We start from the raw sequence: 72,089 nt of genomic DNA on the forward strand, positions 1-72,089 counted from the left end.
AGCAAGATGCAATGGAAGAAATGATCTGATGCACGAAATGCAAAATGTGGATTCATTCAAACGGTACACTGCTGGGGAAATGAGTGAAACAGTGCTATTATAATTGGTAATTTCTACCACTTGCAGAGATTTTGTATATTAATGTAGCGTATTTATTTTTCTCCGAATTTTCATTCTAATCAGATACCACGAACAAGGTCGCTGCAGTTGAGGATGCGATTGTTTAAATAATGTTGTAACCTACTGTTTGGGATATATTAAATAAAATCTTAAAAGTGATACAATTTAGGTCACGCTCTTCTAATTGCACACAAACACTGTGTCACTTCACTTGGTGGAGTTCGGGACGACGCCGAACAGATGGAAATTCGTGTATAGAGGTCCAGTATTGTCAAATTTACGGCCCTCTTCAATATTTGATGAAGTAAACCGTATCTCGCTTGATGTCACAGATACAGACTGCTGTAAAGGAACAGAGCTCAGTGGTACTGTGAACCCGCGACTATTTGATACCATCCGGGAAATACCAACTAAGTCCTACTGTTGGGAGATTTATAACGGGGCGCGGTCGGCGTTCTGCTAATTAAGGATGTATCAGCGAGCTGCATCAGTTTCCGCACACCACACCACGCACGGCGCGCATGTCTGCCGAAATGAGGACGTTGCTCAGATGTCACGGCAAATAGCAGCAGGTTGACACTGCAGGCCACTCGTAGCAAGGGCTATTCCGGCGTTCACCTGGTGAATTCTCCGAGGTGTAGCTACGGAGAAGGAAAAAGCCTTAGCAAGAGGTTGGTGCTGCCTCGTTCGTTTTATCTAACACGAGATGCACGTTTCCGGTACCTTATCAGATGTTACCACATTCAGTAACAGGTTTGTTACTAAACACAACAGCTGCACTCTGGCTCCATTTATCATCCGCTACTCCGGAATAACAGAAAGTGTCTCTCGTATCTTGCATGCATCGTATTTAGTTGACTAGCAATTTACCGAACAGCTTTTCTTGTTTTCCAGTCAACAATGCGTCTCACAGCTGCACATACCAATGGCGATTACGCTTCTGAGCGTCAGCTTGGGACCTACCTGTGCCTACACTCTGACATATAATCGCATCCCCTTTAGCACACACTGAAATCCACAATGCCAGCGGATATAGCTGGTTGTTATTATTTTGTCCGGGGTTGCATATCCATGGCTCCGTGTGATGCCAGACGTGATACTAAGGCCAGGTTCTCATTCAAACGAGCAAAAACTAGAAAAAATCTGGAAACATTTTTTGAGACAGCGAAAAGACATACAAAGGATGTGTTTGGGGATTATGATTGATCAACTTTTAACTTTATTTTAGATTTTCACAACAAGAGGAAATAAAATGGCCCCCGTAATTGTTGTTTGATCAAAGCACTGCGAGTTTGAAGTACGCAGACTGCGTGCAGTGTAGCCACTCAGGAGTTACCTTAAATCAAAAATGTAAAGCATCAGTCCATACTACATTAAACTTGCGAGAGCATTATACCCAACCACTATGGAATAATCTTTAACGTAACGATAGGGTGCTAACTCGAACTTTGAGTTCGATTTTTGTGGGTTTGTTTCACTCTTTATGGCGTTACAAAAAATAGTTAACATCAACAAATTTCATATATTATCAGTATAAATTTCCAAGCTTTTCGGGGGTCAAATATATAAGTTAATAGGTTGAATCGTTTTTATTGTACGCTGCGCGCAATGTGAAACATCGTTTTTCGAGAAAAAAGTCTGTTTAAAGTTCAGAGAAAACTTTTATAAGTATTATCAATTACGTTGGCATAAAAAATATATGTTATTATATATTTTTGATGTCGCTGAACACAAATGTCAAGTTCGATTTTCAAAATTCAAAATGGCTAACCAATACGGCGGACTAAAAATTTTGTTTTGATCAATTTTGGCCATAACTTGACCAAAAAAGATGTTTTCGTAACTTGCATTTAGTCTGAAATTCCACAATGCTATGTCAACCCTTTGCGTTTAGTCTTCAACTCCAGGACAGTATGTCAACCCTTCCTCTAACTCTAATTGTTCCTGGAGAGCAATTCCCTCGGCCTTCTTGGCGAGAAAAGCCGATTAGGCTGAGTTGGATATGCTGCGTTCGGCAGTCTGCACAAGTTGTTCGTCAGCTTTTTTGGCAAATATGTTTCCATGCGTACTGTAATACAAAGTATTTTCTGAAAATGCGTCTTGACTCGACAAGTTTTCTTGTGGGGCCGCGCCTCTCTAGCTGAGAGCGTCCCAAGGCGGCAGTGACACTGCTCCGAACAATGGACTGTAGAAACTTTTGATACGCACGGATTAAAAAAACTGTTCCGTCCAAACATTCAAGGCATATATACCTTTCAAAAAATTCAGTAAAAATCAAGTTCTCGCCCATTTTGAATCAGAAGCTGGCCTTAATGTTTGGATAACAAATAAACACATTACGTAATGCTTGTTTATTAACAGACTCCACCAAAAATAATATTTACCACACGCACTTCAATACTGCCCCCATTGATGTGGAGTCATTCTATTACTCAAAAACGAAAATACATTGCTATCTGAAGTTATGTACAGCTGCAACTGTCAAAACAGCCACCAACGGTCATTTCCGTCTTCCTGTTTCTAACTGGTAAGTAATTGTCCAACTCATCTGACGCTTCTCCTTTCATAATGGTGGCTTGAGACGGTCAATGTTATGGCGTCAACCAAGCCAACCATCAGAGCTAAAAAATCTCTTTTGAGTCAAGCTGTTTTTTATACAATTTGGAATTGAGCTAAAGGTGAATGTTCTGAAAGATTCAGTGCATCGAAATAGAACCGAAGACCCTCACAGACTACCAGCTCTGTTCGCAGGCAAATTATGTTTACAATATGTTGATTGACTCGCATTATCATAGGAATGGAAGGGCTAGGGCACTACAAAAACAAAAATTATTCTAAAAATAAGTGAACGGAAACTGGCTGATACGTACATCTGTTTTTTTATTTATTTTATTTATTTATTTACTGTTCCATGGGACCACATTAAGGAGAAGTCTCCATGGTCATGTAACGAGTCATTACATGAAATTATAACACGATAGTGGAAGCAGATAAAATAAAATATAAGAAATATATTCAGGCGACAATTCGTAAGTTTAAATAAAGAAAATCAACAATGTAACACTGGAATTTGCTTAATTTTTCAGCTCTTCCAGGAGCTCCTCGACAGAATAGAAGGAGTGAGCCATGAGGAAACTCTTCAGTTTGAACTTAAAAGTGTTTGGGCTATTGAAAATGGATGCAGCAGAATACTGCACTCCTTTCTGCACAAGAGTCAAGGAAGTGCAGTCCACATGCACATCTAATTTCTGCCTAGTACTAACTGAGCGAAAGCTGCTAACTCTTGGCAATAAGCTAATATTGCTAACAACAAACGGCATTAAAGAAAATACAGTATATACTGTGAGGGCAATGTCAGAATTCCCAGACTATTGAAGAGGGGTCGACAAGAGGTTCTCTAACTTACACCACACATAGCTCGAACAGCCCGTTTTTGAGCCAAAATTACCCTTTTTGAATCACAAGAATTACCCCAAAAAATAATACCATATGACATAAGCGTAGGAAAATATGCCAAGTAGACTACATTTCGTGTTGAACTGTCACTTATTTCCGATACTGTTCTAATGGTAAATAAAGCAGCATTTAGTTTCTGAACAAGATCCTGAACATGGGCTTTCCACAACACCTTACCATCTATCCGAACGCCTAGGAACTTGAACTGATCCGTCTCGCTTATAATATGCCCATTCTGTCTGATCAAAATATCGGTTCTTGTTGAATTCTGAGTTAGAAACTGTAAAAACTGAGTCTTACTGTGATTTAGCATCAAATTATTTTCCACAAGCCACAAACTTATTTCATGAACTACATTATTTGATACTGTTTCAATATTACACACAAGATCCTTCACTACCAAGCTGGTGTCATCAGCAAACAGAAATATTTTTGAATCACCTGTAATACTAGAAGGCATATCATTTACATAAATAAGAAACAGCAGTGGCCCCAACACCGACTCTTGGGGAATGCCCCACTTAACAGTGCCCCATTGGGACTGTACATCACTACTACCCTCAATATTGCTGAGAATTATCTTCTGCTTTCTGTTCTTAAAGTAAGAGGCGAACCAGTTGTAAGCTACTCCCCTTACTCCATAATGGTCCAACTTCTGCAGAAATATTTTGTGATCAACACAGTCAAAAAACTTCGTTAAATCAAAGAAAACACCTAGCGTTCGCAACCTTTTATTTAATCCGTCCCAAACCTCACAGAGAAAAGAGAATATAGCATTTTCAGTTGTTAAGCCATTTCTAAAACAAACTGTACATTTGACAGCAAAATATGTGAATATAAATGCTCCAGTAACCTTGTATATACAACCCACTCGATAACTTTAGCAAACACCGATGGCATAGAAATAGGTCTATAATTGTCAACATTATCCCTGTCTCCCTTTTTATAAAGTGGCTTCACTACCGTGCATTTTAATCCGTCAGGAAACCGACCACTCCTAAAGGAAAAGTTACAGATATGGCTAAGTACTGGGCTAACATACATAGAACAATACTTCAGTATTCTGCTAGATACCCCGTCACATCCATGAGAGTTCTTGGTCTTTAGTGATTTAATTATTAACTCAATCTCCCTCTTGTCAGTATCATGGAGGAGCATTTCAGGTAGCAGTCTCGGAACACTTTTTTCTACGAGCGCTATATGATTCCCTGTTGGGACCAGGTTTCTATTTAGTTCACCTGCTATATTCAGATAGTGATTATTAAATACTGTACATATATGCGACTTATCAGTAACACGGACATTCCCACTACCCACTGATGCTATATCCTCGACCTGTCTCTGCAGACCAGCCACTTCCTTTACGACTGACCATATGGTTTTAATTTTATCCTGAGACTTAGCTATTCTATCTGCATACCACATACTTTTTGACTTCCTAATAACTTTTTTAAGCGCCTTACAATACTGTTTGTAATGGGCTGCTGCATTTAGATTGTGGCTGTTTCTAACGTTTTGATATAATTGCCACTTTGTTCTACAAGATATTCTTATCCCTTTAGTCAGCCACCCAGGCTGCCTGTTTGTGCTAGTACCCTGTTTTGAACGTTCTAACGAAAAGCAACTTTCAAAGAGCACGAGAAAAGTCTTGAGGAAAGCATTATATTTTCGTCTACTGTATCAGCACTATAAACATCTTGGCACTCTTGTTCCTTGATAAGGTTTACAAAGGTCTCTACAGCAACTGGATCAGCTTTCCTAAACAGTTGATAACTATATTTAACATGTTTCAGTTGCTATATAAATACATATAATTTTTGATCTTCCTAGGCACTTAGCACCTCAACGAAAAAACAGGAAATCACCAACTCGGAGAAATGTACAAGAAGCGTCGTCTAATTCGGAAAATGTTATATAAGTTGCATTTTGTTTGTACTTCCATCGAAACGATTGCAACGAAAGTTGTTGTACGCAAGTCTGACTGACTTACACGTATAATTTGATTCCATCTGAAACTGCATTTAGCACAAGATTGGTTTAGTTTGTATGAAAAGCTGAATAGTATCGTTGAGGAAAATTTGTTGTTAACAGACAATTGGAAGGTTACTCAGATAAAATGTTTCATTTATTTATTTATCTTTGTTTCCATATCATTACATTATCTACAGTGTGTGTACTTGTAATATAGGACAAATCAGTTTAATCTAATACTTAAAATGCATAGTCTACATATTATAATATAGATCATAAAATTGGTGATAATGATAGTAGGCTGCATAGATGTTTCTCTCGATTAATATTTAGGTCTTAAAGCTATTCGTATATTCCTTAACGACAGATCATACATCCTAGACTATGTGATGCATAAAATTTGTTTCCATTAAATAATCCTTTAGCTCTTTCCGGAATACCTTTTTAACCATACTGCCCTGTATACTCTTAGGAAGTTAAGGTTTACAACCGAGTACCAAGGAGCTTTCTCAGTAGTTCACAGTTTGTGTGGCATGCTTCTAAGTTGGCCTTTATTTGTTGTCCTGTGAATGAACACATGGTTTTTTTCCTGGTAATACACTGGCAACGATTTACGAAATTGTTCTGTACATGTAAATGGATGGTTACGTTAAAATTTTTAGATTATGGTAGACAGTTCTGCATGACTCAGTTTTTTTATTGAAGATGGTCTTAGTTTCCTTTTCCTGCAATGAATAAATTCTTTTAGTATTATTGCAGCTGGAGTTTTCCCACGCAGAAATTCTCTACTGTAAGTGTGGTTCAAAAGGAGCAAAATATACTGTACACAGAAATAGTCGGTTAGCATAATGTACAAACTGTTTCATGGTAACATAATTAGCTGATTGTGTAATACGTTGTATAGCTGTAGTTGCTAGCAGTAAAATGTTAAATTTGTGTTCAAAATCATTGCAGGAAATTTTGTCATCATATTGCTTCTTTTTGGTCCTGTCACAGATCTACATCAACTAAAATGGCTAACAACTTTCATAAAATCGTATATAGGGGATTACACAAAGGAACCAGTAACTTTATCTCCAAATAAACCGACTAATTTTGTGGAATTTGCGACATGTAGACTTTAAGTGACGAAGAAAAAATTACGTTTAGAGAGACAGAAACGCCGTCATTTAACAAACAATATCGATACTGCTCCAATCACTACTGTCACAATTAAAACAGCTGACATGGCGGAGGTAAACTAATACTTGTAAATGCTTTGTCTTATTACCTGTATAACGCTACAAAGATATGTTTACTGTTTTGTATGTTGTACATTTAATCTTTCAAACACAAGTGTTGGAGCTTAAGGGCAGTAGTATACACCTGCCATACTCTTACTAAAATTACTCTAAATGCACATTTTACTACTAATAAGTTGTCCACTTGTCTAATTTTAGGCAAATTTGTTATTCAGTTGTTATCACAAGTTGTTCCTTTTTTTTAGAATATTTTCCCACCAGTTGTTGTCCATCTATTGAGTAGCTTTAAAGGAGAACATGGAAAGGACTACGCCTAAGAGCTATGTAAACTTGCACTCACTTTCAACTTTTCTCAAGCCTAGCCTATGACAACGTTAGAGAAATTTTTGAAAATACGTTACTATATCCTAACGAAAATGGCGCCATGGAGTAAATGGTAAATTATAGTTCAGTGCAGAAGAAAAAACTGCACTTATCTTGAAATCACGCCATATTAAAACTAAGGTTCAAATGGCTCTGAGCACTATGGGACTCAACTGCAACATAGAACTAGTTAAACCTAACTAACCTAAGGACATCACAAACATCCATGCCCAAGGCAGGATTCGAATCTGCGACCTTAGCGGTCTTGCGGTTCCAGACTGCAGCGTCTTTACCCGCACGGCCACTTCGGCCGGCTTAAAACTAAGGACAAATAAAGTTGTGGTGTCTCTCATGATGGACTAAATGCCCATCAGGAAGCACACAGAATTTGATGGTCAGTGGTTTGTTGGAAATGCAGATTGTGATGCTGAAGTTAGGTGTGATGACTTATCCGAGGTAAAAGATGGCTTGCTCTTCGTGGTTGTTGCACTGAAAGACTACTGCAAAATTCCAGTGGGGTATTTTCTTTCATGTGGTTTGAGTGGTAGTGAAAGTAACAATTTAGTTCTGGCTTGTCTTGATTTCCTGAAACACATAGATATTAACGTGCTCTTCCTAAGATTTGATGTACCGCTGTTAACTTGGCGATGGCTCATTATTTGGGGGATGAACTTAGTGCGGACGATGTGAAACCAAGGTTCATAAATCTATCAACAGATCTCAAAGAACATATTCCGTTGGATGCTTGCAACATCACACAACTGGCGAGAGACTGTCTTGCCACAAAGGGGATAATTTTCATAAAATTGACTGAATATAATGCAGTTATTTTGTGGAAGTATGGAACTTATAGAGGCAAGAGGGATTGCATTTGGGAACAGAACTAAAAAGAAGCCGTATTAATTGGCACAAAGAACCCATGAAGGTTAAACTTGCTGAAAAGACATTTAGTGGAAGTGTAGCCAATGCTAATGATTACTGTGACAAAAATTTGGGAATGTCCCAGTTTCAGGGCTGTGAGGCAACAGCACGCAATTTATTCCACATATTAAGCAGTAGGAACCTATATTGCAGGGGATACAAAAGACCTCTAGCCCCAACTACGTACAGTGATGTACGCACATAAGTAAAGGATGCGAAATATTGGCTGTTTACATTAAAAGAATTGGTTGGGGAACATTACTGGTGCATCATCTTGTGGGGCAGTTCTTCTTGTTGTCTCCGTGCTTCCTAAGAAAATGTAATGAGAAGTTCCGCCTTATGCAAGACACCTTTTTTCTTTTGTTTCACCCATACATGTTTCAGCACTTTTGTGTTATCGTCAGTGGGTTCTATTTTCATTTTTAACTGTAAATTTGTTGTTAACATATTAGCATTTGCGTCGTTTACAACATTATGTAAAAGTTGCATTTATAACTTAATTGGCGAAAAGTAACATACCTTACATTATGTTATGGTCCTCTTGTTTTGGTAGCTGTTATGCTACACAATACACAACTTGTCATTTGCAAACAGCAAAACAATTTATTTTCTCTTTGTTATGCATTTACGAACGGAAATAAGACTGTATCACGTTTTCTTTCTGTAACTTACAGTTTTGAAGTTGTGGTACGTATTCCCCATACCCATGAATAAGCATGACTACACACAAGAACTGAACACAATAAAACAAATTGCACAGGAGAATGGATATGACACAATGAGAGTAGACAAAATAAACCACAAAACACAAAAACAAATAGCACATAACCATGAAACACACACACATACAAACACAACTCATCACACAACAAATCAGCAGACAGTAAGCAACAAATGGCACATAATGACTTACAACAACAAAATCACACACAGAGTGGGTAATATACTAAAGAAACAAGGACTCAACATAGCATACAGAACCAACAACACAATACAGAGCAGACTCGGAAGAAATACCACCAACACTGACAAATACAGCCAGTCTGGCATCTACCAACTTACTTGCAACTGCTGTCAATCTGTATATGTGGGCCAAACATGCAGGACCTTCAGAACCAGATATAATGAACACCTCAGCAATGTTGAAAAGCAATAGCACACACTCAACATTTGCACAACACCTGGTAGCACACAACCACCACCCAACAAACATTGAAACTGACCTTCACATCCTAAAAACTATCGGCAGCCTATACCAAAAATTAACTATAGAAGAAAACTACCACATCCAAAAATCAATAGCCCAAGGAAAGAAAGTACTCAATGAATACACATCACTGTGCAACAAAACTCTGTTCGCCACAATAGAAGAACTATACAAGTAACACACACACACAAACAAATCCTCTCTCTCTCTCTCTCTTGTCTTTCTTTCTTTCTTTCTTTCTTTCTTTCAGTCTCTCTCTCTCTCTCTCTCTCTCTCTCTCTCTCTCTCTCTCTCACTCTCTCTCTCTGCCCCAGTACTCATCAGTACTCATCACACACACGCAAACCCACATAAACCACACACCACTAACACCAAATACAATTCAAACTCGCGTGCCTCACCCAGCAGAACACGCTACGAAACAAATGAACGCCACACAGCCACAACAACACATAATGGCAGCGAAAACTCCGCCTATGTTTTGAGTAATCGAAAAACTGTATTGCCACGCGAACATAGGCAAAGAAGTAAGCCTATTTACTTCGCCAACAACACAGGAATACGTACCACAACTTCAAAACTGTAAGTTACAGAAAGAAAACGCGATACAGTCTTATTTCCGTTCGTAAATACATAACAAACAGAAAATAAATTACGTTTTGTTGTTTGCAGATGACAAGTTGTGTATTGTGTAGCATAACAGCTGCCAAAACAAGAGGACAACAACATAATGTAAGGTATGTTACTTTTCGCCAATTAAGTTATAAATGTAACTTTTACATAATGTTGTAAACGACGTAAATGTTAATATGTTAACAACAAATTTACAGTTAAAAATGAAAATAGAACCCACTGACGATAGCACAAAAGTGCTGAAATATGTATGGGTGAAACAAAAGAAAAAAGGTGTCTTGCATAAGGCGGAACTTCTCATCCCATTACTGGTGCATTCCACAAGATGAGTTGGGTTTATATGCATGATCATTTGTGTTCATCGCTAGTTGTGTATGACAATGTTACAAGTAGATTTGCAGAAGGAATTACATTTTTATTGGCACAGAAACTTAGTCAAGACCACTTGGAAGTACCGGGTGATCAAAAAGGCAGTATAAATTTGAAAACTGAATAAATCACGGAATAATGTAGATAGAGAGGTACAAATTGACACACATTCTTGGAATGACATGGGGTTTTATTAGAACCGGAAAATACAAAAGTTCAAAAAATGTCCGACAGATGGCGCTTCATCTGATCACAATAGCAATAATTAGCATAACAAAGTAAGACAAAGCAAAGATGATGTTCTGTACAGGAAATGCTCAAAATGTCCACCATCCTTCCTCAAAAACAGCTGTAGTCAAGGAATAATGCTGTGAACAGCACTGTAAAGCATGTCCGGAGTTATGGTGAGGAACTGGCGTCGGATGTTGTCTTTCAGCAACCCTAGAGACGACGGTCGATCACGATACACTTGCGACTTCAGGTAACACCAAAGCCAATAATCGCACGGACTGAGGTCTGGGGACCTGGCAGGCCAAGCATGACGAGAGTGGCCGCTGAGCACACGATCATCAACAAACGCCGCGCGCAAGAGATCTTTCACGCGTTTAGAAATATGGGGTGGTTCTAAAAAAAAGAACCATGTCATTCCAAGCATGTGTGTCAGTTTTTACCTCTCTATCTACATTATTCCGTGGTTTATTAAGTTTTCAAATTTATACTGACTTTTTGATCACCCGGTATTTTGTGGGGAGTCAGAATTATACACCCAGAGCTCAGCAATTTTAAGCTACTTTAAAGAGACTTCTGGTTCACACCCAAACTGGAAAACCTACAACTGCGAATTGTTCTACCATCGATGCCATCCTCAGCGTAACATGAACTAATCTTTAAATGAGGAAGTCGAATGCAATCAGTTGCCATCTGTTCCAGGGATGGCATTAATAAATAGTGATCATGGTTATATAACGCATCTAGCTATCTCACTTGATATCTGAATAATGTTGTCGGATACATTGCTGGATTTGTGGCCACGAAATTCGTCAAAAAGTTAAATGCAGTATTTTCCAATTGGTACTGTGTCCAGTGTCCCACTGGCAGCGGTCTTGATCATTAGAACACAGGTACCTTGTCTATTCCATCGAATAACGTTGTTTATATCTGTAAAATGGGTGAGAGAGTATTAAAGCAAACATAAATTTTAAATGTGAAAAACCCCTTGAAAAAATCGTTCACAGCAGCTTTACAGAACTTAAGCAATGATGTTTTCTTTAGTTGAATTAACATATCACAAACTGTCCTCCCTTCGCCAGTTAAATAAAGTTGTACTCACTGAGTATTTTAAAATTAGGCTGCATTATGAAGTGACACTCTGCAGTGAGAGACCTCATGACATTAGCATTAAGAGTTTCTACACCAAAAGGTACTGTTTGACTATCAGTGATCGTGTGTTTTGAAAATATGTGTATGTGCTGGTATTGATAGACGTCAGATTCCTACAGATAAATTGTAGTGTGTATTACTTTCACATATTAGCTGTTGATGTTCACTTACATCACGACAACAATGAGGCCATAGCTTTGACTAAGTCATGTACATTTTCATTTTTGTGGCGATTTACATTTGCCTCTTATGCAAGAGCATTTTCAATCTAAGTGTTTTGCACAACTTCTATTATTAATTGTAAATAATGTAAATCATATTGCAATCATGTCTTCGATATGGGTAACAAATGGTTCAAATGGCTCTGAGCACTATGGGACCTAACATCTTTGGTCATCAGTCCCCTAGAACTTAGAACTACTTAAACCTAACTAACCTAAGGACATCACACAACACCCAGTCATCACGAGGCAGAGAAAATCCCTGACCCCGCCGGGAATCGAACCCGGGAACCCGGGCGCAGGAAGCGAGAACGCTACCTCACGACAACGAGCTGCGGACGATATGGGTAATATCCTTCAAGTATCACTCTTAGAAACTTCTTACATTTTACTAGATCAGTGTTACATGTATAAAATTATTACTAATGTTGTTACTCAAGAGCATAGAATACAATTGCTCTCACAGACATTGATGATAATTACAGGATGTAGAAATTTGTCAAGACTATTTATCAAACAAATTAACTACTATACAGTGGATAGTGAAATATTTTAATTCTGATTCTACTTGCGAATAAGTACGATTTCCTAGCGGTAGAGGTTGTGAAAAGCGATCAGCTTGGAATGTGTTCTTCTATTTACTTGATAAAAAAGTTTGAAGCGTGCTCTCCAGTTTTAAGAGCGTCTGATGAAAGTTGTTCATTATATTTGGATATTTGCCAAATTCTATAGACTCGGTTTGTTTCATCTCAGTTATCTGCTAGGGATTTTTTCTCTCGCCTTTGAACCCACTGATTGACTTTTGTTATGTGATCTGCTGTGATAGTGTACATGATAAGATTAACAAGCGCAGGAGTGCCCCAGCCAACCAGGTAATCAACTTCAAAGTAATTGGTCATATAAAAGCAGAACAATAATGAAGGCTTCTTCTTCATCTGCTCATGACTATGGTATGGATATGAAATAGCGTGAAATAATGTGTTGTTGCAAGTGCCTGCATTTACACATGCTGAGGAATATATATGACACATGGAAATTATTGCTGCTTTCACATAAACACAGGAACAGGTTTGTGTCTTTATACACACACACACACACACACACACACACACACACACACACACACATATATATATATATATATATATATATATATATATATATATATATATATATATATATATATATATTGCTCATTCACACACACACACACACATATATATATATATGTGTGTGTGTGTGTGTGTGTGTGTGTGTGTGTGTGTGTGTGTGTGTGTACATGTATGTATATATATGTATGTGTATGTGTGTGTGTGTGTGTGTGTGTGTGAATCAGCAATAGTTGGTAGGTGTCAGACACTTTATTAAGAACAAAGCTCTCCTGGGCATATCTAACCATTATGCACTACAAAATGCTGGCAGTGTGCAGGCCATGTTGGTTAGTGCAAATTTGTCTGGCTCAGGACAGAGTGACTCTCAATGAATACGATTCTTTGAAATAGCTTGCGTTCTGTTTATGAAATGGCTTTATCTTGCGGTTGGCTTTAGCAAGTTGGTATTTCATTCACCGAATAAGCTGTACATGACATGACTTCTAATATCCGTCGAAAAACTGATTTTTGTATGGGTGTGCTATGGACAACATGTGATACACGTTACTGTAGGTGACGTCACTATGGGGAATTTCGTGTATATGATGCACAATAATAGTCCAAGTAATAAGTATTATACGTTTTATTTCAAATCCATACCAATGTTAAACGAAGCACAGTTTTTGTGAGTCAACATGCGTTGCTAAACAAGCTTTTTTCGAAGCCTTGAGTGGAAGTAACAAGTTAAATACTCTCGTGGTCAATTCCATTTATATTTCATTCGGAACTAGTTGCCCATAATGAATATTCAGAAATGCGATACTTTTTGTTTTATTAAGCTACTTTATTGGGAGGGCAGCTGCATCAATCTGATTACACGTTTTGTGGTATTACAAGCTCGCCACAGTTAGACAATCATATTATCTATTAACACACAACTACTACTTATATCGCCGGCCGCGGTGGCCGTGCGGTTCTGGCGCTGCAGTCCGGAGCCGCGGGACTGCTACGGTCGCAGGTTCAAATCCTGCCTCGGGCATGGGTGTGTGTGATGTCCTTAGGTTAGTTAGGTTTAAGTAGTTCTAAGTTCTAGGGGACTTATGACCTCAGATGTTGAGTCCCATAGTGCTCAGAGCCGTTTTTTTCTACTACTCATATCTTACTAATCAGAGGAAAGCTAGATCCTAGGAACATTCAATCTGTTTCAATAAAAGGAAAAGTTAACCAGCAGTAAATATTTTAAATCTCTCCCTTTGTCAGAAAAATTCTAGGACAAGGTTTTTTGTTTCTGTGATTGCAATATTAAAAAGGACAAATGTTGTTTTTATGTTACCCGGCACGTGTCCATTCCTGAAATGACCTCGGCCATGTTACCTTACAAACTAACGATGTGACAGTGGTGTGCTTAGCAACACACTGTTTGGTTTTTTGGCACATTATTTACGCTAACGCAATGGATACTGATCATGAGCAAAGAGTGAGTGTTAAGTTCTGCATCAAGCTCTGGAAAACCTCTAGTGAAACTGGGCAATAAATGCAGGCGAGGCACTTTCAAGAACACAAAGGGTTTCGCGAAGACAAAGGTTCGAATCAAGACGAACACGACCTGGTCGCCCGTCTACAGCACATAGCGATGCAAACGAGGAACGTGTAAAGCTTTTATTCCAAGCGACTTGCAGCTGTGCGTGTGACATCACTCAATTTCAATCTTGATGTGTCTTGAGATTTTATGCGAAGATTTAGGCAAACGGAACATTACCGCAAACTCGTCCCTCAAACACTAACATACGAACAGAAACAGGGAAGACGAAGAGATTCTGCTGAAGTACTGGATAGAGTCATTCCACATTTCTGTCAAAAATTTTTATTAGTGATTAAGTTTGGTGCTACCGGTAGCAAACGACAATCTTCGAGAACAAAGACAATGTTGAACACATTCTTTGATACTAAAGGATTAGTTCGCCTCTAGTATGTTCCTCCAGGTCAAACAGTGAACAAGACTGCTTACATCAAAGTCTTGAAAGGTTTGCGACAAGCAATTCGACATCGCCGCCCTAATTTGCGGCATTCACAAGACTACTTCTTACTGCATGACAACGCAAGACACCTCACTGCTTCATCTGTTATCGAGTATCTGTTCAGTCATTCTATTATTGACATCCCACATCCACCATATTCGTCCTATCTCTCGCCTTCCGATTTTTTCCTTGTTTCCGCGAATGAAGAGGTGACTGAATGGAAAGTTGCATCAAGATATTGCAGACGTCCTATGAGCTTTGAGAAATGAACTTAGAAGCACCACAACTGAAAATTTCCCTGTTTGCTTCCAAGACCTCCAGCAACATTAGTAACCGTTAGTAGGTAGCCAAGGGGACTGCTTAGTTCGGAGCTAGGATCATGACTTGCCAAGCGCAGTTTTCTATTCTTTAAAAACCCTGTTCTGAAACTTTTCTGACAAACTGACTATTTCAAACATAAAATAAAAAGTACACTGCACGTTTTTAGTGCCGGGGTCTGAGAATCGTCACTGAGAGTAGCCCGACCTCAGTATAATAATTGAGAATTATTCATTTTCGGAGGAGGCAAACTTTATGCAGGACTTAACCAACACCAACTGTTGCAATTTAAGGTACAAGAGAAATATTGACTATACAGAAATCATACGGTCTCTAATAACATGAACACAACATTTAATTGGAAGACAGATCTTTCTTTCAGTGAATATAAAAATATATCAGCTCAACAATTGTTCTTTTGGATAACATTCCCTAACCTTCAAAGTCTTTTAAATGTCTCTAACTATAATTAACGTCTGCACAAAATATGTGTTGAGAAACACTCTTCAAATAATGTTTGCTTTGGTCCTCATTACAGGTAATTTTTTAATAGACAGTCAATTCTCAGACCAAATTCTATAAACATGGTAGGCCGCTAAACAGTCACTTTTCACAACACCATCCACATTACTATTGATGTTCATAGTCTTCCCTCAATCAAAATAAAGCCGATAACTATTCAGTGTACTCAGCCTCAGCAAATTCACTGTACGCTAGCGTTCTGTAATGACTGCTAGTTCTTCTCAAACTTCTGATGGCTTGATTTTTCTTTTCTCATGCATTTATTCACTGTCAAATTTTACAGTCTTGAATCACCTTTTTTGATATTTTTTCTTTGTATCTTTTTACTTGAAATCTTCTAGTCTTACATATCCTCTTCTTCGTTTATAACGTTAACATCGGTGTCTATTCTTAAAACTCTGTTCGTCTCTGCATGGTCAAACAGCATTCTTCTACTCGTTACGATAATTCTATGCTCCACATAAAATCTTGTGACTTTCGTCACAAAGGAACTCCCTCACTTTTCTCGAAATTATCACTCTTTCTCACTGGTTGAATTTCTTGCCGTGTCTGTTCGTCATTAGGTTACCGAGCCCCATCAGCGAATGACCCCTACCATTTTTCGATTCCTCCTTATCAAAATTTTGTACAGATAAAAGTTTTCCTGCTAGACGAAAGCGATCTCTATACTTGTAAACTGCATACAGTCCAAAGTGCTTGTAACATTAGAATATCTAAAATACTTCATTTTCATTTACACTTAAATACAAAATAACAAAAAGCTAGTGGTATAACTTATATCACATTATCGTTACATATTTAATGAATCACCGAAAATGCACTTCGTTATTTGGCGTAGAAAATGTCCATTAAAGTATCACCATGGAACAAGGAAAGAAGCAATCAGCGGGCATTTGTAGTTAACAGAGGAGATATAAAGCAAACAGAAAAAACATACATACCCAACTGACTGGCAAATATTTCTTTACGCACTGCCTTGCTTCTTGAATGTCTTTTCCACAAGAAGAATCTATTTGATGATTTCTGTAAGGGATGTCTGACACGATAACTGTTTGCTACCTCACTATACTCACATTCAGTGCCAGAGTTTCAAATGTCTGATTCAGTTTGTTCCTGTAAACATCATACGCATCACCAAGTATTGGAAACTATTGATTTTTTTTTTTATGCATTGCGTTTCATTAAAATTTCGCACATATAACAACCATGATTTGCTTGTAATGTTTGTCATTCTCTTTGCGTGGTTGTCTGAGGATAGGGTGTTTTATCATGATTCATAACACAAGGCTTTATTTCAGTTCCAATACATTGGCTAATTGCAGGCACTTTTTCTTTAGTTGGTTGCTGAAGCACATTTCACTGTAAGACAAATAGTCACTCTCATGACATAATTGGAGCTATTGATTTTTTTTCTGAAGTAGGGCAGTAATATTTACTGTGAGATAGAGACTGATTTCTTGTGATATTTGTTCTTTTATTTATTTACTGCGGTTACTTATACATTGCGAAGTGTCAGAAGCGCTTGTTATTCGTTGAGTTACTCGAGAATGGCATTCAAATTGAATCGATGAATAATTTCAGAAAGCATTTAACTACCGTACTTTTTCTTGTGCTTTCAAACACTTGCGGACAGACGAAACGGACAATTCCTTACAATTTTATCTTATGTAGCGTATTTATTTCTGTCTTCTTTTTCACCAGGAAAATTATTCTTAGAGCACATAGCTATGTAGTCTGTGTTCTTGATAGCTTAGTAGTTTGTCTGCTGGATTAGTTTCGCATCAGGACTATCCTGGTACAGAAATAGTTTCACTGTATGCATTCCGTGTATTTCGAGTAGCAAAAGTGAGACGTGTCTATCAACAAACCAATAGTTCAAAGAACGTTCATCGCAGTCTTCCTCCAAATTTTGTTTTCTATTTTTATTTCAGAGATACTTTTGTGAACTTTGCGCTCTGCTATGGTCCATTCATACGCTCCACCGCAGTTCGGTCGAAACATATCGGCTCAAGAGGCGTAGGCCTTTTCATCTCTCTATTAGGTTGCCAGTTTGGATGTCATATATGCCAAGCTACATTACCTCTCCTCTGAAGGTTTTGATCGCATTCAGTGGATGCTGTATCTGGAGGGTGAAGATAGCAGAACAGGTTTACGCAAATGACCTCAGTCAAAGTTATGAATAATGTGAGATCAGTGCAGCTGGCGTACACAACGAATAACAAAGATCAAGCAGAGCCAGGATTAACAGAGCTAAAATCATTTTGTGCCGACCTATGACCCAGTTCTGCACTAGGGGATATCCATGGCTGCATACACAGGATTAAATCGCAATTTTGGTATGATATTGGCAAGATGCAGTGCAATTAATTATACTGGCGTTAATGAGCCAACACCTTCCATGTCTATAGGGAATAAAAATTGTACTCTTACATTAACGCGTATGTATTATGCACACTGAACCATACAGCTATTCATACCTGAAAATAATGGGAGACAAACCTCTTCCCTGAGAGCTTGCTATTTATTAACAGTTTAACTTGTTCTAACTGCCTTTCCTGAAGTAGGTACCCCGTGTATCAACGGAAGATGGAAGTGAGAAATTCGTATAGAGCATGTATACAATATTCCTAAACAAACTACGAGTAGAAAGGTACGGTACTCTTGGAAGGCGTAAGGATAATCACAGAAAATATATTACAAATCTCCCAAACATCAGACTGAAGGCGCCGATTTATACCGGTAAGAACGCGCAATCTTCAGATATGTACGCATCTGCTACATGGAAGTAAGCTTCGTAGGAGAAAGTAGATTATGAGAGTTCTTCGAAAAGTTCCCTCAATGTTTTATCCAACTGAGTCCTAAACATCTTATGGCCGCTATATACCCCCATATAAGTTGTTCACAAGTGAGGACAAATTTCCAGGCCATGGTTTTACCCATAGTCATTGGAGAAATGGTGTTACACCTCATTACACACGCTCATCGAACCCACTCTAAAAATTATAAAATTAAATTGAGCTTTTCAGCATCTTATGAAGCGTGTCATTGTGAAGTGAACGTGGTATAGTAAACTAAGCTAAAATATGCGCCACTGTCGGAGGTACATGTTTACCCTATTTATGGCACTGTATTAGACTGTCTTGAACGCACATCGTAATGGTTGGTGGTAATACAGCTGCATATGGTGATTAATTACAAGTAATGTATCCTGTGGCAGCAAGGATACATATATATGTATATACACCTTTCTATGATCGATTTTTGGGGTACTAGTCCCATCTTCACAATCGCCTTAAGTACAAATCGAATCGATGTTGTATATTCTTTCTCTTAATATTATTTCTCTGAATGGCATCTGGCTGTCTACGAAATGAGAAGTGTACTATACCCACGTCTATAAGACTACATAAAATGGCCCAGCCGTGAGGTGACAATGTATTTGGTGCTGTGGACGTGGGGCTTACGTGTTTGGCATTCGGTTGACAGCAGGCTGTGTTGTTTTATTTTAAATAGCTATCTTTGATTAGTTTCCAGAATGCAAAGCGTATATTATTGATTACTATTAAAGACAGGAAAATGAACTTCTTAGAAAGTATATTATTGATTGCTATTAAATACAGGAAAATGAACTTCTTAGAAAGTATGTTCGTCAACTATCATTTTACAGTAACACACTTAAAGAACAAGACAACAGTTGACGAAAAACAAAAGATTTATTTTTTGTATATAAATGAGAAAAAGATTGGTAATGAAAATTCAGAACTGAACAAAAATAAACTCGAACACAAGAACAAGGAACAACACTGAACAAATAACTCGAATAGAACAAAAAACTCGAAACAAACAAGAACTACTGGAACAAATAAATCTTTTCTTCATTTGCTGGAAGCAGCAACTGTAGCATGGCTGCTGAGATCCTCGGCTGCCCTCTCCTGCACTTCTTTACGAGGTTTTTCATTATCAGCAGCGTCCACCTAGGCAAGCAGCATAGCTATAGTTGTGACAAAATCAGTCTTCACCTAGGACTTACATAATAAAATAACAGTAGCAAAGTATATCCAGACACTGTGACGAACAAACAGTTAATACGGAATAACATTCTTGTTATTACGCGTGTAGTGCCAAGAAGAGAAGAAATAAAAAGAAGCTTTAACGATATCCATAACAGCTGATAGCTAATAAATAATACATTTTTACATGTCGTCTCCAGTCTGTTACAATTTATAAACTTGTAATTCGGGTATTTAGCAAACGATGTTGAGGCAGAGTGAATACAGCCTTCAGAGGCATCTGTCAGAGAGCAGAGCACAAAATATAACATGGTGCGTCTAAGTGCTGATAAGAAACGCTTAGTCCTGTTCACCACAAGAAGACCAGACCTGAGGGGCAGACTGCAAATCAATAACACCCAGATACAGGGGACCAACCACGTCAAATACCCAGGTGTATTATTAGGCAATAAATTTATATTCAAGTTACACATACAAGTTAAGAAAGAGAAGACGATCAGACTAATCGATGCCCTACATGACTCACTAGACAGCGAAAACGTGATCGTCAATACAAAAATAAGACCTTATAAGGCACTCACGATAAAGGCCATGAGATACAGAAGTTCGTTTTGAGGCACAGTACACCAGACAAATATAAAATCTTTTCAAGTCATATGAAAGAGATGCTTGAGACTCATTTTCAAAGAACTCCGATGCTCTAGAGCCAGAGACTTACATAATGAACTTAATGAAGTCATTCATGATAGACTAGTTGGTTGAATAAAACAGCATTGAACTGCTTGAGAAAATTGAAAAACTTAAACCAGCCTCACAACATTTATAATACACGAGCACATTCAATCGCCAGTGTGGCCTCATGTACGAGTTCCACGAGCAATGATAGAAGATTTCGAGTTGTAGCAGCAGAGTATAATCAAATCCAGGACAGGAGCACAACGTCCTGTTAACGTCAGAGAAGCGCTAAAATGATACTAAGAAGTTCAGCCTTCAGAGAGTACCGTACGGAAGCTAATCGTTAAAAAATATAAAAGAGAAGTAAATTGTTTACAAACAAGAGTCTTCGTCTATCGCACAATGTTCAATGGGATACCGCTGAAGATCTCTCTATTAGCAACGGGACTTTAACTAGATACACACTGAAACGATTTCTGGCAGGTTATTAATTAAGTTGTCCTTTCAATGTAATTCCTTGCTTGTAAGTCAGTCTGATGTGGGTGTTGTTACTGTTATCGAATTATCTGTTCTGAATTTGTTGATGTTAATCTAAAGCGGATAGTTCAACTGCTTGCGAGCAGTCTTGTAACTGGAAATTACCCAACTCGGTGGTTTACTTTTATTCAATGAAGAACTGTGTGTCAGTTATAAGCATCGTTTGATTTCAGCTGTTACGAGACCTCCAAAATTACCCATTTCCTCTCCTTCCCCTAGTGCACATTTGCTTATTCAGTGCATTTTTCGGTTTCTGGACACCCAACATAACTTAAAGTAAATACGGAAATATGTGATATTGTGCTGGGCGTCAGGTTTTGAGGGAATCTGTTGCAATGAAATGATGGAATCGCGAACGAAAAGACAAGTCACAGCCTGCCGGCGTATAGTGTAAAGTGCCACTGTATGCAGCTGCCTCACTGGTGAAGCCTGCTACCTGGCTGAGGCGTGCCTCATTCCAGCCAGCGGGACGAAGTAAGGTGCTCGTTGGCGTCCTGATTAGGCACTTCCCTCTGATTCACGTATTCCTGCTAAAGGGAGCTAATTTGGTCAGTGGGGTGGGGTTTATTGTGTGGGTACTTCCTACAGCTGAAAGCAAAAGGAAATTTCTCAGGTGACGATTTATTTATGAACAAGAAAATAGGAATGCGGCCGAACAACTTAGTAGCCAGATGAACGTGAGTAGCCAGATAAACATGAGTCCTACACCCACATGATGTTAGTGTGATAGGCTGCTAGCTTGTAGATCATTAGAAGGTGGAAATAAATAAAGTGTAAATAGAAAAACATATTCATTGCATGAAAGGAGAAAACAATTAATTGTGATGCAAGGGAGGAATTCGAGAGCAGGACAATATAAAATATAACAGAGCACCATGATCTATGGGCAAGTAATTATAAAGAAAGGCGCCTGGAAAAATGTGCACAGAAATCAGTTTAATATGTTTTTTTTTAAGTGAAAGGAAGCTATGTATCTTTTGGAAACCTGGAGATACCAGAAGACTATCGAGTGTTTCAAAGGGAGGTTTAGGCAACCGCTGATTCAGAAAGGGAGATGTATTGCAAAAGATGACGAACGGTTGGTTTGGATAGAAGTGATAATGAGAGCTGCATAGGATCAAATGGAGGAAAAGACAACTCATCAGTAAGGAATTTTATTCACGAAATAAGAAAATACCTAAATACAGAAAATTAAGCCAGCAAATGTGAATACACAAGTTTAAAAATAATGGAGAAGAAACTCTAAACTTGACTGTGGGAATAATAGACACAGGAAAATTTAAGAAAACTTTGGAGAAAACTCAATCACATAAATCAATACCTAGGGCTCAGATTGCAAGACAGTATGAAGCAAGAAAGGAAAAACTGCAATTGGGATACAGTGCACGGACAGGTTCAACAAAGAGCACCAGCTTGAAGTAATTATTATCGAAAGGAAAGAGGAATCAGACGAGGGTAAGAAGGAACACATTATACTGTGAAAGGAATTTCACAGACCACTGAAAGACATATGTCGAAGAAGGACACCTCGAGTAGACAAAACTTCTTTACTGTTATTGGGATCATTGTGAGAAGCAAGAAAAAAAGGGTTCACCAGACATATAACACGTGCAAGGTTGGATACATACGCTCAGTCTTCAAACACATGTAATGATCCCACTCCGAAAGTGGGAAAATTCCAAAGGAGTGTGAATGTTAATGGAATGGTTGGAAAAGAACTAACACGAAATTATGATTAGACTGGCAAAATATGAATATAGGTTCAAGAGGGATGTAGAGATGCACGAACCATTACTGACTCAATACTACAACTTGGGAGACAGACTGAAGCAAAGCAAACGGACGTTCATACCTGCTGCATTTCTGAAGGTAACAAGGATAGCCTATTCCACATGTTATCCAGTGTGGACATTCAGCAAGCAATACGGACAGGAAACCGAAACTTGGAATGGAAATTTTAGTTCTGGTAGAAAAAAAAAACTTTTAGTTTAGTCGATGACAATGCCATTATATCAGAGTCGGTACTTTACTTGAATTATCTGCTGAACGAAATGTGTAACGTGTTGAAAATATGTTGTTAGCTGAATGTTTAAAAAGTGAAAGTAAGGTACTAAAATGCAGTAGAATAAAATCGAAATTGTAAGCTACGGAGGGAAATGGATTAGGAAATGACATTGGAAGTATCAAAAGAGTGTTGCTACTTGGGTAGAAAAATAGCAGATAGACGCTGAAGTGCAGAAGATGTAAAACTGAGAACGTCATTAACAAAATTTCTTAACATAGAAGACAAATTCCAATGTCACATGGTCTTTTCTGAAGATATTTGTCTGCAGTCTAGCCTTGTACATGAATGAAACGAGAACTGTAAACGGTTCAGGGCAGAAAAGAGCAGATGGTTTTGAAGGGAAGTGTTCAAGAAGAGTGCTGAAGACGAAGTCGACCTAGGGCGTGGCTTACATGGGGAAACTCAATCGAGCTGGTGAGAAAATATTTTTATGACAGAAAGTGAATAAAAGATGGAATCTGTTGATAAGATGCATCATGAAGCCTCAGGGGGTTATCTTGTTGGTGAAAAAGGACTGAGGGAGTGTTGTAACATTATGTGATTGTCTTATCATTTTAAATCATTCACTAATCGAGCAGTCGCTCGGCAACAGCTACAGTTAGCAAATAATGTTGCGAGAATGTAAAAGGTGAACGATCTGTGACGTAACTTGTTTATTGTCGAAGCACCGTCAGAGATGCAGTGAGTTATTGACTTTGAAAACCGCGGCGCGAAAAACGGACAGAAGAAGAACACTTTTACACATTTTTTTTTTTTTTTTTTTTTTTTTGGAGGTACGATGAACAGTTACTCATTCTTCTCTTGTCTCCTGTAACTTGTGTCGGACGCGCATGTCTTGCCGCCGTATTATTATTGTCAAAATTAATATTGTTCTAGTGTAAAGTAAATGTGTAATACTAAAAGTGCCTAGCAGTAGATTTATTGTGCGACGTGTATGTGAAAACGTCAAAGGAATTGTTTCCATTAAGAGAAGTGCCAGTCAAAACGGCATCCATGTTAAATCCGTCATTGCAGTGTAAGTTTGTCTATTACTTGCCATAAATTCAGAGTTAAATGGAACTGGTGTATGGACTATTCATTTACTATAGAATCTATGTCTCACTTCTTCATGAAATTATTTAATTTTCTATATGTTTCTGCCAAATAGAGAGTTCACAGTCACGAATTCTTTCGTCGAGTTTCTTTCGTCGAGTTCGGACGGAAGTTGCATGCGGCGAAATATTTTCTCCGCGCCATATTCTACTGGTAAATGCATGATAAACTACGGTCCCTTAGGAAATTCATGTTGAGCTATCCAAAATAATTATATTTTGAATAGGCATTTACTCTCCTATGCAATGCAACTTCCGACTGATCAGACGATCCAACAAGAAACAGCCGCACACGGTCGGCGTTTCCAAATATGTTTCCACCGCTGATTATAGCTACATGTTACAGCACAAAAGTAACATATTGTTATAATTAGAGACTACGAACGGGGTCATTTATAACTGTATGTTTATGTATACACATTACGTAAACATATCGTTATAGTGTGTGTGGTAGTGGAACGTGGGATGTTCGTAAAATTCTGCTGATAGATGAAGATTTGAACAGGTAAAGTGGACTCACATGAATGACGCTTGCCAAGAAACCAAGAGGCTCTCACTCGATGGACTGCTGTGGCGAGCTGCATAAAGCCATTCTTCAGACAGGAGACAACAAGAGCAACTGTAGTGCCCCGAGTTGGTATTCTAATAGTTGCCCTTTCCGTACCTATTAAGGGTTATAGCTGTACTGATGCTATTCACAGCAAAATAGTGTATGAGGCTAAACAGACGTACCCTTACACGAAAAATATTCTGCCATGGTATATTCTGGTAGCAGTGGCAACTATGTAACATAGGAGTTGTTCTTTTACCTTCACATGCAGTAGCTTTATTAATCTTGTGACACTCAACACACTTCATCATACCATTCTTCTTTAAACTCGTCGTTGCTGTAACATGTTATTTTGTGTGTTAGGTTGTCCCCATTCTTTGGTGTAACATTCAGTGAATTATCATTCTGTCACAGCAGAAAAGCTCAGTATCATTGTTCGTCATAAATATTTCAATGAATCTTACATCTGTTACCGACATGTCCTTAGATGTAACTTTGGATGAAACGAAAGTCCTCCTTACCAAGCTTACTGCGTTAATGTCATAATTCCGTCGGTGCCTAAAATCTGCGTTACACTGGACGTCAAATTCTCGTGGGTTGTAATTTTTTTTGACTGCTTTATCGATGATATTCTACTTCATAACATGGTCATCTGTGGTATTCAGGCGACATCTCATTCTGGCTCCCGGTTTCATATCCTATTACACTACCATACCCTACTATGGCGCCCAGTTCAGGTAATAGGTTTTCTTACGTCGCTTAGACGTGCGAGTACATCGCAATCTTTTCCTTTGATAATGATACGTCTTCGCTTTAATATTTCTGTTTGGTGCGTAATCGAGCAGACGAACCGATGCTACTGCGGTCAATGTTTACATTACTGTCCAGCAGGTAGATAATTTCCTCTGTTCTTTCCAGCAAATAGCTAAGGATGCAATCTCGTTGAAGCAAGAGGTACTTGAGATCACTTGAAACTAGTGGAACAGTTCATCTCTGAAGGAGTCGACTTCGGCGAAGTCTTACATCTCCGGAAGAAACAAGCCAGATAGAGACGATATTCCAAAGAAAACTACAACGTTGAGAAGCTGTGAGTTGGCTAAGACACAGTACTGGAAATCAGTACGTGCCCTTTTAAATGTTCACCGACTATCCAGATTTAGATTGTTCACATTTCCATAAATTACGTAAAACATTGATCGTCATAGATGCGTTGAAAGTCAGTCAATCGATTTGAGTGTTCGTCATTTCCCAATCAGATATCACGCTACGCAAATAACGTCTTTGTCGCGGAATAAAAGTTAACTGCTTATCTTACACCACTACCTCGAACCTGCCATGTAGACGGAAGGATGTGACTCCAGTCAGCAGTGACATACTGTCACTTGTGACTCGCAAGAACTATGGTCTACAACTGGCACGACTCAAGTCGTTGCAGGGTGCCACGTAACCATACCGAACACGTGACAATTTTGCAGTTGAAGCATATAACCTCTAGTGATACCATCGCGTTAGACCTTGGATTCAGTTTAGTGTCTAGTAATTGAAGGACGTGAGTACACTCTAAATAACCAAGTGATGTACATATATAGACAAACAAATTACTACAGTTTCAGTAAAACTGAATTATTTATGTAAGAGAAAGGGTTTCACAAATTGAGGGAGTCAACAATGCGCTGTTCCTCCTCTGGGCTTTGTACCAGCAGTTTCTCGACTTGGCACAGATTATTGCAGTTATTGGATGTCCTCCTGGCATCGTGGCATATTCTGCCTATCGGAGTGTTAGAGCGTGAAAATCTCGAGCTGGACGGAGGTTCAAAATGGTTCAAATGGCTCTGAGCACTATGGGACGTAACTTCTTTGGTCATCAGTCCCCTAGAACGTAGAACTACTTAAACCTAACTAACCTAAGGATATCACACACATCCATGCCCGAGGCAGAGTTCGAACCTGCGACCGTAGCGGTCTCGCGGTTCCAGACTGTAGCGCCTAGAACCGCTCGGCGCTGGACGGAGGACACTACGCATAACACTCCGAACTTTCTGAATTGGGGAGAGAACCGACGAACTTGACGGCCATGGTAGGATCGGACAAGCAAGAAGGGAGGCAGTATAAACTCTCGTCTTGCTGAAATACAGGGTGATTCAAAAAGAATACCACAACTTTAAAAATGTGTATTTAATGAAAGAAACATAATATAACCTTCTGTTATACATCATTACAAAGAGTGTTTAAAAAGGTTTTTTTTCACTCAAAAACAAGTTCAGAGATGTTCAATGTGGCTCCCTCTAGACACTCGAGCAATATCAACCCGATACTCCAACTCGTTCCACACTCTCTGTAGCATATCAGGCGTAACAGTTTGGATAGCTGCTGTTATTTCTCGTTTCAAATCATCAATGGTGGCTGGGAGAGGTGGCCGAAACACCATATCCTTAACATACCCCCATAAGAAAAAATCACAGGGGGTAAGATCAGGGCTTCTTGGAGGCCAGTGATGAAGTGCTCTGTCACGGGCTGCCTGGCGGCCGATCCATCGCCTCGGGTAGTTGACGTTCAGGTAGTTACGGACAGATAAGTGCCAATGTGGTGGCGCTCCATCCTGCTGATATATGAATTGTTGTGATTCTTGTTTGAGCTGAGGGAACAGCCAATTCTCTAACATCTCCAGATACTGTAGTCCAGTTACAGTAGCACCTTCGAAGAAAAAGGTACCAAAAACTTTATTGGCTGAAATGGCACACAAAACGTTCACCTTAAGCGAGTCACGTTCATACTGAGTTGTTTCCCGCGGATTCTCAGTGCCCCATATACAGACATTGTGACGGTTGACTTTCCCGTTAGTGTGGAAAGTTGCTTCATCACTAAACACAATCTTTGAACTGAACGATTCATCTGTTTCCATTTGAGCAAGGATAAAATCACAGAAATCGATTCTTTTAATCTTATCAGCTGCAGACAGTGCTTGAACCAATTTCAGACGATAAGGTTTCATAACTAACCTTTTTCGTAGGACTCTCCATACAGTTGATTGTGGAATTTGCAGCTCTCTGCTAGCTCTGCGAGTCGATTTTCCTGGGCTGCGAACAAATGCTACATTTTCATCACTCGTTCTCGGCCGTCCAGAACTTTTCCCTTTGCACAAACACCCATTCTCTGTAAACTGTTTATACCAACGTTTAATACACCACCTATCAGGAGGTTTAACACCATACTTCGTTCGAAATGCACGCTGAACAACTGTCGTCGATTCACTTCTGCCGTACTCAATAACACAAAAAGCTTTCTGTTGAGCGGTCGCCATCTTAGCATCAACTGACGCTGACGCCTAGTCAACAGCGCCTCAAGCGAACAAATGTACAACTAAATGAAACTTTATAGCTCCCTTAATTCGCCGACAGATAGTGCTTAGCCCTGCCTTTTGTCGTTGCAGAGTTTTAAATTCCTAAAGTTGTGGTATTCTTTTTGAATCACCCTGTATAAGCCCTGGATAGCGTACCATGAATAACAACAAAGCGCTGCGTAGAATATCGTCGACGTACGGCTGTGCTGTAAAGGAGCAGCGAATGAAATCCAAGTGGTTCCAGTTGTGAAAAGGAGTGGCACCCCAGATTGTCACTCCTGGCTGTCAGACTGTATGGAGGGCGGCAGCCAGGGGCTTCCTGAGACACATCTTCTTTGGTCATAGGTGCTCAGTTCGAAGAGACCTTCTTCGCTGAAAACAATTCTACTCGTGTCAAAGAGATACTTAGCTGAAAAGGCATATATACGCCCCAGACATCGGTGAGATACCAATTTGAATGTCGCCCGACGTATGGACCGACAACCAGAAATAATGCTTAGTGCGCCTTTTCCTTTCATGGCAGGACTCGGTTGGTTGTCATCCGTGGCAATCTTGCAGCACTGCGGAGCGTCGAAGGTATTCTGCACACCGTTTTATTGCCCTTTATGACAAACCATCGTCGGATTAAATTTCAGCAAGATAATGCTTTTCCGCACAGCGCGAGAGTTTCTGCTGATTGTCTTCGTTCTTGCTAAACCTTAACCTCACCAGCAAAGCCGCCGGATCTCTTTCCAATTGAAAACGTCTGGAGCATTGTGGAAGGGAACCTGCAACCAACTGAGGATTTTGACCTTCCAACCCGTCAGTTGGACAGAAGGTGGCACGATACCTCAGGAGGACATCCCACAATCGTGCCAATCAATGCCAAGACCACCAACTGCCTGGAGAAGGTCCAGAGGTAACCATTTGTTTGTCTGCACCTGTACATCACGTCTATCGATATCCCTCCCATTCTAATAATTCGTTTGTGGTCCGGCGTTCTTTTGCTGTACAGTGTATGATAGGTTTGTAATATAGTGAATCCCTCGTTTAGTTCTTCATGTAAACGAGACAGACGACTACATTTTACAGTCGTGAAAGGTAACCGGATTGTGAGAGGTTCGCGAAAATTATCGTCCGGCAGGATGGCTGTTTCTGCAATACAGACAGTCTGAGACGTATTTGTCTTTTCGTCGCTCCAAAGTGAGTGGCCATTTATTCCTGCTGGCTCTTCATTGTACTAATAACACTAACTTACCTCAGCGGGATCCTCCTTCGGCAGATCAACGAATTCCACCTCTGCTTTCTTGCAAATAGTCTCGGCGTTCACAGTCAGTTTACAGGCGTCGTTCTCGAGCGGTGGAATATCTTCTAGCAGATTGGTCACGTCGAAACGCCCAATGACGCGGACCTGTGGATGGTTTGACTTCATCATCACTGACTCAGCTGTAAAGGCAAGCGTCTAACCTACAGAGAACCTTAGACACTGACTTAACTTTCTAAAATGGGTTATACGAGATCTCTATGTGTACGTTGTAATAAAGCTGAAGAGCAGTGCTACAGATGTCTGTTAAAAAGTAAGATAGAGGTAGAAAACTAACAGGTACAGGAATGTAATGGAGGGGGAACATTTTTATGGGGCAGACTGATCAGAAAGGCTAACGTGAATATTCGTAAGGCAAGGAGGAATAGTTAATCGGGCGCTTGAAAGTAAGAAATGTTAAGAGATGTTCAGGTTCGAACATAAGAAGCAGGTTAATGCCCATGTAGTGCTTCGTGCACACCATGATACAAAATGATCACGCAGAATGAAACTTGCTAAGAGAATGATGATCTAAAAACTTCAGACATTGTCTATGGTCTATATGGCATGTAATGTTTGTGATGGTTTTTGTTTACTGCTTACAATAGGACACATAAGGACGTACAGCAACTACGTAGCAAAATATACACTCAACTCTAAACAAGGGAACTTGCTAAAGAAAATGTCGATATATATGTTTTTTATTACTACTCTGAATGATGTAGTAAAGTTAAGTAATACATTCAATTATCGGGATATCGTTTGGAATTAAATGCAGTATATTTGTCAGTTGTCCAGATAATTAATTTATTTCACAATAAAAGTGTTTAGTCAAGTATAAAACGTTCATACGTCTTTCACGTTCATGTGTCATATACCAGAACTTGTATGATTGCTCTGAAGTTGTTAAAGCTTTATGTTTTAATTCACTCCAATAACGTTACATCCGCTTCTCCCCAACAGATGTTGTTTTTATACTTAACTGATGTCTGTTATACATATGATTTTAACCTCCAATAAGTAGAATTACTTCCTAATGCATTACTAGTATTCTTCTTGTTGAGTAATATATTTCTCATCAATGATTTCTGATACGTTACGTATCACACATCTGTATTCATGCAGTGGTAACACTTTTATATCTAGAATTGTTACTGTGTTATCACGTGGAACTATTTTGCGCGCATTTATGTGCGTCACTCTCTTCGGTCAAATCATCCCAGCTAATAAGTGTGAGGAGCGTTTTTAGCCGTACAGAATCTGTCCCAGATCGAGTCATTCAATAAAGTAATCGACTTCCTTAGGATTTCAGATAACCAGTGCAACACCATCAACCACACAGTAGTAAATTTAAAAAGGTATTATCCGACGTATCCCTAACAGCACAGTTGGGGCAAGACACCATAACATGTAGGAAGTGCGTGCAGCGGCAGCCGCAATGACGGGAGAATGCTGATTGAGACGTAACGTACCATCGTTGACGAGGTCATTAGAAAACTTTGTCTAGATATGGGAAAGGATGATGGGTGAAAGAGCATGTGTTCCTTTCGATTGGATGCATCTCGACTATGTTTTATAACAGAACCAGCGAAACCCGTAACACAGTTCGCACAAATTTCCCTTTCCTACTAAATTATTCATTTACTCTGATTAAGTACCTGAAGTAAAAAGTGGTCAGAGGTAATCCTCAGCCGGCCGCGGTGGTCTAGCGGTTCTAGGCGCGCGCAGTCCGGAACCGCGCGACTGCTACGGTCGCAGGTTCGAATCCTGCCTCGGGCATTGATGTGTGTGATGTCCTTAGGTTAGTTAGGTTTAATTAGTTCTAAGTTCTAGGGGACTGATGACCACAGATGTTAAGTCCCATAGTGCTCAGAGCTATTTGAACCATTTGAAGGTAATCCTCTTTTGTGACTAAGAAGCGCAGTCTTTTGGTAAATACTACTATGTAAGTCGTATTTCGCACATTCGTTGTCTTCAGATTACATGGTTATGACGTTTGAAGTGGAACACACTTGCAGATAGACGACGAGCTAAAGGGAAGGGGCTGTTCACTAAATTCCAAAAATCCTATCTTCGCCGAGGATGTAGAGCATATATTATTACCACCAGCTTACAAATCCCGCAATGATCACCATTCAAAGATAAGGGAAATTAAAGCTCGCACTAAGCTCTTGAGACAGTTGTTTTTCTCTCTCGCGATCCACGAGTGGAACACAGGGGGTGGTTAAATATGGCTTTGGCGCGAATAGTGCCCTCCGCCACACACCGCTTGGTGCCTAGGGGAGTATATATGTAGATGTAAATGTAGACGTAGAGTTTGCCCCTAAGATGTAGCTCAGCCTGCGACAGAAGGTGATCCAAAACATTGTTACAGCCTTATTTTAAATAATTTAGCCTCGAAAGCAGCCTACTTTTGCTAGTTCCAATCCAAATTCTTGCCTCATTTCTTTTCATGAGTTTCTGTCCAATAAAGACGTCGTAATATTATAGTAATTATGTATAACTTCGGTATTAACAATGATCGATACCGGTGTGGACGAACAGATGGGATGGCACCTGTTTCAGTTCTCGTCCTAAGTCTGTCAGAACCTGTACCGAAAATGCCTGGGCCACCCTTCATTCGCCCTTTCCTTACGGCTTGTGCCGTTGATTCCATGTGGTCTCTGCCAACTGCTCGTATGCTCTTACAATTTGTATACTCTTACAGTTTATTTATACAGATAGTTTTCATCAACAACTTAATTACAAGATCACGTGAGCGTCAGCATTAGAACAACCGTTGGCAGTATCACAATAAGGCAAAACAGACGCCACGAAAGTTTATCTGGAGCAATTAGGTGTGGACTATGTTAGAAGGTAGATAAAAGAGTCCCAGTAGAGCGCCTTTGTGGATGTCATAGAATATTCCATAAGTTCATTCGGAATCTTTATGTCGTCACATTTATCCTGTTGAACTTTTATAAGAATTGAACCATCGTACCCGTTACCACGCATACTGATTTGGTGTAATAGTCATTCCGTTTCTATCATCTGTCTTAGGTGGCACGTTCACCATCTAGTCGGCTACAATCATTGAGATGTTGTGATTCCTTCTGTCTTCTTTATCTATCCCCTACTGCCACACTACATGTTAATTTATGGCGTTCATAGTCATTTATTTCCAGGTCTTGGTTTCATATCCGCTGACATCTCGATGTCGGATTCGAGACATCAGTTCAACTAATAGGTCTGCCTAATGTCACACAATTACAGAACTGCATCGCAGCTTTTCCGTTTACTACTGATACGTCTTCGCAATGATACCTCTATTCAGTACGTGTTGATGGGACAAGTTGTGCAACGGTGGTCTACATTTACGGAACAGTGTGGCATGTAGCCGACCTCGTGTGTTCCTCCCACAAAATGGCTGAGGACGCAATCCACTGGGAGCCACAGGCCAACTTAAGCTTAGTCGCAAGCATCAGAACAGTCCAGCTTTGATGCGGTCGTATGCTTCAGTAAAGTATTGTATCTTTCTATAAGACACAAGGTATACAAAGATTTATTTCCGCATTAAATTGCAACGTGGTGAGTTGGTTAAGACAAAGACTTGAAATCAGTATATGCTATGATAATTTCACTTTTTCCCGGACTTAGGTACTCCACGTTTCCATAAATCGCTAAACACTATCCTCGTCGTAGTTGCGTTAATAATGAGGCAACCGGTTTCAGTCTCCCGCGGCCCACAACTCGAAATCGCATTCCGTGTATAACGCCTTCGTCGCGAACTGAAAGTCAGCTTCTAATCTTACACGTTCGCCTCGAACTTACGACACCGATGGACATATCAGTATGGCCAGCAGTAGAGCTCGACCAGCTGCGACTCTCCAAGGCTGTCGTCTATAATCGGTGCATCTCAACTCCTTTTAGACCGACATGTGTCACGCTAGTGGCATTCCGAATTCATGGCAATTTTACATCTGAAGCTTAGTGTATCGCAGCAAAATTAAGTTGTATCTGAAGTTTACTTTAACGTCTTCTAACCAATGGACGTTAGTATTTCTGGATTGTAATAAAATGTAAACGTGACTCTCGAGTGCATTTTCCTGTCATGAAGGCATGTCTGGAGCGTGAGACATTTCAAATAAATAAACAAATTTCGCAGAGAGGGTGTTTCTGCAGTGCATGCAGTCAGACGTGTAATTGGCTTTTCTCCGCTGTAGCCCTGAGAGGCCATTTCTTCCTACTAACTATTCATGGTAGTAATGCTACTGACTTACCTCAGTACGGCCCTCCTGCGGAGCATCGAACAACTCTGTCTCTGGTTTCTGCGGTAAAATTTCAGGTTGAGCACTCCGATCGCAACTGTCGCCCTCAAAACGTGGAATCTCTTCAGCCATCTCTTCCTCACCGAAGTCCCAAGTAAAATTGACCTGTGGGAGGTTCGAGTTTATCATTAGGGACTGAGCTAGAATAGCATGTATCTGAAGGACAGAAATCTTTAGCCGTCTGTCTCAGCATTCATAAATGGATTACATATTAAGTAACTAAGGCTTAACTGTAGGCTGTAATAAACGTGAAATACAGTGTTTTTAATGTATGTTAAAATTGGGAAGATATAGGCACGTTACGAAAAAAGAATCAGACCATTGCGTATACAGTGGGATAGGGCGTGTCATGACGTAAAATGATTAGACCATGCAAAAGAGTGAAACCAAGAAAGACTATGATGATCTAAAAACAGGAAGCATCCTTTTATAGCCGTATGATATGTAACGTCTTCGATGGTTTTTGGTGGTTACTACGTGCGATCTTACAGTAACTGTGCCGGTAGATTTAAAAAAGGAAGATTACTAACGAAAATATAAATATATTTTGATATTGCTGCACTGTATCTTTCGCCAGATTGAAATACTACGCCTGATTAACAATACTTCATGTAGAGTTATTTACTATATGTTTATCAGTGTCTCGATACATTGTTTTTTACATATATTAAATTCATACTCCTTTCACACTGATCTGCTATATTATAAGATGATGCATAATTCCTCCGAACATATTAATATCGTATTCTTTGATTATACTAGAGCCACGTCTCCCTATGTGTATTGTTCTTCATCTTCCTTCTTCTTCAGTTTCATAGCCTAGCATTCCTTTCAACATTTATATTCTTGCATGCAACCTTAGTTTTACCTTAGGGCCTTGTAACAAGTTGAGGATAATATTATTGGTCTGTAGTAGAGTGAATGTCTCCCTCTGCTCTTCTTGTAATTCTGAGTGTCAGTTGCGGTCTCTCGTGCTCTGAAAGCACGTATGATGATGATGATGATGATATTTGGTTTGTGGGGCGCTCAACTGCGTGGTTATCAGCGCCCGTACAATTTCCCAACCTTTGCTCAGTCCAATTTCGCCACTTTCCTGGATGATGATGAAATGATGAGGACAACACAAACACCCAGTCATCTCGAGGCAGGTGAAAATCCCTGACCCCGCCGGGAATCGAACCCGGGACCCCGTGCTCGGGAGGCGAGAACGCTACCGCGAGACCACGAGCGGCGGACAAGCACGTATGGAGCTTGAGCGATTCCCAATAACACACTGAAGCACCAAAGAAAGTGCTACAGGCATGAGTTTTTAAATACAGAGATATGTAAACAGGCTGAATACACCGCTAGAGTCCGCAACGCCTGTATAAGACAATAACTGTCCGGCGCAGTTGTTAGATTGGTTACTGCTGCTACAACGGCAGGTTATCAAGATTTAACTTAGTTCGAATGTGGTGTTATAGTCGGCAAACGAGTGATGGGACACGGCATCTCCGAAGTAGCGATGAAGTGGGGATTTTCTCGTACGATCATTTCATGAGTGTACCGTGAATATCAGGAGTCCGGTAAAATATCAAATCCCAGCCATGGATGTGGCCGGGAAAACATCCTGCAAGAACGAGAACAACAACGACTGAAGAGAATCGTCCAACGTGACAGAAGAGCAACCCCTCTGCAAATTAATGAAGATTTCAGTGCTGAGCCATCAACAAGTGTTAGAGTGCTAACGGTTCAACGAAACATCATCGATATGGGCTTTCGGAGCCGAAGGCCCCTTGTATACCCATGGTGAGTGCGCTACAGAAAGCTTTAAGCCTCTCCTGGGCGCGTCAACACCGACAACGGACTGTTGACGAGTGGAAACATTTTCCTGGAAGGACGAGTCTCTATATTTAAACTGTATCGGGCGGATGGACGTGTACGGGTATGGTGACAACCTGATGAATCCATGGACCCTGCATGTCAGCAGGGGACTGGTGGGGACTCAGTAATGGTGTGAGGCGTGTGCAGCTGGAGACAGACATGAACATTATTGAGACGTACAATGTCTTGTTCAGAAGAGATCTCCATCCCCTCGAACTCTTACGGATTTATATACAGGCCTGCAGGATTCATGCTGTCAGTTCCCTCCAACACTACTTCAGTCGTTACTCGAGTCCGTGCCACGTTGTGTTGCGGTACTCTGGGTGCTTTGCAGGGGCCCTACATGATATCAGGCAGGTGTACCAATTCCTTTCGCTTTTCAGTGTATTACCCGGCAGAGTGGCGGATTCCGCAGTGCATACCATCTGAAATACTATTTGTGCATTCTTCCCTCTCACGCTGTCTGGCCGTTCCCTCCTGCTTATTTATCATTGTAGTAATAATATTGACTTACATTAATGGGATTCTCCTGTTTCTTCTCTCGTCTCTTCCGGCGGTTGCGAGGTTCTACAGGAAGCTTGAAATCGTGGGAAACAGACGGAGGAATTTCTTCGTCCACATTTATCACCTTGAAGCGCCCAAATATACGAACCTGGGAGAGTTTTATTTTTACCATCACTAATTTAGACAAGACGTCATGTATGCAGCAGATATAAAGGTTTAGACATCTTAATTGTAATAATTAAACAGACTATATATTCAATAAGTAGCCCGTAATTGTAGTTTTAAAAGAATTTTGGTACAGTGCTATTGATGTGTGCTGAAAGTTAAGATATCGAATAAGGTAGAGAACTAAGAGATACAAGGGGAAAAGACAAAGGAAGATGGTTATCGAGCACACTTAGTAAATTATGTATAGTTTGTTGCTACTAGTGCTAAGGCATCAACAAACAGTTAACTTATGACACAACATCAAATAAATTTGAAGTGCCAGTACACAATTAAATACGTAGGGAATTGCAAGTGAGAGTGCTTACTAACGAAAATGTAAATTAGTGTTTATAATGTTGACTGGAATACTCTCTTTCAAATTCTAAAGGTGGCAGGGGTAAAATACAGGGAGCGAAAGGCTATTTACAATTTGTGCAGAAACCAGATTGCAGTTATGAGAGTCGAGGGACATGAAAGGGAAGCTGTGGTTGGGAAGGGAGTAAGACAGGGTTATAGCCTCTCCCCGATGTTATTCAATCTGTATATTGAGCAAGCAGTGAAGGAAACAAAAGAAACATACGGAGTAGGTATTAAAATCCATGGAGAAGAAATAAAAAACTTTGAGGTTCGCCGATGACATTGTAATTCTGTCAGAGACAGCAAAGGACTTGGAAGAGCAGTTGAACGGAATGGATAGTGTCTTGAAAGGAGGCTATAAGATGAACATCATCAACAAAAGCAAAACGAGGATAATGGAATGTAGTCGAATTAAGTCGGGTGATGGTGAGGGTATTAGATTAGGAAATGAGACACTTAAAGTAGTAATGGAGTTTTTCTATTTGGGGAGCAAAATAACTGATGATGGTCGAAGTAGAGAGGATATAAAATGTAGACTGGCGATAGCAAGGAAAGCGTTTCTGAAGAAGAAAAATTTGTTAACATCGAGTATAGATTTAAGTGTCAGGAAGTCATTTCTGAAAGTATTTGTATGGAGTGTAGCCATGTATGGAAGTGAAACATGGACGGTAAATAGTTTGGACAAGAAGAGAATAGAAGCTTTCGAAATGTGGTGCTACAGAAGAATGCTGAAGATTAGATGGGTAGATCACATAACTAATGAGGAAGTATTGAATAGGATTGGGGAGAAGAGAAGTTTGTGGCACAACTTGACCAGAAGAAGAGATCGGTTGGTAGGACATGTTCTGAGGCATCAAGGGATCACCAATTTAGTATTGGAGGACAGCGTGGAGGGTAAAAATCGTAGGGGGAGACCAAGAGATGAATACACTAATCAGATTCAGAAGGATGTAGGTTGCAGTAGGTACTGGGAGATGAAGAAGCTTGCACAGGATAGAGTAGCATGGAGAGCTGCATCAAACCAGTCTCAGGACTGAAGACCACAACAACAACAACAATTATCTTTGTTATCACACTAGTTTTTCTTAGCTTATTCTTACCATCGTCATTTGAATTTATGTTTTGTGTTCCTTGACACTGCCAAATCAACATCGAATTTCGATTCTGGAACATTACAGGGGGTCTCTACGACAGCGCTGTTATCTTTTGTTTAAGAATCCCCACCTTCTCTAACACGTCTGTGTTCTCTGTTCCGGTCATTTATTTTCTTATCAACTATTCTTCAAGTTTCTAAACTTTCTCCTGCATGAGCTCTTGGTAAGCGTCACAGGCACTGGAACTGTAACATACGTTATATCGTTCTGGCATTGTGTACATTTTTCTACAGTGGATACGTACTACTTCCTGAAATTACTGCACACAAATTAAAGTCATCTTTCGTCTTCTTTTTAAACTGATGGTATACGCTTTTACCTATGTACGGAAGTGCTTAGTTTTATGCACAGGTATCCAAACTAACACTCCCTATGGCCGTATCTTGCCTACTGGAGACTGAGGCAGCACGTCGAATGCTCTTGCCAGATTTTGGTGCACTGAGTCACTGTTAATCTTCGTTTCTCATTTGGTGAAGGTGGAGTGCGGAAGAACACTATTGCGTGTGAGACGAGTGATATATTCCTAAACCCTGACAGTTTTACAGACGAACCTTAGTGCACAAGTACTATTGCTCCTTTGCACCTTAGAATTATCTTAGGTTCTTGTAATCAGTGCACGATACTAATATTGGATTGTAATCAAATGCACTTCTTATTTAGTCCTTCACGTACAAATGAAAGAGTTATCCGGTAGAGTAACAGATTCTGCAAAGCATACAGTTTGCTACTTAATTTGGTCATTCTTCTCTCTCGTTCTTTCTTACCCTTTCTTCGAGTTTACTTCACATGGTTGCACTGAAATTGACTTACCTCTGCATAGCCGTCCTTCAGCGTACAGTCCACACTGTTATCTCCATACTTGATGCGACTAGCTGATTCTGGGGTGCATTGGCAGGGAAATATCTCAAAGACAGAAGGCACTTGTGACACCCTCCTCTTTTTCAAGCGGCCATAAACCTGGAATAGAAGGTTGCATATTTCTAACAGACGCGAATATTCTAGACACTTGACTTACAACACTGGAACACACCTTATACAACGTAAGCAGCCCATAACTCTACCGTTGTAAGTAGGCTATTTAGGTTTTTATGTTGGTAACGCCAAGTAGCGCTCTATATTAAAATCACTGACTGTGCTGTGTGAAGTCTGTGACTAGTTTGCATTGTTGGAATATTCGCTATTGTAGTGTTGGGCAGCTGCATGTGAACAGCGCGTAGCGTTGCGCAATTGGAGGTGAGCCGCCAGCAGTGGTGAATGTGGGGGGGGGGGAGAGACGGTAGAATTTTAAGAGCAGACGATCTGGACGTGTGTCCATCAGAAAGAGTAAATTTGTAATAATATATATTATGACTTTTGAACATCATTAACGTAAATACATTGTTTGTTCTCTATCAACAAACATCTTTCATTTGCTGAGTATGCCTATTAGTAGTTAGTGCCGTCAGTAGTTAGAATCTTTTATTTAGCTGGCAGTGGTGGCGCTCGATGTATTGCAGTAGTTCGAGTAACGAAGATTTTTGTGAGTTAACTGATTCATGAAAGGTATAGGTTATTGTTAGTCAGAGCCATTCTTTTGTAGGGATTATTAAAAGTCAGATTGCGTTGCGCTAAAAACATTATGTGTCAGTTTAGTGATGATCAGAATAAGTAAAGAGTGAACTGTCTGAGTACGTTCAGTTTTGCTCAGCTGTTTGAAAATCAAATAATGTAGAGGTTTTCCAGCACAGTAATTCATTAAATTTTTCAAAGGGGATGTTTCTCCGTTTAAAGGACGTGAAGTATGGTGCTACAGATGGCGATTATAAATTAAGACATCAGATAAGGTAGAGAACTAAGAGCTACAATAATGAAAACGTGAGGTAAGATTTTAATGGAAAACACTAGACAAAACTGTGGCACAGTAATATATATGCTAAGGCATCCTGTAATAGTTAACCTGGCGCTTGAAAGGAGAAAAATTGTATGTACAATGAAGGTTCAGAATATGTGAAGCAAATGTGGATAGATATATACAATAAACACGTAGTGAAATATGAAGGCCCGAATATGCCGGACTGGAACTCGAGTACGAGACCTTTGCCTTTCTGTGAAGTTTGGAAGTCGGGAAATGAGGCACTGGTGGAAGTACAGTTGTGAGGACAGGTCGTGGGTCGTACGTGGTTAGTATAGTCGATAGAGAACGTGCCCGCAAAAGGCAAATTCATTCTGCTGCCATCGTCCCACTGTGATCTCTATGCTACTGACGAATGAGACGAATTTGAAAATTCGTTAAGAACATGAAGATTGCAAGCCATTCTAGGTTGCAGAGAAAGACTGGGACATCAAATATCATTTAAGCAACACACATTAAACGCATATCCTTATTGAAGGCGTAATGAAAATAATGCTCTGTCATATAGCTCTGGTTAAGGTCATGATGTCAGAAATGATAAAACACGTGACATTCCTCTCAGATGCACGCTGGGAAGAGTATTGATGACGTAAACAACTGTAGACGCATTACAATCGACTGTGCACCTATTTTAATTCCGCGCAGTCTGTGATGGTGTGACATGTCTAGGTTACATCTACTAAGGGAAATGAACTTATCGATTAAAAGATATAAAGTTTTCCTAAATATTTGAACCATTAATCGACTGATACTCCTAAATATTCTCAAAAGGAACGGTGTTTCATAATACCATGCATGTTTCAGCGGTTTGACCCACATATCTGTAACAATATCGACTGAATGTAATTTTCGGTTGCCTTCATGCGTACTTCACTTTACTATTTATTAAAGACAGGATGCTGCTGTCCGCAGCGTTGCGACTGATTGTTACATTATGTATAGAAATTGCCTCCTAGTAGGACGAACGTAAGTACGCGGTCTTCTTTTCTGAAACCGTTAATGACTGCAAGCTTGACTGAAGGAAATTGTAATGTAATACACAGACACCGTATAAACACAGACTGTGTAAATGATTATTATATTTGCGTCGATGGGCTAAAATGACGGTTGTAATAATTAGGCTCTCCTTCTGCGTGCACGACAAAATGCGAACATAGAAAATATGGGCAGTATGTGACATATTGAAATTTTTGTCGGTCCGGTATGCGTACATGTATAGCCGAAATGATTAGGGCGACCACTCGCGAAGAACAATAAATCTGGAATCGAGCGCCGTTCGGTTAAAGATTTCAGTGTGTCACAAATAAAATCTAGAGCTGACGGCAAACAGTATTCGAAATTTGTAAATCTAGTCCATAATTTCAACGTTCTGTCTCCTTCAGTTCAGTTTACTAGCTTACTTCCAACCATTAGTGTTGCTGCCGTTGTCACCAGTTATTATGAGTTCTTATATAAAAAGGTATAGCTATGACGCTGATACGAAGATCATAGGAAAGTGAGTGGCTAGTGTTATGGGGGTGATGGATACGAAGATGTGTGTGGGCAATAGGGTTACTTGCCTCGATCCACACTTACTTCACAGTCGCTGAAAATGCACATATAAAACGGTGGGGCCAGCGTGCACTGTAGGAGGAGCTGTCATTTACTGACGGCTTGTTTATGACAACGAGTAGTTGAGAGAGTTTAGCAGAGTCCAGAAGCTGATACAGTGAGCTTCAGTTTGGTGTTATAGCAGTGACTATATTAACTGTAATGTAACTGGTCGTTGGCTTCATTGTGGAATTTTTCATACACCTTGGAGTTACTCACTGCTCACCTTCTCCATGTCCACTTTACTGTAATCATAGACTTCAGTCGAATGTGCTTTCTTTGATTTGTCCGCCAAATCACGTGTCTTCTTCCTGCAGGGAAGACACATACAGCATAAAATGCTGTAAAGCACCTGCGAAGACAAAAGAACATTAGAACATGTGTGATTCAGAGTTTATGTATTCAGACAGAAAAATGACACCGCCTCAAACTCTTGCTGCAGAGCAGTCAGTAAGTTACGAATTTTTTGTGGACTAGCTCTCACATGGACTTGACCCATTCCTCAATTTGTTTGAAAAATACCCTAAAATATGACATGAAGAGTGCTGGAAACTCACAGACTATCCCCCTGCTTCCTCTATCCCAGGAAAGAACGACATGTCATGAAGCAGGCACGCAAGTAACCTTCACGACGTTCACGATGAATGGCTGCCACTATCAGTACACGCGTAACACCACCAGTGTCACACTAACAACCGAGGTACTCTTCCCCACTAAAGTAGAGCTACACATGAGAGATTTAAGAAATGGAATTGTATGTGCTATCACCTATCACAGTTTTCGGGGTCGTTCAGTGGAGCGTTCCGTCAGCCACAGAAAATCAAGAGAATCTGCCGAGAGATTTCATATCCAAATATATCTGCAGCTTGCGTTTCCGAAATGTTTTTGGCACAAGAGAGACGTATCGTTTCTAGAGAGTTCTTTATTATCAGGTCGGGCAGGCCAGAGTGGAAAGGCGGTGTCCCTGTCCTTCTGTGGGAAGAAGATACTTTTCGGAACGACAGATCAGTTCCCCTAATATACGACTGTAGATATCAGTAGCACAGATATAATTACGTTTTGTATCATTCACCCTGTTATCGGTACGTTTCTCCCCGTAAAGCAATGTAAGTGAAGTGGAGTGGAATGCACTGTTGCTAAAAGTTGAACAATCTCTGGTGCTCTGTGGGGAACTCAACGCTTCCGTCGCAAGATAGGTAAATTCGTTCCGGAGAAAACGAATCCTATCGTAGGACAAAATTCGAATATTCTCTTGTTTGAAATTACTCTGACTGAAGTATGGTCTACCAGCCGCCTCATTATACACTCCTGGAAATGGAAAAAAGAACACATTGACACCGGTGTGTCAGACCCACCATACTTGCTCCGGACACTGCGAGAGGGCTGTACAAGCAATGATCACACGCACGGCACAGCGGACACACCAGGAACCGCGGTGTTGGCCGTCGAATGGCGCTAGCTGCGCAGCATTTGTGCACCGCCGCCGTTAGTGTCAGCCAGTTTGCCGTGGCATACGGAGCTCCATCGCAGTCTTTAACACTGGTAGCATGCCGCGACAGCGTGGACGTGAACCGTATGTGCAGTTGACGGACTTTGAGCGAGGGCGTATAGTGGGCATGCGGGAGGCCGGGTGGACGTACCGCCGAATTGCTCAACACGTGGGGCGTGAGGTCTCCACAGTACATCGATGTTGTCGCCAGTGGTCGGCGGAAGGTGCACGTGCCCGTCGACCTGGGACCGGACCGCAGCGACGCACGGATGCACGCCAAGACCATAGGATCCTACGCAGTGCCGTAGGGGACCGCACCGCCACTTCCCAGCAAATTAGGGACACTGTTGCTCCTGGGGTATCGGCGAGGACCATTCGCAACCGTCTCCATGAAGCTGGGCTACGGTCCCGCACACCGTTAGGCCGTCTTCCGCTCACGCCACAACATCGTGCAGCCCGCCTCCAGTGGTGTCGCGACAGGCGTGAATGGAGGGACGAATGGAGACGTGTCGTCTTCAGCGATGAGAGTCGCTTCTGCCTTGGTGCCAATGATGATCGTATGCGTGTTTGGCGCCGTGCAGGTGAGCGCCACAATCAGGACTGCATACGACCGAGGCACACAGGGCCAACACCCGGCATCATGGTGTGGGGAGCGATCTCCTACACTGGCCGTACACCACTGGTGATCGTCGAGGGGACACTGTATAGTGCACGGTACATCCAAACCGTCATCGAACCCATCGTTCTACCATTCCTAGACCGGCAAGGGAACTTGCTGTTCCAACAGGACAATGCACGTCCGCATGTATCCCGTGCCACCCAACGTGCTCTAGGAGGTGTAAGTCAACTACCCTGGCCAGCAAGATCTCCGCATCTGTCCCCCATTGAGCATGTTTGGGACTGGATGAAGCGTCGTCTCACGCGGTCTGCACGTCCAGCACGAACGCTGGTCCAACTGAGGCGCCAGGTGGAAATGGCATGGCAAGCCGTTCCACAGGACTACATCCAGCATCTCTACGATCGTCTCCATGGGAGAATAGCAGCCTGCATTGCTGCGAAAGGTGGATATACACTGTACTAGTGCCGACATTGTGCATGCTCTGTTGCCTGTGTCTATGTGCCTGTGTTTCTGTCAGTGTGATCATGTGATGTATCTGACCCCAGAAATGTGTCAATAAAGTTTCCCCTTCCTGGGACAATGAATTCACGGTGTTCTTATTTCAATTTCCAGGAGTGTAGTTCCCTCAGCTCCTTTAAAATTTTCCCAACTGTTTTTGCACGCTAACATACTCGCACTCTATTTAACCCGCAACTCATCTCTCATTCCGACAGACTCCCCTAGCTGTAACCCACACCCCTACTACTACTGTATCCCCTCACTGTCATTGTCTCCCTCTTGGTCTCTCTTACTGCTACTATTTCATTCACCCATTCAAACTGCCGCTGTCTTCTCACTGTCTCTATCTCTCTCATCATAGATGTCACTGTCATAGACGCTGTCTCTCTTTATCACTGGCTTTCACTCACTTCCAACTGCACCTTCCCTTTACTCCTGTCTCAATGGCACAGTCTCCTTCACTCATTTCCTAGCACTGTCAACTACGAACCTATGCCATTGTACACTCTCTTTCTCTCACAATCCTAATGTCTCCTTCGATCTTTCTATGTCACAACTACCTTTTACTATCTTCCAGTATATCTGCGTCTTTTCCACTGCAGCTTTAACATTCTCTCTCTGCATAAAGAAGCGCGCGAATTTGCCTGCATGCGAAAATTTTTGGGAAATTTTTTAAAGGTGCTGGGGAAACTAAGATGAGGCAGCTAGTACTCCACTTTTCTGTCAGAGTCTTTTAAAGAACAGCGTGTTCACCGTTTTCGTCCTCTGGTAGGAGCATTTTTCCGCTACTTCCACACTTTTGCCAGCCACAAGTCACTCTTATGAAGAGAACTTTATGGGTCAGTAAAATTATGATACATTACTTTTATGAAACTGAAATATTGCGCGACTAATTTTACACCTCGCACAGGATTTAACCGCACAAAACTTTCCCTGTGCTTCAGTACCACAACGTGGGGTACCCAGAACTCTTCTGATGATAGTGAAGACACTTTACAACTTGTTCATCGGTGCTATGCCACTTCATAAACTACGTTTTCGCCTCACAACGTATTACACTTCTTCGTTACACGCTAACATACCTGTGATATAATGGAATACGGAATCTTCGCAAATGACTGCGTAGCGTTGACTAGCGCTTAAGTAATATAAGATCTCCATATCTTGAAAAGAAAACCTGCAATGCTGGAAGACAGATGACAAAACTAACAGGTTGTAAAAATTAAAAAAACCAAAACAAACAGAAACGTCTGAAATAAATTATTTATTGTGACACGAGGAGCTAAACTTCTAACTGTTGTTATTTATAGATCCCCAGACTCCGATTTCACAACATTTTTGCTAATGGGAGAAAGTTCTTTGTTCACTTTATAGGAAATATAAAAGTTAGTTATATGTGGTGACTTCAATATTAATTGTATAAGTGATTGTGCAAGGAAAATAATGCTAGTAGACCTCCTTAATTCATATAATCTTATGCAAATCGTATTCTTTACAACGAGAGTGCAATGGAACAGTAGAACAACCATAAACAACATTTTTGTTCATTCCTCATTACTAGAAGGGCATTCTGTTAGCAAAAAGGTGAATGGCTTTCAGATCATGATGTACAAATATTAACTCTAAAACATTTTTGTGCTGCAACACATGTTAAATATAGTTATCAACTGTTTAGGAAAGCTGATACAGTTTCTGTAGAGAACTTTGTAAACCTTATCAAGGAACAAGAGTGGCAAGATGTTTATAGTGCTGATAGAGTAGACGATAAATATAATGCTTTCCTCAAGACTTTTCTCGTGCTCTTTGAAAGTTGCTTTCCGTTAGAACGTTCAAAACATGGCACTAGCACAAACAGGCAGCCTGGGTGGCTGGCTAGAGGGATAAGAATATCTTGTAGAAAAAAGTGGCAGTTATATCAAAACGTTAGAAACAGTCAAAATCTAAATGCAGCAGCCCATTACAAACAGTATTGCAAGGTGCTTAAAAATGTTATTAGGAAGGCAAAAAGTATGTGGTATGCAGTTAGAACAGCTAAGTCTCAGGATAAAATTAAAACCATATGGCCAGTCGTAAAGGAAGTGGCTGGTCTGCAGAGACAGGTCGAGGATATACAATCAGTGCGTAGTGGGAACGTCCGTGTTACTGATAAGTCGCATATATGTACAGTATTTAATAATGACTTTCTGAATATAGCAGGTGAACTAAATAGAAACCTAGTCCCAACAGGGAATCATATAGCGCTCTTAGAAAAAAGTGTTCCGAGACTGTTACCTGAAATGCTCCTCCATGATACTGACAAGAGGGAGATTGAGTTAATAATTAAATCACTAAAGACCAAGAACTCTCATGGATATGACGGGGTATCTATCTGAATACTGAAGTATTGTTCTATGTATGTTAGCCCAGTACTTAGCCATATCTGTAACTTTTCCTTCAGGAGTGGTCTGTTTCCTGACCGAATAAAGTACTCGGTAGTGAAGCCACGGGAGACAGGGATAATGTTGATAATTTTAAACCTATTTCTATGCCATGGGTGTTTGCTAAAGTTATCGAGAAGATTGTATATACAAGGTTACTGGAGCATTTAAATTCACATAATTTGCTGTCAAATGTACAGTTTGGTTTTAGAAATGGTTTAACAACTGAAAATGCTATATTCTCTTTTCTCTGTGAGGTTTTGGACGGATTACATAAAAGGTTGCGAACGCTAGGTGTTTTCTTTGATTTAACGAAGGTTTTTGACCGTGTTGACCACAAAATATTACTGAAGAAGTTGGACCGTTGTGGAGTAATGGGAGTAGCTTAAAATTGGTTCGCCTCTTACTTTAAGAACAGAAAGCAGAAGGTAATTCTCCGCAATACTGAGAGTAGTAGTGATGTTCAGTCCCAGTGGAGCACTGTCAAGTGGGGCGTTCCCCAAGGGTCGGTGCTGGGGCCACTGCTGTTTCTTATTTTTATAAATGATATGCCTTCTAATATTATAGGTGATTCAAAAATATTTCTGTTAGCTGATGACACCAGCTTGATAGTGAAGGATCTTGTGTGTAATATTGAAACAGTATTAAATAATGTAGCTCATGAAATAAGTTCGTGGCTTGTGGAAAATAGTTTGATGTAAGACTCAGTTTTTACAGTTTCTAACTCACAATTCAATAAGAACCGATATTTTGATCAGACAGAATGGGCATATTATAAGCAAGACGGAACAGTTCAAGTTCCTAGGCATTCGGATAGATAGTAAGCTGTTGTGGAAAGCCCTTGTTCAGAAACTAAATTCTGCTTTATTTACCATTAGAACAGTATCTGAAATAAGTGACAGTTCAACACGAAAAGTAGTCTACTTCGCATATTTTCATACGCTTATGTCGTATGTACTATTTTTTGGGGTAATGCTTCTGATTCCAAAAGGGTATTTTTGGCTCAAAAACTGGCTGTTCGAGCCATATGTGGTGTAAGTTCGAGAACCCTTGTCGATCCCTGTTCAATAGTCTGGGAATTCTGACATTGCCCTCACAGTATACATTTTATTTAATGTCGTTTGTTGTTAGCAATATTACGAGGGTCAGTCAAAAAGTAATGCCTCCTATTTTTTTTCTACGTTTAATTGTCAGGAAATTTAAATGCAATTACATAGGTTGAAAACCACAACATTGAGGATCATTTTGTCATTTTTCAATGTAATCTCCGCCCATCTCTACAGTTTTGGTCCATCTTTGAACAAGGGCATGTATCCCAGCACGGTAAAAATCACAGCTCTGCTTCCTAAGCCATTGACGCACGGATGTTTTGACGGCCTCCTCATCTTCAAAATGAATCCCACGATGAGCTTCTTTTAGTGGCCCGAACAGATGGAAGTCTGATGGTGCCAGGTCAGGGCTGTATGGGGGATGAGGCAAAACTTCCCATCCAATTTTGACAATCTCGTCAGAGGTGTGACGACTGGTGTGTGGTCTTGCATTGTCATGCAAAAGAAGAACATCTGCCATTGATTTTGTTGGGCGAACTCGCTGAAGACGTGCTTTAAGTTTGTTGAGGGTTGTGACGTATTGAACAGAATTTATTGTGCATCCCTGCTCCAAAAAATCAACCAGAATCACACCATCTGTATCCCAGAAAACTGTTGCCATAACTTTCCCTGCCAATCACACAGTTTTGAATTTTTTCTTCCTCGGTGAGCTTGTGTGACGCCACTCCATTGACTGCCTCTTTGATTCGGGTTCAAAAAAATGCACCCATGTTTCGTCCCCGGTCACAATTTTTTTCAGAAACTCATCTCCCTCCAAACGGAAGCGCTGCAAGTGTTGGGAGGCTATTGTTTTCCTTGCCTCTTTATTCTGATCGGTTAACATTCTTGGAACCCACCGTGCACAAACTTTTGAGTACCCCAATTGTTTAATAATCGTGATCACACTGCCTTTACTAAGAGAAATAATGCGACACACTTCATCTGCAGTCACCCGACGGTCACCACGAATGATGTCATCAACTTGCTGAATGTTGTGTGGAGTCACTGCACTCACCGGCCTGCCGCTCCGCTTTTCGTCAGTCAACGGTGTTTGCCCTTCAGCTTCCTTACAACGACGAACCCATCGTCTAACAGTGCTGACATCCACTGTCACAACACCATACACCTTCTTCAGTCTTTCATGAATGCGTATGGGCGTTTCACCTTCTGCATTCAAGAATTCAATCACACAACGCTGTCTCAAACGAACATCGATGTCGGCCATCTTACAAACTTCTGCTGTGCTGCCACCTGTTGACACAGAAAGTTACTACTGCAGTGGATTGCAGAAGAAGGTTTGAGGAATGGCGCCAAATTCAAATTTTTCACTTAACTTAATTTCTTTAAGTAGAAAAAAAATGGGAGGCATTACTTTTTGACCGACCCTCGTAGCTTATTCCCAAGAGTTAGCAGCGTTCACTCAGTTAGTACTAGACAGAAATCAGATCTGCATGTGGAATGCACTTCCTCGACTCCTGTGCAGAAAGGAGTGCAGTATTCTGCTGCATCCATTTTCAATAAGTTACCACAAGAACTCAAAAATCTTAGCAGTAGCCTAAACACTTTTAAGTTCAAACTGAAGAGTTTCCTCATGGCTCACTCCTTCTATTCTGTCGAGGAGCTCTTGGAAGAGCTGAAAAATTAAGCAAATTCCAGTGTTACATTGTTGATTTTCTTTATTTAAACTTACGACTTGTCGCCTGAATATATTTCTTATGTTTCATTTTATCTGTTTCTACTATCGTTTTATAATTTCATGTATTGACTCGTTCCATGACCATCGAGACTTCTCCTTAATTTGGTCCCACGGAACAATAAATAAATAAATAAAAAATAAACAAATAAAATAAATGAAATAAACGTTGGATAGTGTTATTATGCTGTCTAATGTGTGGAATACAGTATGAAAACTCAGAAATCGCAACTGGAAACCGGACCAGATGTTAGATGTTGTGCTTGACAACTATATTTTTCTTACGACTGCAGTTCCGTTATCCCACCAGTAGCCATAGCATCTGGCCATATCCTGTGATGACATTTTCAGTTAAAAGAGCTGAAGAAAATGCTGAAGTCCTCGACGAACACTCTCCTTGGAGTGGATCATGTTCACTATCCTTCGCTGTGTAATTCGCCAAATCGTGCATTGACAAAGTTTCTACGAACTTTGAACGGTATTTGCTTGACACTCTTCTCCTCACTGAACAATTCAAATTATTAATCCAGCTGCGCGACCTAAAACAATGTTCGTAAGTACAACGTCGTCTTGAGGCAGAAGGATCATTGCATAGTTTATTAAGACCCACTGAGTGTGGTAGTTGCGATATATGTATTTGTTTTCAGAAAACCATTTGGGATTTCCGAAGGGTAACGGAAACTATGCGTTCTTCGTCTTATACATTTTGAAATTTTTAGAACGTTCAACACTAGGCAACATTTTTGCCTAAAAGTGCGTACGACAATGTTTAAATTTCACTTCTACTACAAAAATTAAGCGATATGTGTATTCCAAAGGCGTTTTTGTTTGGTAATCAAAATTTCCTAAGATACAGTGCTATGATTGCAGAGCAAATTGCTCGTGCGACCTCAAGGGGACCGCCTCAACGCTCCACGCCCAGCTTTTATGTGTTTCAAACGTACACCCGAGATACGGACTACAGACAACATCATTTCACACGGCATTGAAACTCTCCGGCTTGCGGATGATTTATACCTTTCTCCTACACACCATGATACTGAAGCCTATATATTATCTTGAATCCTATACTCCTTGATCTTACATCTCTTTGCATGACTTTAGACAGAGCCGTTTACGCATTAACACGCTGGTTTAAGTCAACGACCTAACAAATTCAAAGCAGAATTGTTCCATAGTTCTCTTCAACCGCAGATGGTTGTGATGGTCTAATTCATCCATTGTATTACAGAGTCTCTCCTTTCCAAGATAACTGAAGCGAAATTGTTAGTGTGGTGTTTGGAATGTGGTTCAAATGGGCTAATCACATATCTCTTGTAATCAGGAAACAGCATTAACATTGTGATATACGTAGCTGGTACTTGATAGGGTGTGGAGCCCACCATTCTCTTGAACATTCCCTAGGGCTTCCTCCGCTCAGTCAACGATTATGTATACTTCTTATATCACAACGCTATCAAAGGTGCACTTCATAAACTAGCAGTAGTACATTTCGATTGCCTGCGACTTTGCCTTGGAACAACGCGATGAACTTCGACGAATGAATTACCAGTAGAAACGCTTGAATCTCCGCTGTATACACTACTTTTTTGCCTCACACCACGTTTCACATCGTAGAAAATCCAGTCATATACTGTTAAAATCCGTGTTGGAATCCGCGGCTCGGTTTATGTAGAAAGAATACATGAAAATAACTTTTGGGTGGTTTTCTGACAACCGCCCATAAATTAATGGTACCTCCACAAGCCTCTTAAGACACATCGTACACCACATCAAACTCAAAAGGCACCAAACGATTGGGTCCGTTTGCCTCTGCAAGAGGAAGTGTGAAGTATTCATATTTTGACCCGACACTGTAGCATGGTGACACTAAGACGATGCTCATGTTAGGTATACAATACAGAAGAACATAGCACTTAACGAACAAATCTCTTCGTTGCCGTGACAGCAGATACCAGCTGGACAGTGCATGGAATCCCATCATCTCCACGATTTGCTCAAATCGAAGACGACATAGTGCGTCGACGGCCGTGGCAAACAGCAACGCAGAGGGCGACTGAGTTCCGCTATTCCACCAGCGAGGGCGCTGCTGGCGGGCAGTGTTGGTTCAATTATCAAGTTTTCGACGCATGCGCAGAGTAGTTACAGTACGCTATATATCACGGAGCGGACGACGTTATCGCCCTACCGTCACCTTCGAGAAAGCCCCTATTCCTTCCTGACTGTCCTCGCCCATCTCTATAATGTCTGGCTTCTACCCTGACCTGTGGAAGACCTCCCGCATCCTCTTATTCCTCAAACCCAACAAACCCCCTTCTGCCACCTCTTCCTATCGTCCCATCTGCCTCACCTCCGTCTTCAGTAAGGTCCTTGAATCCATCCTCTCCCACCGTATCCATCAACAACTTGCTCAACACCACCTCCTCCCCCTTACCCAGTGTGGCTTCCGACCCTCCTTCTCTGCTGAAGACCAACTCCTCAACCTTGTTCACCTTCTGTCTCTCCAGCTCAACTCCCGTCGCTCCGCCATTTTTGTTTCCCTTGACCTCCAAAATGCCTATGACCGTGTATGGCATCCTGGTCTCCTCTTTAAACTCCAAACCTACGCCCTGTCTATCAATTTTGTCCGTCTGGTCGCTTCCTTCCTCTTGCACCATCCTTCCTATGTCACCCTGCACAACACCAACTCCTGTATCTTTTATCCCACGGCTGGCGTCCCCCAGGGTTCTGTCCTCTCCCCTCTCCTTTATCTCTTGTACACAGCTGATATGCCCAAGCCACTCCCACCAGTCCACCTTCTCCAGTATGCTGATGACACCGCCTTCCTGGGTCTCTATCCTACCCTTCAACGGTCTCAACGTACCCTCCAAACCCACCTTAACCAGTTCACCACTTGGTGTAACCAGTGGTTCCTCCGTCTCAACCCCTCCAAAACCCAGGCAATCATCATAGGCCGCACCACTCGCTCCTTTCGCCTCCATGATTTCTACCTCACCCTTTATGGTCGTCCTATCCAGCTCACCCCCACCCTGAAATACCTTGGCCTCACCCTCGACCGACAACTCACCTGGACCCCTCATCTCCAGACCATCCAGCAGAAAGGCCACTCCTGCCTCCGCCTTCTGAAACTGCTGTCTGGCTGGACATGGGGATTGCATCCTTCTACCAACCTCCACACCTACAAAGCCCTCATCCATCCTATCCTCTGTTATGCCAGCGTTGCCTGGATCTCCGCCCCCACCCGCTTTTACAAGGCCCTCCAAATCCTTGAACGCCATGCGCTCCGCCTCTGCCTTACGTATCCACCTTCCTTCCCCCACATGGCTCCTGTATGAACTTATCCCCTTCCCCCACCTCCTCCTGTTCCTTCAACATCTCTGCATCCTTTACATTGTCCGCAGGCTTGATACCCCCCACCCTCTGGTTTTCTCCTTCCTCTCCACCCCACGCCCGTTGCTGCGCCTCTATCGCTGTATCCCTCCCTCTCTCCACCTCCACACCCTCCATCTCCTTCATCAGGGCAATTTCCAAAGCCTCCCCCTCCCAGATGACGAACTTCGCTGTGACATCTACCCTTCCTTCCAACTATAACCTGGCCTTGTTCCCCCCCCCCTCCCCAGGGCTCCCTTTTTTCCTCTTCCCTCCTTCTCCCAGAGCGGATTTTCCTCCTCCCCCCCCCTCCCCTGAGAGCCTGCACCCCATACTTGCCTCTTTCCTTCCCACATCCCTCCCTACCTGGCCCTCTTCAGCGCACCCCCTGCTCATCTCCCCCATCTCTTCCCCTCCCTCCTTGCGCCTGGCAGATCCTCTGTTTTGATCATTGTCAGTGTGCCACATCAGTGTTGTGTTCAGTGCTGTTTCTCCTGTACATCAAGAGGTGTGATTTTAATTGTGTACTGCCTTGAGATTCGCCGTCAGTGTTTGTTATGTGCTACACCATCCGTCGATACCTTTCATGCTCCAGTCATACTGTGCCTTGTGTTCTTTTAATTGTCGCAATGTGTGGCTTTTTGTGTGTGCTACTTTTAAACAGTTTTAACAGTTTTTTTACCTCCATTTTACGGTCACCCCGTTTTTTTGTCTATTGCCTTCCATGATTTTCCCCCTTTTTTATATCTATGTTCAACATATTCTCTCCTTTGTTATTTTTAAATGTCTTCTATTGTTTGTTCTATGTCTTTCGGCTGACGAGCAGCGCATATGCTGCTGCCAGCCCGCCCCGATGGGGAATTGAAATACAATAAAGGGAAAAAAAAAAAGAAAACGTTATCGCCAGTCTGCAACGACTCACCTGAAGATGACTGGCAGGTGCCCAGTTGAAATATCGTGTGAAGTATTGAACGACGACCAGCTGCAAGCTCGAAATTTGTTTGAAAAATCTCTTCGTTAACTACCGTATTCTTCTATATTGATCCAAACTTGAAGTTGTAATACTTGCTACGATCACAATGGTCTTCAAGACTTTAATATTTGCTCTGAAGATGGTCAGTCAGTGACTAAAATCGATTTGCTGTAATAAATACTTTCAAACCATTTACGGCCGATGTTTAGGATTTTTTTGTTTACATACTGTCAATTGTCAACGATGGCTGTCCTCTCTTGACGCGTCTTCCCCACAAAGGCATCTCTGTCGACGATATCACGTTATGTTCGTTACCAGATGATACGGTCTCAACTTAATATGACATGACGCATTAGGATCAGATCATATCCCTAATGTTCTGATGACAAACGGACAGCAAGAACGTGGAATTATTTCCTAATACTCCTTGGCACTCTTTCAAACAATAGTGGAGAATACAGTAGCTGTTGTGCCACAAACGGACCCAGAGCACGTATCCTGCTACACAATGTCCAATGTATTAAATGTGACAGATCTCTCTATCCCAAAAACTACGTGCTACTTCGTTACAGATTAACAGCTCTGTGACATGGGATACGGAATCCTCACAATTACTCAGCAACGTGGACTAGCACTTAAGCAGTTTAAGCTGTCCCTATCTTCAGAAGACAACCTGCACTGCTAGAAGACGGATGCTAAGACTAATGGATTGTAAAAACGAACTAAAAACATCTTATCTGGATAAATTGTTATGAAACGATGAATAGAGATATTAAGATATCTGATGTGCGGAGTACAACAAGAAAACTCAGGAATCGTAATTGGAACCCGGTCCAGAGAGAATTCGTTAGATGTTGTGCTTGACAACTAAGTACTTGGCGACAATATTTATTGGTCTACAGAGACAGCAGTCCAACAGTAGATTAATCACCCTCCTACGGGATGTAAAAGATATTCTTCCGCACATAAGATCAAAATCGCATATGTAGCATCTTGATTCCTTACTAGTTTAAGCATTAGATCCGCGCCCATTTGGTATTCCATTCCTACACCTGTTCGTAAACCTCGAAATTCTCTACTACGGTTTTAGGAAAAATTGTTTTGGCACAATCAGCTCAACTGTCTTATTCGACGAATATTGTTCATGTTTATACTAACGTGCTTTCAAGAGATTTCAGAAGTACGACGTGTATTTCTTGTCCAGAAGCTGAAATATTCCAAGCAATTTCGGCTTCCACCACATTTCGCATTCCCGCGGGGCTCCAGAACGTTCTGTTTCGTAACAATCTAAATGTGTATACGAATGTGTTCAGCAATGACTATGGACCAGTAAAATGAATATTCGGGTACTTCAAATAGGCGAAGAGGTACTAGAATCTCCTTTCCGTGGAACCGAGGTCACTTGGGATTAGTTTACAAGGACTAAGACGAACAGATGACGAACAATGCCGGTGTTTCTTACCTTGTAATTACTGTCATCTACCATCCTCAGATTTCAGGTTGCGGAAGACGAAACATTGCAAGGAAGGATGGGCAGAGGATTGGGGCCTTTTAGTGTACCACAGAAGCCAATACTACAATCAAATGCAAGCACCTATTAGAAGCTCCAGCAGGTTTAGAAAATTTCAGGAGAGGAGGAGGCTGGTAACTGTTTTTCTACAGATACATCGAAACACAATGAAACTGCAAGATTTTGAAGGTCTCCCTTCTGTCAGGTGTTACTGTTTTATTGTATCATGAAGATCCTGAAATGTCCTTCCCAGTCCTCACGAAGCGCGTGCTCTGTATCCAAATTTTATTTGTTTTGGTCTAGGTCAGGTAATTAACTGAACTTGTTGTGCCTGATTGTAGGTTATACTTTGCACAATGTGTTTTCTGTTCAACACTTAGGTCCGTTTCTGCAATCTCCCAGTAAGTTTCAGTATCTGACTGAAGAAACCTGTTTATCGCAGTGTTGGCGTGGTTTGGATAAAGAAAGGTAATTTCAGGTTGTATATGTGTATATATTCCGGACGGAAGCTGAAATACGCTGGCGCTAGAGTGCTCCGAGTTTAACGTGTAACATGTCTGTGTGCATCGTAACTATGTCGTTGCGTGAGAAACAGAATCTCAAAAAACAGAAAATACGAATTCGGAGAGTTCGTCTACACAAGGAACACAGGCGAGGGCTGTGACATCTGCAACAATCAGTCGGTTGTGTTCTCTGTCATCGATCATCCGCCGTACATTCCCGACTAGGTCTCGCCTGTTTTCCGTCTGTTTCAAAAACTTAAAGATTACCTTCGAGGACTTCGCTTCAATAGTAATGAAAGGGTGCAAACAGAGGTGATGTAGGCTTGAAGAATAAAGGTGCAGAATGCTCTCCTACACTTCAAACTGACACAGATGCATGAGACAATTTAGCAACATAGTTACCAAATCTCTGTAAATAGGCCTCGGAGCCTTCTATCAGTCCTTCAATTACTCGACGACAGAAATCCGCTCGTTGGTCACGGAGCCTTTCCAGAACTGCTAAGTGTTTGTCTTCATCGCGGGAAACCGCGAATTCTTTGAATCCAGTCCCTCGATGGTCTGGACATTGTCGTCTGCGGCCAAATTCGATATCGACGGCCTTCCTTCCCTATCAGCGTCATACAAGGCTGTTCAGCATTGGTTAAATTGATGACACCATTTCAACACAGCGGGACGCGTCATTGCATTTTGTACACACACAGCCAGAATTCACGGTCAGTTTGTGTGCAATTTAGATGCTTTGCCCACACAAATCGGACTGCCTCGCAACAGGCCATCTTTGGAGCAGCTTTCCAGTCGCCGTTCCATTTCGCTCTCAAACTGTGACGCAGTTACTATCCGTACCGCTGTGTAGCTGTGTCTACAGGAGGATCAAGGCATGTACTCTCTTCTCATAACGCGCCAGTCCAGTTGCGCAGTGATCTTAGCGTGGGACAACGTGTGTTTCTCTCCGCGGTCGCTGCGTATATGGCGCTATTCTGCTATTTGTATGGTATTGCGATAAGCAGTTCGTTTTTTTCTGCGAGACAAATGCATTTAGTGCACTGCATAACGTGAAACCCTTACATCCAGGCAACAACCATCTGAATCAAATTCTCCGTGTTGTATTCAGTATCTCAGGTGGACACGGCACATGGCATGGAGCATCTTTACTGTCAGTGTTGGCTCAGGGTTTGGTGTTCTGGAGCATTTCCTCATTCGAAATGCATTGCTTTTGTCATCACATTCCACCTCTTCTTCCTCACTCTCTTCTGCGCCTTGCATTCTCTACTGTGATTGTGAATGTGTATGTCGTTGCCGGATGTGTACAAAGTGCTGAATCTCTTAAGGTTTTTAAATAAATCGTACGTTATTAACATTCTACACCTTTATTCTTCATGCCTACATCACCTCTGCTTGCACTCTTTCATTACTATCGAAGCGAAGTCCTCGAAGGTAATCTTTAAGTTTTTGAAACAGATGGAAAACAGGCGAGACCTAGTCGGGAATGTATAGGGGATGATCGATGAGAGTGAACACAACCGACGGATTGTTGCAGATTCACAGCCCTCGTCTGTGCTCCATGTGTAGACGAACTCTCCGAATTCGTATTTTCTGTTTTTTGAGATTCTGTTTCTCTCGCAACGACATAGTTACAATGCACAGAGACATGTTACACGCTAAAACACAGAGCACTCCAGCGCCAGCGTATAGCAACTTCCGTCTGCGAAGGTGAAAAGTCAACCGAGTAATTTGCAAGTTACTTGGCCTATCACGAGAATATCTAACTTACTATTTGAGGGCACCTCGTACGTAAAATCTTCTTATTGTATCTTCGGATATAATAATAAACTAATATTCTGCGGTACTTGCATATTTATATATGGTAGTCGGCAGTTTATAAGTACACGTCAGCAAATTAATCCGCGGAAATAAGTCATTACCAGGATGAAAAATGTATGTGAGTACTGATGTTAAGTATATACTATGTGTCCTAATTTTTTGGTGAACATCAAGAATTTTTGTAATTTAGTATTTCGGTCTCATTTGATCCCAGAAAAAAACATTGACCACCGACATAAAATTTTCACTCACGATATGTAAGTTCAAGATTCAGGAGGATACAAAACATTTTTTGATTTACAGAAGGTAAAAACATGATTATATGAAATTTGTGTTTTATCTGTGATTACATAAAGGTGATAATGTCCATGTATATGCTTCTCATTCTCTCCTGAGTTGTGTTTGGTTTATTCTGTCTGTAGTTGATATGTGAATATTTATTAGCTACAAACCATGGCCCTTCAAGGAAATTGTACAATAATTTGAAATCATTGTTTGCACTGCTTATATCCTGCTTACTCAGCATATATTATTTTGTATTTGTACCGGGCTTTTCGCAGTGTGGCTCAATAAACCCTATCCAAATAAAAGGAGTAATAAAACTCCTACAAGGGAAAACTACATTGGTGTTGCCTGTTCTATTTATGCCTGTTTCAGATAAATCCACACGTTGTCTGCTCTACAACCCAGTTGGTTTCAGCCTATTTGGCAGATTAATGTACGAGTGCTGTTGTTTTACAAAGATCCGATCGGTCGCGAAATGGAAAGCACGATGATAGTCAAAAATGATTTGTTTGGAAGAGTTGGTTGGTTTGGGGGATGGGACCAAACAGCGAGGACTTCACTCCCTTCGGATTATGGAAGGACGGAGAAAGAAGACGACCGTACCCTGTCAAAGGAAGCATCCCAGCATTTGCCTGAAGCGATTTAAGGAACTCACGAAAATCCAAAAATCCGGATAGCCGAACGCGGGTTTGAACCGTCGTCCTCGCGACCGCAGGTCAAGTATGCTAACCATTGCGCCACATCCGTCGGTTCGCAAAACTTGGCTGACACCACCCACCTACTTCTCTACATGGTCGCTGTTCAGCGTTAGACAAATGTCGCATCCTTGTACTTCATTTGCGATACCCAAGCCGTAGAAGGCAGCTGCTTGCGCTTTCCGAAAATTCTACAGGCTGGTCTGCAGTCTTGTCTAGTCGGGACTGCATGGTGGATGATCTGTGCAGGTGTCGCAGTGGTCGTCTCTGTTCCATGTGAAACCAACTCTTCTTCAGGGAGAGCGGTTCATGTGAGCAGAGATGAAACCGAGAGGGAGCCACATCTGGCTGTACGGCAGGTAATCAAACACTCTTCAGCGAAAACGCTGCAGGAGCATCTTCATTGCCACTGCAGTGTGTGGCCAGAAGTGTCGTGAAGAACGTAAGGCCTGACAGTTACCTTACGTGAACTGCATGTAATCAGGCAAAATCTCTCGGCAGGCACTTGTTCTTGTAGGGGAACATTATCTTCTGTGCATCTTTACTTGCCCTCCGTGCTCTCAGAACTGAAAAGAGTGACATGACGCGATCGACGGGCGTATCTGGGACACTGCCGGAGTCATTTGTGCAAGGTTTCATCGGATTTTCTCTGTGATTTAGACTTCGCGACCCAGCAGACCTTACTAGTGGAGTAGCCTTCGTATGAGAGGACTACCAGTAATTTTCTGTGATTAACGACGCCGAAGGAGGAAAGAAACGGGTTTGGCTAATGTGTCTATTGCCCAGCGGCCCATGTCAATCTTAATCAGTTACGACGTATATTTTGAATGTGGACGAGTAGGAAGAGCAGCACACGTTGGCGGAGAGGTTAATGCACTGGAGTTCCCTACGTTTCGAGCTGTTCAGCGATCTCAGCTGAAATTTATCTCATTTCCGTAAGTCACTTCAGGCAGATGCCAGTTGGTACACCTGAGAATAGATCATCCTTACGGTAGCACGTCACAGAGTTGCCAAACCCATGTTTTCCTTTCAGCTTTATTGTGATCCACCGCATAAGCTGAAATTAAAACACAGCTCTAGACATCCTTTTAATCTGTTAGCAAATTTTAGGATTGTTAGTAAACAGTGTGACTCCTAGTAATTCCTAGTAATTAAGCCTCCATCTTCCTAATTCTTACCTGGAACTCAATAAATACACTCACTGTTTTAATTGGAATATTAGTAACTTCCCACACACCTAAATGGTTCAAACGTATCATCCATTTCGAAAAGTTTTCTTTGAGTCTGTGATGTCTCCCTAACTAGTGAACCTATTCTATTATCGACAACACTAAACAATTACCTTCACTACATTAGTCATAAATTTCAGTAGATGTATCAACGACAAATACATAGTGGACAAACATTTGAGATTCGGAAAATAGCTGCTAGTTGCTTTTACTATGAGTCGTTGCGTTGTCAATGTACACCTCAGCACAAAATACAGCTGTAGCAAGATGATAAAATACGGTGGCATTGGAACACGTGTTCTTGTGATAGTATATCTTTTGATATATATTCACAACACACTTAGAGGCGTTTAACTAATTATATTCCAGATAGACCTTTTTTGTGACTGATATACCGTTGTGTCTGAATAAAAGACTAAATATCGACATTTCAGGAACATGCAAATAACATTTATAAAGCCGAAATTCTCTTCTTACTCACAGTACTTAACTATAAAATATTGTGACATGAACGAAAAATATTATTTATTGCCGACGCGACATAGTACCGACGTGCAAGGTACTGGACTTCGACTTCCCAACAGCTAAAAAGAACATTTAACATATTTTTCTTAGCATGTCAAGCTGTATGAAATATTTCGAATCACTTTCAGTAAACAACAATGTTATAGCTATGCTGATCATGAGTTGCTATACGAACGTAGTTACTTCGCAATGCTTTAGCTCCGTCTCCACTACATGTGATTCTAAGCAGTAGGAAAACAAAATTCTGATCTTGTGACGAAAGAGTGGTAATGATTTAAAGCTGCAATATCTTTTAGTTTCCATTCAGACCCATCTTATTGTGGATTTAAGACAATTTATTTGTGGTGATCGGACATACAGGCTTTACGTAATGAAAAAAATTAAATTGGGATGGTGATTTTGCTACCACAGAGCTACATTCGGATTACACGTGATTAAGGAATTAAGGGATCGCATTCAGAGAGTCCTGGTTATCAAAAAGTTTAATTTGGTTGACACCGGATATAAGGCAACCTATTTGCGAAGCACTTGTGGCAAAGGACGTATCTGTGATGGCGGTAGGTGGAGAATTACTAATGAACCATTTTACCGGACGTAGACCCACTACGCTTGGGAGAAACATGAACTCACCAGAGACGGTGAGAGAGAGCTAAAGTTTAGCAACTTCTTATTCCAGATTACTGCATCTACTCTGTGGACTGATGATACTAGTTTAACGTGAATTAGCGCAAGCAGCCTACGTTGCTCACATCGACAGTTTTATAGAGACCAAACGGGGCCATACTGCGACTCCCTTAAGTGTTAATCCTTTGCAGAGTTAACAGTCCCCCGTAAATCGCCTTAAATGATCGGAATGTTTTATTCGGTCCTTCGGTTGACCATACTGGCACCGAAATGGAAGACCATAAGGAGAAAACCAAACTAATGAATTCGATTTTCAGAAAATCGCGATAGGGTACCTCCTTTCAGTCACTGGACAAACACCGTGGTAGTAGTTTGAGACAAATTATCACGAAAAAGAAAATCAACTAAAATCGCTCGTCAGAGGAAACACATCGGGACCTGATAAGATGCTGGAATATTCTGTAGAGATTACTCAAGAACTTGTGATGCTTCAAGTAACTTTTTATCGTAGGTCGCCTGAGCAATTGAGGATGTCCACGTATGAATAAGAATTGCAGGCCATTCCCGTTTTCGAGAAGTTCGTCCCAATCGATGCATATAATTATATCACTGTATTGCCAAGACGATCTGTTGGAGAATAGTATTTTTCATATTTATGCATTACGAATCTTTTGCAGGAAGAAAGTTCAAAAAGAGTCTTCTGAAATCACAGATCATGATCAGCTTAGTGGTTCATCATCATCATCATCATCATTTAAGACTGATTATGCCTTTCAGCGTTCAGTCTGGAGCATAGCCCCCCTTATATAGATCCTCCATGATCCCCTATTCAGTGCTAACATTGGTGCCTCTTCTGATGTTAAACCTATTACTTTAAAATCATTCTTAACCGAATCCAGGTACCTTCTCCTCGGTCTGCCCCGACTCCTCCTACCCTCTACTGCTGAATCTATGAGTCTCCTGGGTAACCTTGCTTCTCCCATGCGTGTAACATGACCCCACCATCTAAGCCTGTTCGCCCTGACTGCTACATCTATAGAGTTCATTCCCAGTTTTTCTTTGATTTCCTCATTGTGGACACCCTCCTGCCATTGTTCCCATCTACTAGTACCTGCAATCATCCTAGCTACTTTCATATCCGTAACCTCAACCTTGTTGATAAGGTAACCTGAATCCACCCAGCTTTCGCTCCCATACAACAAAGTTGGTCGAAAGATTGAACGGTGCACAGATAACTTAGTCTTGGTACTGACTTCCTTCTTGCAGAAGAGAGTAGATCGTAGCTGAGCGCTCACTGCATTAGCTTTGCTACACCTCGCTTCCAGTTCTTTCACTATGTTGCCATCCTGTGAGAATATGCATCCTCAGTACTTGAAACCGTCCACCTGTTCTAACTTCGTTCCTCCTATTTGGCACTCAATCCGTTTATATTTCTTTCCCACTGACATTACTTTCGTTTTGGAGATGCTAATCTTCATACCATAGTCCTTACATTTCTGATCTAGCTCTGAAATATTACTTTGCAAACTTTCAATCGAATCTGCCATCACAACTAAGTCATCCGCATATGCAAGACTGCTTATTTTGTGTTCACATATCTTAATCTAACCCAGCCAGTCTATTGTTTTCAGCATATGATCCATAAATAATATGAACAACAGTGGAGACAGGTTGCAGCCTTTCTTACCCCTGAAACTACTCTGAACCATGAACTCAATTTACCGTCAACTCTAACTGCTGCCTGACTATACATGTAAGGACCTTTAATTGCTTGCAAAAGTTTGCCTCCTATTCCATAATCTTGTAGAACAGACAATAACTTCCTCCTAGGAACCCGGTCATATGCCTTTTCTAGATCTATAAAGCATAAATACAATTCCCTGTTCCACTCATAACACTTCTCCATTATTTGCCGTAAGCTAAAGATCTGGTCCTGACAACCTCTAAGAGGCCTAAACCCACACTGATTTTCATCCAATTGGTCCTCAACTAATACTCGCACTTTCCTTTCAACAATACCTGAGAAGATTTTACCCACAACGCTGATTAAAGAGATACCTCTGTAGTTGTTACAATCTTTTCTGTTTCCATGTTTAAAGATTGGTGTGATTACTGCTTTTGTCCAGTCTGATGGAACCTGTCCCGACTCCCAGGCCATTTCAATTATCCTGTGTAGCCATTTAAGACCTGACATTCCACTGTATTTGATGAGTTCCGACTTAATTTCATCCACCCCAGCCGCTTTATTGCACTGCAATCTATTGACCATTTTTTCCACTTCCTCAAATGTGATCCTATTTCCATCATCATTCCTATCCCATTCTACCTCGAAATCTGAAACATTATTGATCGCATTTTCACCTACATTGAGCAACTCTTCAAAATATTCCCTCCATCTGCTCAAGGCATCCACAGGATTCACCAGCAGTTTTCCTGACCTGTCCAAAATACTTGTCATTTCCTTCTTACCTCCCTTTCGAAGACTGCTAATTACACTCCAGAATGGTTTTCCAGCAGCTTGACCCATAGTCTCCAACCTGTTTCCAAAGTCTTCCCACGATTTCTTCTTGGATGCTGCAATTATCTGTTTGGCTTTGTTTCTTTCTTCAACATAACTTTCTCTGTCTACCTGGGTTCTGGTATGTAGCCATTTTTGATACGCCTTCTTTTTCCTTTTACAGGCTGCCTTGACTGTGTCATTCCACCAAGCTGTTTGCTTCATCCTACTTTTACACACTACTGTTCCAAGACATTCTTTAGCCACTTCTAGTACTGTGTCCCTGTACCTTGTCCATTCCTTTTCCAATGACTGTAATTGACTACATTCAACTAACTGGTACCTTTCTGAGATCGCTGTTATGTACTTGTGCCTGATTTCCTTATCCTGAAGTTTCTCCACTCTTATCCTCCTACATATGGACCTGACCTCCTGCACTTTCGGCCTCACAATCCCAATTTCACTGCAGATTAAATAATGATCAGTGTCATCAAAGAATCCCCTGAATACATGTGTGTCCCTCACAGCCTTCCTGAATTCCTGATCTGTTATTATATAGTCAATGACAGATCTGGTTCCCCTGCCTTCCCAAGTATACCGGTGAATGTTCTTATGTTTAAAAAAGGAGTTTGTGATTACTAAGCCCATACTGGCACAGAAATCCAAGAGTTGTTTCCCGTTCCTGTTGGCCTCCATATCCTCTCCAAATTTACCCATAACCTTTTCATACCCTTCTGTTCGATTTCCAATCCTGGCGTTAAAATCACCCATGTGCAGAACACTGTCCTTGTCCTTTACTCTAACAACTACATCACTGAGTGCCTCATAAAAACTATCCATCTTATCTTGATCTGTCCCTTCACAATGCGAATATACTGACATAGTCCTAATTTTCTTGCTAGACACTGACAAATCTATCCACATCAGTCGTTCGTTTACATACCTTATTGCAACTACGCTGGGTTCCATTTCTTTCCTGATGTAAAGCCCTACACCCCATTGTGCTATTCCTGCTTTGACTCCTGACAGGTAGACCTTGTATTCTCCCACTTCCTCTTCTTTCTCACCCCTTACCCGAATGTCACTAACAGCTAAAACGTCCAGCCCCATCTTACTTGCAGCCTCTGCCAGCTCTACCTTCTTCCCAGAGTGGCCCCCATTGATATTAATAGCTCCCCATCTCATTACCATTTGTTTGCCAAGTCTTATCTTAGGAGTCCCTGGTTTGTCAGTTAGAGGTGGGACTCCGTCACCTCCAAAGGTCCGAGGCATTTTGCTCTGATTGTTGCCAGCATCATATTTAAAGTACCAGGGAAGCAGGTTGCTAGCCTTACTTGCCCCGAGTCCCATTGGGTTTTACCCCTAACGGCTGAGGGACTAACCGGTGGATTTGGTAGTCTTTGCCATATGAGCACAAAGGTGACCACGACTCAGAATATGTCCGAGATGCCCAGCCTTATTCCAAAGTAACTGGTATCCCGACTGTCGGGACCACTTACTTGGCCACTCATACGTTGCCCGTGGTTCATGAACTAGGACATGACTACAGGAACCCACACCATGAACCACAAGTGGTTAACGTCGATAATTCCTTGAGGCTACACGGAGGTGAATATATCGTCTATAGAAAGGTTGAAATGCCAAAAGACTAAGCAAAATGGAGAAATATCTGCGGTGAATCAGTTAGTGGAAAAGGAACAGGTAGTAGCGTGAAAATTCTTCTCATTATAACACATTGTGTATATTTAGTTGAAGAATTCCATTATTGTTCGATTACGGTACTTGCGATACATCAATGGAAACTGAAACAACGATAAAACATTCAGAAGCGGCATGAAGTCGAATGATGGTGTTCAAATAATTGTAGGAAAAGCAGATGCCAGGCAGAGACTCACTAGAAGATTCTTGAGGAAATGCAGTTCATCCACGAAAACACCTGGTTACAAAAACCTTATTCGATCAATGCTTCAGTACTGCTGATTACTCTATGCCCTTTATCATCTTGGAGTAGTAGAAGAGTTGAAGGAGATCCAACGGAGATGGATATGTGTCGTCACGGGATAGTTTAGCAGGTGCGAGACCGTTACGGAAATGCTCAGCTCCAGTGGGAGACGCCACAAGAATTGTTGTGCACCGCGGAGAAGCTACTGTTGAAATTGCAAGAGAGTGAGTTCCGAGGAGAATCGGACAGGATATTATTTCCTCGCTTACAGCTCTCGCGAAATGATAATGATGTGAAACCATGAGTGTATAGAGACGTTACGGTAGTGAATTATTACGCGATCTTCTCAAGCACCTTTCGCGAATACAACAGGAAAAGTGGGAATTCAGGAGCACTCTCGGCCACACGCCGTAAGGTGGTTTGCGGAGTATAGATTTCTATAAACAGTGGTAGGCGATTCACACTGGAGACTGTGAGTCCTACATTCGAAGCTCTATATTATTCTGATTAGGACGTATGAGATAATAGCATTCAACAGTAGAGGTTTTTTTGGTTGATCCACACAGTCGGGGTTTCTCCTTGGACGTTGGTGATGGCTCAGTGTAGACAGTTATTGGTCACTTACCTCCACTGGCTTCATGGTTTTCTCTGATATCTGCCTCTCTTCAGTAATAAACCTTTTTTCGGCGACGACTTAAGCTCCTTCTAGCACAGATGTGCAGCTCACTTCACTTTTCAGCAGATTCTTTTTCTACGATCACTGATACGCACCTCAATAGCTTAAGTTCACCAGGCAGACAAATGCTAGGCAACGCACGCACGACGTTCCACGATGTTTCATTGTTGTGAGCCTCGCCTGGGAACAATGCTGAAGAGTTACCATCGTCTGTGACTGTAGAAAACTTTCTAACCATACGCGATTTGTTTGTAACTGTCTGTTAACCATTACAATAATCCGCGTAAGAAAAGAAGAAAACATAAAAAAATTTATTTCTTCATTTCGGAAAATCCGGAATCTGATTTAAAGTTCGCCCAGAACAACTAAACAAATGGGTAATAGGGACATTCAGCAAAACCCGCATTTTTCTCAGTTAGTTTAGCTAGAACCGTTCCTCGGTTTATTCTATTGTGATCAGATCGAAACATTTTCATATTGTGATGTTCTGGCGAAAATTAGCACGAAATGTGATTGAAAGAGACATTCGCCGTGAAATTTGTACATTTATGCATTAAGGCAACGCGACAATCTATAGTTCGTTCAGTGTATTGAAATTTATTTTTGATTAAGGAGAAAACAACCGACACTGAATAGCGTGAGCGTCAAAATCACATGATCGTGAGGGGTAACTGTCGTGTTAAGAAGAGTGAACGGCAGCACACAATGACGATACGTTCAACGTGTTAACAAATTAATGAAGGAGTAATGCATATAGTTGTTTCTACATTAAGTTAACTGGACAGGTTGGGCGTATGAAGTACTAAATAGCAGAGCACTCTGTGAAATACCCTCATTGAAAATGGCGTGTACACGTACGACTGAAGTTCTTTAAACTCGAAACGTGAGCTAACACAAAAGAGCTACAGATGGGAGGTTTACGCGCCCCTTTCTGTATCAGTGCAGTGCATGAAAAGTACGGGAAAAATGAGAAAGAAAGAGAGAAGGAAAGAAGACAGCGTAAATGTTCCAGATGAAAAGGATGAGAACGGTGTAACTGAATGAATAAAGACGTTTCATAGTAAGGGAAAAGGAATGTACCAGGGCGAAAGGTGCAGATACGTTTCAGATCAGAAATTATACTTGTACCCAAAAGTTGAGAGTAATAAAGTAATGGGAAAACGCTTTTAACTGGATAACTGAAGTGCTACAGAATAAAATGGACTTAATCATGCGGATGTTTATCTCACAAATATATCGAAAACCTATAAACAACCACCTTCATAATTCGCAAATACTCATTTAAAAGAAAGAAGTATATATAGAAAATTTCTTCCCTTAAAAACGTTAAATTTAATATGGTATGTGATTATCCTCCTGGACCTTTTAGTGGCGTGTCAAGTTTTCGGTCAATACGTTTCAGATTCAGAGACGTAGTTGTCATTTTAGTTTGTGAATACTTTCCATCACGCAAAACTTACGTCCAGGCGCAGTTCGATGTGAGCGCTTTTTACCACGAATGAGAAGCAACTATGAAAAACCGTCCATTAAGTATGGTCAACTCTACCAAGGAAATATTGGGCTTGTGGTTGCAATATCTCAAGATAGACATCAGCTTCTCTCCGTAGATAACCAATAAAGATGTACAGCCACGGAGAAAATTGCCTTCCCATACCCGGTCTGAATCACAAGCAGCCGTTTATCTTGATACCAACGTCGAGGAAGCGGAAATATTTCACCGACATGTAGTAATCTTCTGACAGAGAGCTATTAAACTCCTCAATGAAGTAGCAGCAGTTGACCAAAGAAGTTTTCTGCTGTCACTGCAACCAGAAAGAAAGTACCGCAATGCAATCTTAATCGCTATTGTGGGCTGCAGATCGAGCGTTTGGGTTCACAGAGCCAGAAAGGTTGGGACAGCACAGGCTCTACGGCGAGCACAGGGAAGCGTACTCCTGCACCTGACAGGCCGTAACACCGTCTGAGGCGCTGCGGTGATAGTAGGCTTGCTGTCTCTAGACCCGAGCTTAAAAAAGGCAAGTTCACAATTTTGGCTGACAAATGGCGAACATGATAAGCTAAAGGAGATACTGGACATATGAGCCACATCGAATAAGGAAATGATGGCATGCACTGATAGAGAATGACGTGAAATCTGGGCAGGACAGAAATAGCTGTAGGGACATGGTCCATACCTAACTCCTTACTGGGAACACTTGTTAACGTGGAGCAATCGGCACCCTGACCATATCGTCTAAGAAAGTGCCATCAGCCTACATGTTACAGAAAACGAAAAGAACGTCTTTGACATTACTACAGTCTGTAACATAATAAGAAATGAGTAGCTGTGGAATCAGCTGAATTCGCTTAAGGCTAAAGTATCAGGTTATGAAATTCAAGCCTACGTAGCATAGAGGCAACGAAGACGAGGCCACGCATCGTGGAAACGACACACAACACGGCAAAATATCCACCTACGACAACCTTCCAGAAGCAGTGAGGAGATGAGCCTCGAGGAGGACAAGGAAGGATTTGCTGAGGCCCTAACAGGCACCTACAGATCTCCACACCTTTGGTGGCACAGCAGCACAGCCCGTGTGAGTCCTGAGTTGTACCTCAGTGCCGTATGGGATAACTATCCCGCCGGCCGGTGTGGCCGTGCGGTTCTAAGCGCGTCAGTTTGGAACCGCGTGACCGCTACGGTCGCAGGTTCGAATCCTGCCTCGGGCATGGATGTGTGTGATGTCGTTAGGTTTAAGTAGTTCTAAGTTCTAGGGGACTGATGACCTCAGATGTTAAATCCCATAGTGCTCAGAGCCATTTGAACCATTTTGATAACTATCTAGACAAACAAGTAATCTAGCTTGATTCTAATACAAAGCCTTGTAGTGTAGTGTAGCTCAGTGCTGTGTAGGACGTGGGTTGCAGTGCTACTCTGAGATGAAGAGGTTGGCACAGGAGAGGAACTCGTGGCGGGCCGCATCAACCCAGTCAGGAGACTGTTGACCCAAACAAAAAAAAAAAAAAACAAAAAAGGTTTTCACTCTACATTGTGGCCTCTGTATGTGTACGGGAGGGGGGAGGTGGTTCAGTATACAGACTTCTCGACACTCTTGTGAAGCACTTGGCGTTACAGGTAGATTCTCAGACCTTATCTGTGTCCAGAAAATATTAGTGGGGGAGTGGTTCGTTTTTGCTCATATCATGCCCGTCACGGACGGGCAATCGCTTTCCCTTAACACATGCCCCAAGGAGACCTAAATCCACTTTATTGTTATCCTTGTCACCTATCCCAACTGCCAGACTTATGCTCTATACTTCCGGATGCCACTCTTTCACTAAATCGCAAGCCTTTTCCAAAGGCATAAGTCATTTGTGCTTAGTGAACTGCGTGAGTTTTCCCCAGCTTCCTTCTTAGTACCTGCTAATCGCCACACGGTTACGTAAATCACAACTTAGAACCAGGAGTACATTACCCCAGGAATACATAGCATAAAGGATAATTGTCAAAACCTCACCCTATATCCCTAAGCAAATAAAGTTAAGTGAACTACACTATCATTACAAAATCAAACTTGAGAATGCTAAAGTGGAGTTTTAAGTTAATCCATGAGCGTGAAGAGATGAGCAACAGCCTTATATCTGCAGTGTTCTATATGCCTTTCACGCCACCGGTTTCTGGGTCGACAAATAGGTAGCGGTGGTCGCCCAGAAGTTATATGATTCCGCAGGGACCGTCATACAGCTGACAGATCTTAACTACTTTCTTTTCTAAGAGATCTGATAGCTGATGGCTTCGGACTAGAATCAAATCGCCTTCCGTAAACGCAGGATGCTCGGCTGTCTGATCATGTTGCGCCTTCTGGTGAGATTCCTTCCTCCTCATTCTTGTTAGTGTGTTTGACAATTTTGTTTGCAATACCTCTTCTTGGGAAGGAGGTAATTGCACCATAGCACTGACAGGCGTAATTACTGGTCTCTGAAGCGTAAGTTCGGAAGGGGAATACCTCGTAGAATCGTGGATTAAACAAGTAAATGATCTTTTGGAACTGCGCGATATACTGCGCCCATTTGGTATGTTGGGCTGAACAGTGAATCCGTGTCAGTCTCCCCACTTGGAGGGAACGCCGTTCAGCTGTGTCTGCGGCTGCGTGATAAAGGCTTGTTCGGCGAACAGTGACTTCTCACTGCTGCGTTTCGACGATCCAGGCACGAAATGTAAAATGTGGGCCACCTTTCGTTTTGTCGAACCTCTGAGAGTAACGCCACGAACAACTCACGAGATCGTCGAGATACGTGCACGTGTGCCAACGAATATCTTTCATGTGGATCCAGAACAGTGGCAAGCCATGCGTGGACTTTGGTACGCCTGTACTGATACGAGAAATTCTTCCATCTGTAGTTTTCCAAAGCATTCTGCGGGCAGTTCAGCTCCCACCCCAAATCACTACACACAGCCGGCGGGAGCATCTTGACTGTGCTCGTTAGCTTTCCTGAGCAACGTCTGTGACGGAAGCGGCTGCTATTGGTTGTGTACCATCATTATCGTTCTGAGACTGCACATAGCGCTACGTTTCATTGATTTCCCTTCTTACTGAATTAAAACTTTGAAGGGCAGCGGGAATTAAGTCATTTTCCTGTCAACGCCATGACTCAGTAAAGAGCGGCCAACAACTACAGCTGGATTGAGCGTTTGAAACACACAACCGTTACAAACCCAAAATACGTTGGCTGAGATGTCTAGTCTACATCTACATCTACATCCATACTCCGCAAGCCACCTGACGGTGTGTGGCGGAGGGTACCCTGAGTACCTCTATCGGTTCTCCCTTCTATTCCAGTCTCGTATTGTTCGTGGAAAGAAGGATTGTCGGTATGCTTCTGTGTGGGCTCTGATCTCTCTGTTTTTTTCCTCATGGTCTCATCGCGAGATATACGTAGGAGGGAGCAATATACTGCTTGACTCTTCGGTGAAGGTATGTTCTCGAAACTTTAACAAAAGCCCATACCGAGCTACTGAGCGTCTCTCCTGCAGAGTCTTCCACTGGAGTTTGTCTATCGTCTCCGTAACGCTTTCGCGATTACTAAATGATCCTGTAATGTAGCGCGCTGCTCTCCGTTGGATCTGCTCTATCTCTTCTATCAACCCTATCTGGTACGGATCCCACACTGCTGAGCAGTATTCAAGCAGTGGGCGAGCAACCGTACTGTAATCTACTTCCTTTGTTTTCGGATTGCACTTCCTTAGGATTCTTCCAATGAATCTCAGTCTGGCATCTGCTTTACCGACGATCAACTTTATATGATCATTCCATTTTAAATCACTCCTAATGCGTACTCCCAGATAATTTATGGAATTAACTGCTTCCAGTTGCTGACCTGCTATTTTGTAGCTAAATGATAAGGGCTCTATCTTTCTATGTATTCGCAGCACATTACACTTGTCTACATTGAGATTCAATTGCCATTCCCTGCACCATGCGTCAATTCCCTGCAGATCCTCCTGTATTTCAGTACAATTTTCCATTGTTACAACCTCTCGATACACCACAGCATCATCTGCAAAAAGGCTCAGTGAACTTCCGATGTCATCCACAAGGTCATTTATGTATATTGTTAATAGCAACAGTCCTATGACACTTCCCTGCGGCACACCTGAAATCACTCTCACTTCGGAAGACTTCTCTCCATTGAGAATGACATGCTGCGATCTGTTATCTAGGAACTCTTCAATCCAATCACACAATTGGTCTGATAGTCCATATGCTGTTACTTTGTTCATTAAACGACTGTGGGGAACTGTATCGAACGCCTTGCGGAAGTCAAGAAACACGGCATCTACCTGTGAACCCGTGTCTATGACCCTCTGAGTCTCGTGGACGAATAGCGCGAGCTGGGTTTCAAACGACCGTCTTTTTCGAAACCCATGCTGATTCCTACAGAGTAGATTTCTAGTCTCCAGAAAAGTCATTATACTCGATCATAATACGTGTTCCAAAATTCTACAACTCATCGACGTTAGAGATATAGGTCTTTAGTTCTGCACATCTGTTCGACGTCCCTTCTTGAAAACGGGGATGACCTGTGCCCTTTTCCAATCCTCTGGAACGCTACGCTCTTCTAGAGACCTACGGTACACCGCTGCAAGAAGGGGGGCAAGTTCCTTCGCGTACTCTGTGTAAAATCGAACTGGTATCCCATCAGGTCCAGCGGCCTTTCCTCTTTTGAGTAATTTTAATTGTTTCTCTATCCCTCTGTCGTCTATTTCTATATCTACCATTTTGTCATCTGTACGACAATCTAGAGAAGGAACTACAGTGCAGTCTTCCTCTGTGAAACAGCTTTGGAAAAAGACATTTAGTATTTCGGCCTTTAGTCTGTCATCCTCTGTTTCAGTACCATT

Source organism: Schistocerca cancellata, chromosome 2 (genome assembly GCF_023864275.1).
Source record: "Schistocerca cancellata isolate TAMUIC-IGC-003103 chromosome 2, iqSchCanc2.1, whole genome shotgun sequence".
NCBI classification, from domain to species: Eukaryota; Metazoa; Arthropoda; class Insecta; order Orthoptera; family Acrididae; genus Schistocerca; species Schistocerca cancellata.